Here is a 65,360-nt window from a genome sequence, read left to right as displayed (position 1 = left end):
TATATATAGATATATATATATATATATATTCCCAGTCAATGAATAAATATTGGTCCAGGACTTTAAGTTCAATTGTAGCAGAATGAGCAATGACCACTCCACCACTCATGAGAGCCCATGGCCCCAGCTAAGGCTTCTCCTCTCTTCCCATTACCCCCTTACTACTATTTGGGTGTGGTTTTCCTCCCAAGAGTTCCATGTACTGGAGACTTGTTTTCTAGTGCAATTATGTTGTGAGATGCTGGAACCTTTAAAAGGTAGAGTCCAGAGTGGTTCGTTCACTGGGGACATTGCCCTCAGAAGGGATTAATGCTGGTCTCATGAAATGAGTTAGTCCTCACAGGAACCACTTGTTATGAGGAACAAGGCTGGTCCCTGAATCCCCCTCTCAGTTCTTGTCCTGCCACATGATTTCTCCCTCTCACAAATATTCCTGCCATGATGCCATCTGCCATATTGTGACACAGCCAAGGGGGTCCTCACCAGAAGCTGAACCAATAGAACCGTCTAATCTTAGACTTCAAGCCTCCAAAGCTGTGCACTTAAGTAAACCACTTCCATTTACAAAGTATTTTGTTATAGCAACAGCAAATGAACTAATACATCCCTCTTCCTTGTACAAATAAATAGTGCTCCCACTTTCTCTTATCCCTTCTTCTTTAGTAAAAAACAACCTCACATTTCTATTGGGAACAAAGTCCACCAGGAAAAAAACATTTCTAAGCCACCCTTGTAGCTGGGTGCTACCATATAGGTTTTAAGTCCTGGGCACTGAAACGATATGTCCAACCTGTAGAAAGGTGCCTAATGAACTAAGCATTCCTGTTTCCTCTTATTCACGTTCTTCCTGGGTATAAAGCAGATGTGGTAACTGAGGATAGAGTGACCACCTTGGTCACATATTGAACTTGAACTTGAGCTCCTAACACTGCAGAGCATCACATCAACTCTGAGAGTCGACTCAGACTTCTGAGTTAGAGGAAATAGACTTCTTTCTAATTTATACCACCATTACTTGATTTTTCTATTAGAGTCTAATCCTGACTGATAAATGTTCCCTTTGACTTGTCCTCAGACAAGGGGAGAGAAGCAAGAACACAAAAGACTCGCCCAAGATTGAGTTTCTAAAAGGAAGACAAGCCTGAGAGCCATGTGAAAAGGATAACAAATAAAAATTCATCCACACTTTATCTGGGAGGTGGGGGGGCGGGGTGGAAGAAAACTACAGATAGCCCCACATGTTAAATGGTGGGATGGAGAGAACTGTATGAAAAGGCAAAAATACCCCGACAGGAAAAAAAAAAAAAGAACAAAAGAATAAAAAATATATCCAGAAAAAAACATACTTAACGTGGTGGCACATGCCTGTTATCCCAGTGACTCTGAGGCTGAGGCAGGAGGATCACAAGTTTGAGGCCAGCCTCAGAAATTTATTGAGGGCCTAACTAACTTAGTGAGACCCTGTCTCCAAGATAAAAATTAAAAAGGGCTGGGGATGTAGTTCAGTCATAAAGCCCCTGGGTTCAATCCCCAGTACTATCAAAATAAATAAATAAATAAATAAATAAATAAATATTAAAAAGAGAAAGAGAAAAAACTTGAAGAAAAATTCTTACGATGAATTCTTTGCCTTCTAGAAAAAAAATTTGAAGTATACAAATTCAATAAAATGCTTATCAAAGGTAAGCCAAAAGAAAGTTGAGATTACAGTGTGCGATGGTTAATTTTATGTGTCAACCCAACTGTTCGTTCATGTGTCTGGATATTGTATGAAACAATATTCTGGGAGGCTGTTGCTGGATTTGATTAGCATTTGAATCAGCACAACAGACTGCCTTTCCTGGTACAGCTGGGCCCCATCCAGTGTCCAGAAGACCTGAATAAGAGGGCGCTCCTTCTACCTGATTTCTTTGAGTTGGGTCCTTGGTCTTTTCTGGCCTTCAGACTCAAACTGAAATATTGACTATTCTTGGGTCTTTTAAAGTATATAAATTCATACGTTACACCTGTCGGTATCTCTCCCTGGCCCTCCCAATGCCCCTCTGAAGAGGTGGTGTTTGGAAGGAGAAGCATCACTTTGGTACTGGGATCACCAGTTAAGAATGTGCAGGAGCTTTATCATCAAAAACCAAGATCTTGACAGATGTATTAGTCGACAGATAACTCTTCTCCATTTTGCTGCCATAGAAACTCAGGGTGGCATCCTGGAAGCAGAGCTGGGTCACCTCTGACTTCTAATTGCTCCTACTGCACAGTAGCAGTGTGCCCTTATTGACATGGTTGAAGACCCTGGGGTTCTCACTGTGCCAGATCTTGAAGGGTTTCAGTTTGTACCCTACAGCATCGCCCCAAGCAAGACTGCTGTGCTGTCCTTAAAGGCCTCGAAACTTGGCATTGACTTGGCCTCTTGATGATGAAAATCTTTTCAAGCATCCATTTCCAGAATAATGCATATTGAAGATTTGCCCTGGCAAGTAATTTGTCTCCACCATCTGCTTATCTAGAGTTCTGAAAAATCCTTCTGGTGCCCTCACATCAGCACCCTCAGACTCATCACTCCTTTTTGCATTATCTAATAAATAATTATTTAAACCAACCAGAGGCAGTAGTAAATTCAGTCTGTAGTCAAATCTAGTGTGTGTGTGTGTGTGTGTGTGTGTTACTTATTGGGAATCCAGGGACTCTCTACCACTGAGCTACATCTTGAGCCTTTTTATTATTGATTTTGAGACAGGGTCTAACTAAGTTGTTCAAGCTGGTTTTGGACAAGAGATCCTCCTGCCTCAGCCTCCCAAGTTACCGGGATTGCAGGTGTCCACCATTGCACCTGGCAGGTCCAGACTTTTCTTTCAACACCACAAACTTTGTGCTTTGGCCATGATGATCAGGTGGAGAGGGACATGCTTCTGTGTCTACTCTTCAATCCAGATTGTTAGACGTTGCTCCATGTAGCCAGGTGCAGTGGCACACTCCTGTAATCCCAGTGGCTCAGAAGGCTAAGGCAGGAGGATCCGGAGTTCAAAGCCAGCCTCAGCAATTTTGGCGAGGCCCTGAGCAATTCAGGAAGATCCTGTCTCTAAATAAAGTATAAAAAAGGACTGAGGATGTGGCTCAGTGGTTAAGCGCCCCTGGGTTCAATCCCTGATACCAAAAAAAGAAAAAAGAAAAAAGTTTCTCCATGTCTGATACAGACTCTTCTTGAATTTTTGTTAGTCTTGGTGCCCTCTGTGAAGCAGAGCCTTTAACAATCATCATTTTGTTCTTGGTTTACAAGATCAGAGCCATGGTGGAACAGGACGTGTCTGATTGGCAAGTAATAATCAGCACTGATTTCCTACCTTCTCCATCAGTTTTGATTCCATTTCCAGGTCAGTCACACCAATGATAATATTAGCAGTGGATTTTATATTCTTAGGGGCCATGATGAACAAAATACATGAGATTAAATCAAGAACAAGAGAAAACGATATAGTCTTAGAGACACAGTAAGCAGAGATGCATGAGGGGCATAACGCAGCATACTGCTTTACAATAAACTTTTTTTATGAGTAGAAGGAGTACACTTAAACGTGGCAATTAAAAGTATAATAAATGCATCGACCAGCAACAGGGTGGTTTATTAACATTATCAAGCACTACAGACTACATAATTACATGTACTATACTTTTATATGACTGGCGGTACAGTGGGTTTGTCCACACCAGCATCACCACAAAGATGTGAGTACTATGCTGTGAAGTTGGATGACTACCACATCATTAGGTGATAGAAAATTTTCAGCTCCATTATTATCTTATGGGACAGCCATTGTATATGTGGTCTGTCATTGACTGAAAAAAAAATCATGAAAAATAAATGTGCAAGAATAACCTGAAAATAGCTATGAAATAGATAGGCAGAAAATATTTTAAAATAAGAGAATTGAGGGAGACTGACTACCTAGTTCTATCAGGTAGTCATATTTATTATGAAATATCAACAATTAATTGACCTTCCCGTAATTAGTCTAGAAAATAAAGACGTATTTTAAAATGATACCAATCTGTAGGACAAGCATGATTACCCAACAAATAGTACCGGGTTAATGGGCTAACCACTTAAGGGGGAAAAAAGTTTTGATTCTTGCCTTATCACAAAATAAACTTGAGACCGAATTTCATGTAAAATATGAGGTACCCAAAAGGCTAAACAATTGTGTGGAAAAAACATGAATATTTAAAATAGAGAATTTTGAAGTGGATCTATTTTTTAATTTGGGCAAAGCACACATAACTTCAAATTTACCATCAGCATTAAGTGTACGTTTCAGCGGCATTGAGCACTTTCACCTTATGCAATCGTTGCCACCATCCCCCTCACAAAACTGAAACTCTGGACCCATTCAACAACACCTCCCCAGTTCCCTCTCCCCCAGCCCCTTCTGAGCCACTGGGATTACAGGAGTGTGCCACTGCACCTGGCTACATGGAGCAATATCTAACAATCTGGAAGGACCCTAGGTACTTCATGTAAATGGAATCATACAGTATTCACTCTTCTGTGACATACTTATTGCAATTAGCAGAGTGTCCTTGAGATTTTTCCATGGAGTCCACTTATTTATTTTTTTACTTACTTTGGGTACTGGGGATGAAACCCAGGGGTGCTCTACCACTGAGTTACATCTCCAGCCCTGGTTTTTTGTTTTGTGGGGTATTTTGTTGTTGTTGTGTTGTTGTTGTTGTTTGTGGTGCTGGGGATCAAACCCAGGGCTTTGTGCATGCGAGGCAAGCACTCTACCAACTGAGCTATATATCCCCAGCCCTCAAGCCCTGTTTTTTATTTTTTTATTTTAAGACTGTATTTTGTTAAATTGCTGAGAGTCTAAGTTCCCCAGGCTGGCCTTGAATTGTGATCCTCCTGCCTCGACCTCCCTAGTTGTTGAGATCACAGGCGTGTGCCACTGTCAACATGGAGTTCGCTTTTGAAGTTAGACTAGTGAAAACAAACTGTGTTCAAGATACCACACTTTTCTTGATATTTCTATGTAAGATCGATCACGTCTGAATATATCATGATTATTGTTACATACGATTTCAGAGTTTCTCCTCTTGGGAAAATCTCCAGTGATAACAAAGATGATAGTGTGTGTTGAATTCATCTTTATATGTGAGAAGTTCCCAAATAGAATTTTGTAATTTTTTATTAAAATAATCATAGCTTAATTGAAGAGCTTTCTACTGTCATGTATAACTGATTGGAACTAATAAAAATGTGACTTCAAAAAAATAATCATAGCTTGATTGAAATTAAATAACAAATAATTAAATAAACTTTTTTTTTAATTGGGGATTGACCCCAGGGGGCACTAAGCCACATTCTGGCCCATTTTGTCGTTGTTGTATTTTGAGACAGGGTCTCCCTACAATTGCTGAGGCTGGCCTTGAACTTGTAATCCTCCTGCTTTGGGTTCCTGAGTTACTAGGATTACAGGTGCGTATCACCTTGCCCAGTTAACTAAGGGAAATTCTTAAGGGATATTTTGTTTACTCACTTCATCAAACAACTCTACAGATGTTTAATCTCAACTATTCTTTATATTAATGTGTGTGTGTGTGTGTGTGCTCATACTGGAGATTGAATCCTGAGCCTCCTGAATGCTCATCAAGCACTTTATCATTGAGCTACATCTCTAGCTCTTAATTTTTTTATTGGTGCATTATACTTAAACGTAATGCTTTGTTACACTTTCATGTTTGCACACAATACAACAATATAATTTGGTCAATTTCATTTCCCCAGTACTTCCCCTTTCTCTCCTCTCCTCCCTCACCTCTCTCCTACTTCCTTTACTCTGCTGGTCTCCCTTCTATTTTCACTCACTTCTCCACTTTGTTTTTCCCTCTAGATTCCACATATGAGAGAAAACATATGACCCCATGACTTTTTGAGTTTGCCTTATTTCATTTAACATAATGCTCTCACATTCTATCCATTTTCCTGAAAATGACATAATTTCATTCTTTATGGCAAAAAATAAAATAAAACTCCATGGTATATGTATACTATATCTTCTTCATCCATTCATCTGTTGACAGAGTTCTAGGCTGGTTTCATAACCATCCTAGAACTTTGGCTATTGTGAATTGTACTGCTATAAATGTGGGTATGCATGTAACACTATAGTATACTAACTTTAATTCTTTAGGATAAATACTGAAGAGTGATATACCTGGCTCATATGGTGGTTCCATTCCTAGCCTTTTGTGGAGCCTTCATACTGATTTCTACAGTGGCTGTACTAATTTACAATCCCACCAACAGTATAAAAGCGTTCTTTCCCCCCCAAATCATCTCTGCATTTATTATCAGTTGTATTATTGATGGCTGCTATTCTGACTGGAGTGAGGTGAGATCTTAGTGTAGTTTTGTTGTTGTTTTTGTTTTGGTACTGAGGATTGAACCCAGGAGTGCTCAATCACTGAGCCACATCCCCAACTTCACTAAGTTGCTGAGGCTGGCTTTGAACTCATGATCCTCCTGCCTCAGCCTCCTGAGCCACTGAGATTATAGACATGAGCCACCACACCCAGCTCTTAGAGTAGTTTTGGTTTGCATTTCCCTAGTTGCTAAAGATGTTGAACATTTTTTTTCATAAATGTATTTACCACTTGTGTTCCTTGTTTTGATATGGGTTTACCCAGTCCTTAATTTTTTAATAAATATTTGTGGACTCAAAATAAAAAAAGACTGCATTCATTCCTAAAGTTATAAAACTTTGCCTTCATAATTGCATTAACTGCTCTTCTATTATTTATTTAACTGTTTTAAAATTTTTAATAACTGCTTTTGTTTGTAAATTTAACAACTTTAACCGTATTAATTATTCAAGTATTTTTCTTTTGTAATAAGTACAGACTTTGATGGAAAGAATTTCAACATAGATTTCATCTTCAAATTGTATCTAGGATGCTTCCTATATTTAAAAGTGATTATGTGTTCAGATATTAATAAAAAATGACTTGTTTAGGTGTATGTGGTGCCGCATGCCTGTAATCCCAGGAACTCAGGAGGCTGAGGCAGGAAGATTGCAAGTTTGAGTGCAGCCTCTGAAATTTAATGAGACCCTGTCTCAAAATAAAAAATAAAAAAGGCTGAGGATGTAGCTCAGGGGTAGGGAGCACTGAATTTAATCTTCAGGACAATAAAAAAAAAACTTGCATTTTTTCAATTATGAATGTTGTTAAGCTGATTAGCTATGATGGTACCTAATCAGAGATGGGGAAGCCTATTCTGTAAAAGGCCAATTAAATACTTTAGATTTTTCAGGTTTCTCTTGCATATATCCTGTCCCTGTGGCTCAAATAGAAAATCAGCCATTATGAATGGGTGTGGTTAGTTGCAATAAAACTTTATTTATAAAAATCAGGGCATGCCATATTTGGCCTGAGAATTGTAAGTTGCAGACCCCCTGACCTAGATGATAAATCATCAGGAACAAGAATGAGAATGCCAGAACTGATATTGAAGTTGATATTAAGTCTCACACAGGCCAAAGATGAAGCCAAATGCTCAGATTTGGGGCAAACTGAGGTCAAGGTGAACTACAGAGCTACCATAATAGATACGAGTATACACATTGCAAATTTTTGGAAAGATAAATAATTGTCAGTCTTGGTTATGATTGACAAGTGAAGAGGGGGCTGCTGGGGTGAGGAGACTTTATCATCATTAATAATAATGAGACTTTTTCTTTTCACTTAACATCTTTATTTCCTCTGTTAATTTTTTATCATGCGCATTCTTTACTTTAAAATGAAGTCAAAGAATATTTTCTCACTGAATGACTTGGGATGCAGAGAACCAGAATGTTTGCTGTTCTGTATCAAATATTTATTGAGCGGCATTTTCTTTTAAAGTAGAAAAGCAAAATTAGAAGACCTTCTGAAATTTCCTTGTGATGATATGTGACAATTCTGATACCAAGATAATTTGATTTAGTCACGTTTTGGTACAATGACATTCTGTACAAGATCAACCTAGCATGCCAGTCCAGGTGTTCAAAGGGCTATAAAGAGGCACAAACAAGGAATATACTGGACTAAATAATATCAAAAGGCTGGAAAAGGTTAATTCAATTCATTGATTATATATTTAGTTTCCTCTTATCACATTGATCAGAATCTTGACTCAATGCATTTTTACCAAAATGACTTTATAAGTAATGATAGTAAAGTGTTAACAACAGAATATTTATCACCAAATCTTAGAAAAACATTAATAACTAATGTATCTTGAATACTTATAATGAACCAGCACTATGCCAAATGCTTGCCATGAGTTATAACAACCAATATTCACAACTCCCCTGTGAAGTATGTGCTAATATCTTCCACATTGCACAGGTGACAAAATGAGGTTTAAAAACATTTGTAATTTTATCCAAAATGGCACCGTTAGTTCTGAGATTTGAATCGAAGCAATCTGATTTGAACCTTTCCCCTGGATCTTGGTAGTTGACCCAGGAGGAGAGGAGAGAGTGGATAATTCACAAAGGATTTCAATTGCCTGTGGAATCCGCTCTATGACCTCCCAGTAGAAGATGGGAAGCCCTGCAGGGGGCGCCAAAGTTACCTCTTCCAGTGGTGTTAACAGCCTCAGAATGGTCCACAAGATTGGCGTTCCGTTTCTCACAAAAAGTCCATATAGGCATAAGGAGAAGACAGATGGCACTTTTCAGAGCATCCCCAAAACTCATTCAGGTTTTTTGAAATTCATTGGCCTTACTCTACCTGATGATTGAAAAATAACTGTAATGAATAAATCAACATCATCAATTCCTCCTGTAACCATTCGAATGCAATGGAAATACTCTGGGGCTTCTTGAGATGTTTGGGAATGCCAGACAAACACACACTCAGCAGCAGGCTGAACTTGGGTGAGGGCCAGACGTGACAGAAGAGCAACAACAAGTCGAAGGAGAAGGGAGTGATGGATGCTGGTACCAAGAAAAGGAAGCCGGAATCTAATCTGCAAGGATGAGGCAGAATGTGCCTCTGGAAAGAGAAAACAATGTTAACATTTTAACAAGGAACTGTTCTCCAATCCTTGAAAGCCATGTTTGCTCTCAGAATGACCCAAGCCCAAATAAAGAAAATATTCACAAACAAGCCCCAGTTTGCAGCAGGGTCATGTGAGGCAGCCAGACGTAGAAGGTCAGAGGCCCAAGTTCATGGTGGCCCAGTAAGCTCTGCTATTGTGTTCGCATGTTCCTCTGACTTTTTTTTTTTTTTTCCCTTTGGAGGAAGCCTGTCTTATGACTGAAAACAAATTACTGAAATTCATAAATAATTTACAAATGCCATTTCCACTTTTGTTGTCCAAGATCCGGTTCCTTCACAGTCTGGCATAATTGGTATGTGAATGGTGCCACCACACCTCTCCCCAGTGGTTGATTCACTGGAGTGTGTTAATGTCTTAGCCACTAAATGAAATGACGGACCTCCAGACTAAGTGCCCACAAAGTATGAAAGTTGTTTTTGTCAGCTTTTGTGTCACTGTGGCAAAAAAAAAAGTGGACAATTTAGAGAGGAAAAAAAAATTTTATTTTGGCTCATAGTTTCAGAGGTTTAGTCCATGATTAGTGGACTCTATAACTCTGGGCCCCAGGGGAGGCAGGATATCATGGTGAAAGGGCTTGGTGGAGAAAAGCAGCTCAGGACATGCAACCAAGAAGCAGAGAGAGAGAGCTCTGCTCACCAAGGACAAAATATAAACCCCAAAGGCGCACCCCCAGTGACCTACTTCCTCCAGTCACACTACTGGTTTACTGTTAACACCTAGTTAATCCCTATCAGTGGGTTAATCCTCTGATTAGGTTATGCCTCTCATAATCTAATCCTTTCACATCTGAAGATTCTTTATATTGTCTCAAGTGTTAGGGAGACAGTCATCTCATATCTGAACCATAACAAAAGTGCCCTGGAAACTCGAGGCACTGTGTAAAAATAAGGCAGGGGATTTAATTCAGTGGTTTCTAGATTCACTGTATGTCAGGATTTCCAGGAGTACGAGTCAAGCATATTGCAGAATTCTTTCTCCAGAGATTCTGATTTGATGGGTCAAACCAGGACTATGTTTGTTTGTTTTTGTTTTATGATACTGAGGATTGAACCCAGGAATGCTTTACCACTGAGTTACACCCCTGGTCCTTTTTATTTTATTTTGAGACAGGGTCTTGCTAAATTGTTAAGGCTGACCTTGAACTTGTGATCCTCCTTACTTGGCCTCCCATGTAGCTGGCTCCCATGGGCCATACAACTAGAAGTACATGATTTTTAATAAATGTCCATGTGTTTCTGGTAAGCAGGACTTTTGAGAATCACTGCTTACAGTTGATCTCTATACCTGCTGCCCCCACTCATATCGTGCAGCACTCCCTTTTCTTCATTTTCCCATTCCAAGGACTCTCTTTTTTTAAAGATTTTTTAGTTGCACCTGGACTTAAGTGTTTTTATTTTGTTTATTTACTTTTAATGTGGTGCTGAGGATCGAACCCAGTGCCCCACACGTGGGAGGCAAGCGCTCTACTGCTGAGCCACACCCCCACCTCCAAGGACTCTCGAATCAAATTCACACTTATTTTATTTCACTGAAGCAATGGGCATTTTTATTTCTTTCCCTTTTCTAGACTCTGTTCTTTTAGTTTCCGCCACACCTCTTGCATGATCTAGACGCTTTCTGGATTTAATGTGAACTAGATGAATCCCAAGCACCTGCAATTCAAAAAGTTCGAAACCTAATGCATGGCCTTCTCCCCAATGCTTTCTTCGTAAACACAGAGTCTCTCTCTCCCCACACACCCTGGACTTTATCCACTCCACTACTCAAGCCAGAGAGTGAGTGATCCTGAACTCTTCCCCACCTCCATGTATGTGACTCATGTTGGTTCCTTAAGGGACCCCAGGACACTCACCAGCAGGTGCAAGTGTTCCACAAATCAGGACGAAATGGCAGCTCCTTGCATCCCTCCCTCACTTTCCACCCAGTGGCCTTATCTCTCAGCTCCTTCCTTCTAAGTCATTCAGAAAGCATTTAGAACTGGCATTGGGCAACCACGTTAGTCAGATTTCCATTATTGTGACCAAAATACCTGAGATGATCAACTAATAATGTGGAAAGGATTATTTTGGCTCATGGTTTCAGAGGTTTCAGTCTGTGGTCAGTTGGCTCCTTTACTTTTGGGCCTGTGACAAGGCAGAACATGACGGAGTACACAGAGAAGGAAGCTGTTCACCTCTGGACAGCCAGGAGGCAGACAGAGAGAGAGAGAGGGGTTGCCAGTCTCCTGTGAGGGCATGCCCCCAGTGACCTAACTTCCTCGAAATGAGGTCCACCTCTTCAAATTCTATCATCTCCCAGTGGTACCACAGGCTGGGTACCAAGCCTTCAACATGTAGATGTCTGGATCCAAACTATAGCAACAGCTTGGTCTACTAACGCACATTTGCTGTCTGGTCATCTCTCCACACTCCTTTTAGGTGGACCTGCAATGATGTCCAAACCCCTGTTTATCAGGGGAGGAAAACCAAAGCCACTCCTGCTGTTGTTGTCACCTCTGCTCTTTTCCTACACCTGCTGCCTTATCACCATCTCACCCCTCCATGGCGAAAGAGCTGCTTCCCTGACCTCCTATTTCAAATATGATGATATGGCCCAGTACCCATGTCCCATCCCCAGTACGTCTTCTCTATGGCCTTCAGTGATCTTTGTAAAAACACAAATCTCATTCAATATGCCATTTTCTTGCTTAAAGTCCTTCCAAAGTCTTTGCTTAACATTTAAAGCCCTTCATCTTCTCCTCCTATGCCTTACACCGTCTCATATGTCATGCTTTTGCCATGCTGAGCAATGTGCACTTCCTCATGTGCCATGATTGCTTCTCATTTTGCACATTATTAACTCTTTCTGAAATACTTTTCAACTCCCACCATCCTCCCACCCATCAATCAGCAGCCTCATATAGTCCCACTCTCCCACACGCCCATACAGTGCCAGCTGGGTCACCTCTTTGATCAGTACCACCCAAAGTCTGGTTGGATATCATGCTAGGTATTCCTATAATATCCCTGGCTTATTTAGAGTATCACAGGCATGTATATTTTCTAAAAACAATCTATCTTTCTCACTTGATCATGAATTTCCTGGGGGCTTGCATTTCCACAGCCCAGGATAGTTTTTAGTCATGGGTGTTCCATACGTGCTTGTTAAACTAATAAATAAGTAAGCAGCCTGAGCGAGGTAAACTCTATGAGCACTACAGCTGAGTTGTATACTGTCTGCATCCTGGACTATCATCTATTTGTTCTGAGCCATTGCAAATAGGGAAAAGGAATCTTGCTGGAGAAACTGGGAGGAATTGGAGAAAGGCCTAGATTCACATCTCAGGACTGAACAGCCTTCTTGTGGTAGTGGCAAGAAGTGAACCAAGATGGCCTAACCATAATGTTAGGATCATAATGTTTGAAATCTCCACCTACTCTGAGGAGGCGGAAGAAAGAAGGGTCTCCACAAGCAGATGCACATACCCCCATCTGCTCCTTCATTATCTTCTTCAAATTCATTCATTTTCTTCATTTCCGTTACTCATATCTTTTCAAGTACATGAGTGTTCCAATAACAGGGGAAGGAAGGTGTCATTCAGGCCCAAAGCTCACCATTTTTTCTATGGCACTTTCATCAGGAGCCCTCAAATCCATGGTATACCAGAGTCATATGCTTACAGGGTGTATTAATGAGCTTTCTGTCACTATGACAAAATACCTGAGAAAACTTGTAAGGAAGAATGATTTAATTGGATCAAGATTTCAGAAGTTTCAGTCCATGATCTCTTAGTCCCCTCACATTGGGCTAATGATGAGGCCAAACATCATGTTGGGGAGCATGGAGTGAAGCAAAGCTCTTCACATTGTGGTGGTCAGAAAGCGAAAGAGAGGGAGAGAGGAAGGAGCCAGGATTCCAAATACCCTTTGAGGGCATGTCCCCACTGACCAACTTTCTTCAACTAGGTCCCACCTCCTAAAATTTCTACCATTTCCCAATAGCCTCACCAGCTGGGCATCAAGCCTTCAACATGAGCCTTTAGGGGACATTCCTGATCCAAACTGTGCTAGTCGGCTTTACATTGCTGTGACCAAGATACCCAACAAGACCAACTCAGAGGAGGAAAAGTCTACTGTGGGCTCATGGTTTCAAAGGTTCAGTCCATGGTTGGCCAACTCTATTGCTGTGGGCCCAAGGGAGGCAGAACACCAAGCCAAAAGGGCGGCAGCTGAAGAGCTGCTTACCTCATAGCGGCTGGGAAGTTGAAAGAGAGAGACACACACAAAAGGGAAAGGGGCCTCAAGGAAGACGAATTCTTCCAGAGCTTGCCCCCAGTGACCCACCTCTTCCAGGCACGTTCCACATGCCTATAGTTACCATCCAGTTAGTCATTCACACTAGGATGGACTGACTACATTACATCTCTCACATTCTAATCATTTCACCTCAGATCATCGCTAAATTGTCTCTTGAGCTTTGGGGGCACACCTCATATCCAAACCATAGCATAAACTATAACACACTGGAATCTATGCCTGTCCTTCAACACCTCTGTAACAAAATCATAGATGTAGACATGTCACATTCATCTCCCTTCAGACTGTGGTGATAAGTAGAACTTTATTTTTTTCATGCAAAGGGATAAGTTGCTCTAGGGAACTGCTTTTAGATTTGCCTGGTCTTATTATAGGGTCCTGATTTAACATTGGAGCAGCCATCTTGAATGTTAACCGCCATCTTATAAGTTTTGCTTCCCTGTACTTCCTCTTACCCAAACTCCCCCCACCCCCATTAGTGACCTACCCATGGCCTCATAGCCCTAAGCCAATCCCAGAAGGACATGACCCCTTAGCTCTGGAAAGCCCCATGGTGCCATTGACCTAAGCCAATCCCGTGCTATTCCCACCAGCCTTGCTTTGACGCCAGCACCCCCAGCCAATCCCATAGTGCCACAGCCACACCTCCAAACCCCCACCACACAAAAGCTGAACACCCAAACGTCTTGGGGCCTCTCTCCTGTCTATAGAGGGATGGCCTTTATTTGTCAGCTTTGACAAATAAACCTTTGTGTGGATCTCTGGTCTCCGTCCTTCATTTCTCACCATCTTTCTCTCTTTCCTTTCACTAATGAAAAATGTTCAATGAAAAAAAAGTAAGTCCAAGTTCCAAAATTTTAGATAGAAAGTATTTACAATGAATTTAAGTTTTCCTATCAATCCTGACCCATGGCTACCAAATTCCCATCTCAACAGCAACTAGCTTCTGGTATGTCTTTGCCACGCATTTGATGCTCTTATGTCTGCGTGGATGCACAGGTGTGCACACGTGCTCAGAACACACATCATACATGAGTAGACTTCTAGTGCCCTATGGGGTCTGTGTGGCCTCAGTGACACAGGAAGCACAAAGGCTGAAGCATGCACTTGACCCTGGCCTGACTCACCCCAGCCCACACAGCTGGCCCACACCACCCCATCTGTTGGCCATCATTTCCTCCGCTGGTCAGGTAGTAACCCATTTTGTTGCCTACTTCCAATTCATCCCAGCCACCAAGAAAGTAAGACAGTATCATTGTATTTTCTAAATCCGATGTGTCTTTTTAAATAAAAGAAAACTGTGCCTCGGAAGAGTTTCAAAATCGAGGTCTGTTCTGAAATGTTCAATAAAGCGGCAAAGTGCTGAAGGTGACAGGCATGTGGCACACGAGAGGTAAACAAAAAGAAATCACAACAAAAACTGTATGCATAAGAAATGGGTGTCTGCTGAAGAGAAAAGAACACGAACATTTCCAATCCCCACCATTGTAGGGAGTGTAGAAATTCTCATTTTTCATCTCTTTAAAATTGCCTGCTCTGTGTAATAATTTGATTGCACCCATACACTTTTCATTTTTCTTTATTCATTCAGCTCCTGCCCACTCCTGCCTGCTAGATGAGTCAGCCTTGACATCTTCTCAACAGGGTGATCCTGTACTTGTTGGGTTGATGTTCTGTTAATAGATTGGGCTACAGACTCCCTCCACCTTTTTTTTTGGGGGGGGTACCAGGGATGGAACTAGGGAGAGACAGGGTCTCCCTGAGTTGCTTAGTGCCTCACAAAGTTTCTGAGGCTGGCTTTAAACTCAGGATCCTACTGCCTCGGTCAGGGTCTCACTAAGTTGCTGAGGGCCTCATTAAATTTCTGAGCCTAGTCTCAAATTTGAGATCCTCCTGCCTCAGCCTCCAGAGCCACTAAGATTATGGGAGTGCACCATTTTTACTTTTTAACAGACATATCGACAAGGTAGGAAAAACGTTATATGAATGTGATATAGTTCAAGGAATACGCTGCAGAAACCCACTCATGCTCTTGGAGCTGGGAACTAACGTTCAGAATGGGGGAGGGAGAGGCTCAGACACAAATCCTCTTGCTTAGGAGGAGTTTTTCCAAATCACTGACTATAATTGGCCAGTGTGCTCATTTTCTAACGGAGGTGTAAAACCCTTGTGAAGGTGCAGAACTTGTGTTTTGTTTTAAAAACAAAAGGGAAAGCTCTGGGGTTGAGGAAGGCAAGCACGTCCCACTGTCTGATGATCCGGGTGAGAGGCAGAGGTTACAGAGGCTGAGGGCCTGGAGTGGGAAGCCAGTTCTGCCCCAAATGGCTGTGATGCCTCCAGGGAGCCTTGGACGGCTTTGGAGCCTGCATCTTCTCATCTGAGAAGTGGGATTTCATCTCCCAAGATGCCATTTCAGATGGACCCTGCTTTCAACTGTGGACAATCCAGTAGAGATGTCAGAGATAACATGTCAAATTTCTTTCACTGTCTCTAAAAGCAGCAGGAAATCTTTGGTATCTTCAATATAGAACACTTAGGATGGAAGTCGTTCTTTCTCACGTGTCTGCTGGAGTTCTTAGTGAGGTAACTGGGCTGATGTCAAGGCAAACAGTGGGAGTGCTGAGGAAATAAGCCTCATTGTTAGAGCAAGCATACTCCAGAGCCATCTTGCGCCTCCTCGGTGGGCTGTTACACATCAGCTTAAGTCCAGAACAGCTCCGTTTGTTACTCTGGTAAAGGGAGGGAACTCACATTTATTGCTCTAGGTAAGGAAGGACTCGCACGTGTGTGTGTGTGTGTGTGTGTGTGTGTGTGTGTAGTTCTGGGAATCAAACCCAGAATCTCATGCAAGTGCCCTACCAATAACATCCCAGTGAGAAGGATCAGAGTTTTTGTATCAACCTCAATCCTCAGATATGAGAGCAGAAGCCCGGCATGGTGGCTCTCATCTGTAATCCCAGAGACTTTGGAAGCTGAGGTAGGAGGATCACAAGTTCAAGGCCAGCCTGGGCAAGTTAAGGAGACCCTGACTCAAAATAAATTAAAAAAATAAAAAGCAATGTAGCTCAGTGTTAGAACAGCCCTGGTACAAACAACAACAACCACCTCATCAATAACAACAACAAAAAACCAATCCCACCAGGTGCCTGTAATCCCAGCAGCTCTGGAGACTGAGGCAGGAGAATGGAGAGTTCAAAGCCAGCCTCAGCAAAAGCAAGGTCCTAAGCAACTCAGTAAGACCCTATCACTAAATAAAATACAAAATAGGGCTGGGGATGTGGCTTAGTGGTTGAGTGCCTCTGAGTTCAATCCCCAGTACTCCCTCGTAAAAAAACAAAACAAAACAAAACAAAAATCCCAATATGAAAAAGAAAAAGAAAAAAAAAAAGCAAAGCTGGTAAATAGATCACATAAAAATATCACTCAAAAGAAGTTCTGTATGAACAACACCCTAAATAAGCAATGCCAATTTATACTGATTATTAGAAAGTGTGAATAAAGTATTCAGATGTATTTTTGCTGTGCTAGTTACCAGGGTCCATGAGGAAATATGCTTCATCATCACGTTCATTTGGAATAAGAGCTTGAAAGGCAACTTTGTGTGCAGGGAACACAATTGGCCCCTGAGAGATTAGCCTGGCTTCCTGCAAGAGGTATTGAAACAACTTTGCATATTTAAACACACCCACTGGTACACATCCTACAAAATATTACTAGCACCCTTCTTCCAAAAAGGGCTTCAGGCCTATCTGCTTCATTTTGTATTCTGATGGTATTTCCAAGAGACAAGGAGAGAGCGACAAAAAGCTGTCTCATAGGTCATTTGTGTTGGAGCTGATCTTAATAAGCTTAGATTGTGTGAACTACTAAAGGGCTTAGGGTGTAGCTCTGGGGTAGAGCTCTTGCCTAGCATGTGTGAATCCCTGGGTTCAATTCCACGTTCTGAAAAAAAAAAAAAGTATACTATGTAGAATGATTAAAGAAGTGATTCTCAACATGTTGGAGGTAGGAATAATAGCATTCATACATAAAGCATAATTTTACAAAGTAATTTCATACATATCCACTGGCTTTGTGTCTTAGTCTTTTTTGGGGTGGGGTGGGGAGGGTACTGGGGATTGAACTCAGGGCTCTGGACCACTGAGCCACATCCCTAACCCTATTTTGTATTTTATTAGAGACAGTGTCACACTGAGTTGCTTAGCGCCTTGCTAAATTACTGAGGCTGGCTCTGAACTCTCCAACTTCCTGCCTCCTCCTTCCAAGCCGCTGGGATTACAGGTGTGTGACACCGCGCCCACCCATGCCCAGCCATGCCTGGCTGTGCCTTAGTCTTCTTGGCTCTAAATCAGAAGTGATGATGATGATGATAATTAACTCAAGATGACCCAAGGAAATAAGTGCAGCTGGGCACAGTGGCACACATTTATAGTCCCTGTGACTTAGGTCAGGCTGAGGCAGGAAGATCACTTGAGCCCAAGAGCTCAGGGACCGGTCTGGAAAAAAACAGAGAGACTCAGTCTTAAAAAAAAAAAAGTATTGGAGAAAGTCAAATCTTACAGGTGCAAAGCCTGTGGCCTTACTTTCAACAAAATAAAAATTTTTTTCTAGCATGAAGGCAAACAGAGTTTTGCCAAGTTCTAGCACTTTCCAAGCACTCAATACATATCTATAAATGAATGATGGAAGGAAAGGAGAGAGAAAGAAAGGAAGGAATAAAAGAAAGAAGGATTGATTTGACCTAGGAGTCCTAGAGATTGCTTCCTAAATTTTGGGTTCATGGAATAGCATGAATTTCATCATAACAGACTATTCATCAATTCTTTCTCTTTAAGAAGCAACTTTGACACAGTGACAGCATTATTAGTACCGATAGATATGGCTGCTGTATCACTCTCAATTCCTTAGGAATGGCTTACTACAGTACTAAGAATAATAGTGCCATCTAGTGACACTTCTAGTTATCATCTCTAAAATTGCACATGACAACTCCTAAAAACAAATTCACTTAAGAGACTAAGCGTGCGACATGTGCAATCTGTGATCGTCACCATTTTCCTATCCAAGAAAACTTTTCTCTAAATTTCAGTCTATGATAAAATTTCACATCCTCATTCCGATTTCCCAGATGATGTTTTTATGGGGCCTCTTCACACCAGATTGTTCAGTAGTTTATGTGTTTGTATTTCAAAGACTATATGTTTCTTATATTTTAAGACATATCATTTTGAGGTGCAATATTGATATAACTATATGAGTATATTTCAGGAGACACTCTATTAAATGTACACATTGACTGCATTTAACTCAGAAAATAATACCTCAAGGTATGGTGCTTAGGTATAGCAGAGGCAAGCAGAGGTCTTCCTTGTGGTCCCCTTGTATGCCTAAAGGGGACTCTAGGAAAGTTCACAGCACAGGAAAAGAGATTAAGTGTCCTTACCGAACTCAGAGAGTTTTAGCCTCAGGCTCCCACCTATTTATCTTGTTATCTGCATACCAACATTTGTTCCCTTCACCCTCCCATTCCAGTTACTACGTCCAGTAGGAACCCCCATTCAGATTCCATATGAACTTGGATCATCTGGCCCTTCTGTGAGTCTTAAATTCTGTGAGGCTCCTATACTTGTGCACATAAACTTGTATAATTTTTCTCTTGTTGGTCTGTGTACTGACAATTTATCCCAGTGACTCAAATTATTGAAACTTCAAGAATAGAGGGAAAGTTTTAACACCCTAAAATTGGAGGGCATCTCCATCAGGCTACAGGTACTAATTGTTTAATTAGGAAATGGTAGGCTTAATGAGAAGTGCCCTATCTTATGCAGAAAGCTTAGAAGCTATACTTTGCCTAGTTAGATAACTTTGAGCAAGTCAGGTAACGTCTCTAATTCATTATTCTTACTCAAATGGGTTAATAATGCCTACCTTATCCACTTCCTAGAGTTCTGAGAATGAAACACAATAATGAAGGCTTTAAAAACTGCTCTATAATGGTAAAAAGTTAGTGTTCTTATTTCCAATCATTTTCCTGAACAGGTTCTGGAGCTCAATTGCCTGCACCCATCTCTTACTTGTTAGTTGTGCAATCTGGAGAATCCACTTCTCTGCTCCTTGGTGCTTCATATGAAGAAGAGATATAATGAAAATACCTACCTCAAAGAGCAGTAGTGTATCATTTACATAGTAAATGCTCAGTACATTTTTAACTACTTGATTACATCCTCTTGAAGTCGCAAGGAGGACTTAAAAGTTTTTTTCCCTCTCTCCTTCTTTTCAATGTATTAGCTTAATTTTGTTCTCTGCCCATATGCAGCTCCATACCTTAATAACTAACTGTAGAATTAGTTAAAATGCAACCCCATTCCCAAGTTTTCTTAAATTCCCAGGTCCAGGATGCTCGGTGACCTCACAAGGGAGTTAAGATGCTCACACCCCACATTCCAGAAGTGATCATTTCTCAAGATTAATAAACCAACCTGGTGCCCACCTGCCCAAGATCGAGATAACATTCTCACAAAAGGTGCTATGTAAATGCCATGATTTTATTCTCTTTTTGCAGGTAAATGGATGGTCTTGGAGAAAATAATGCTAAGTGAAGTTAGCCAATCACCCAAAAGCAAATGCCGAATGTTTTCTCTGATATAAGGTGACTGACCCATAATGGGATAGGGAGGGGGTGCATGCCTCTAAATAGGGCAGAGGGGTGGGAGGGGAAGGGAAGGGGCAGGGGGTTAGCAATGATGGTGGAATGTGATGGACATCATTATCCAAAGTACATGTATGAAGACATGAATTGGTGTGAACATAGTTTATATACAGAGATATGAAAAATTGTGCTCTATATGTGTAATAAGAATTGTAATGCATTCCACTGTCATGTATTTAAAAAATAAAATCAATTAAAAAGAAGGTGCTATGTAAACCTTTTCTCCATGGTGCTGGGAAAGCTGGAGAAGGTATTAGCTTCCCTACACCCAATTTGCCAGTTTGTTGTTAATCAAACCCTTTCTCACCCCATTACTGTCTCTCCAGACATTGGCTCTTGTGGGTGGCAGCAGACCTGGACCTTTCAAGGTTACTCACATATACAATTATTGCTGCGATGGCCATGAAATGGATGATCTAGTTACCACTCTGCGGTTCTCAAAAAGAAAAAGGTATTAAAACAGAATTCTAATCAACATTGGAAATACTATTTATTGGACTATGAGGAGGAAGAAGGCCTTGGCCTAGGTGCCTAATAGTCCTGGGTCCCACAACACTATAGAACATAGATGAAACAATGTCAAGTAAAAACATCTAAGTATTTGTTTTTTTTATCTTGAACCCTTTCCCTACCTCAGTTAAGCAGAGCAATAGAATAAATGCAGTTACCAATGTGCCAGAAATGATAACAACCTAAAGGTGGAGGGGAGAAAAATGGGTAGGACAGGAGAGGCTTTTTAGTCATCTCCCCCATTCCCTGAGGCCAAGCTGTGCTCATCTCTTCAGGATGCCTGTGACAGCCCCCTAATTGGTCTTCTTGCTTCTACCTGTGCCCTTCCATTCTATACACAGCAGCAACATTGAGTTTTAAAAACATAATGCTTCTTCCCTACCTAAAGCCCCGTGGTTACCTACCTGGAGTCTGCAGCCAATACCACCCTGGAATACATAACATCCTAATGCTCTGCCCAGGCTCCTGCCACCCATGCCTTGGGAAGTGCTGTGCTGTCCCCTGTGAGTAAATAGCCTTGCACTGGTCACAAGGGGACCCCTTCTGGTCATTCAGATCTCAACTTCCGGAGGCCTTTCCTCACCACCTTCTGCCAGACATGTTCAGTTATTCTCTGCACCGTATTCATCTGATGTTTGATTGTCCATCTCTTGCTATAGAATTCCAGCCCCACAAGGGCAGCAGCCTCATGGGACCTGCTTCCAGGCTCTCAACTTACAACAGTGCCTGGCAGGTACAGGTGATTGGTAAACGGTGGTTTAAATGGTCAAGATTATCCCACTGTGTTTCCACATTTCCTCAAACACACCTCGATTCTTCATGGCCATTTTAAGCTAATTAGAAAAGGAAATCAGGTGTAGATTCTTGAACTTAAAGTGGAAATATCTTGTGGGCCATAAGGATTAGGTAATAAATATGGAAATGCATCTGAAATGGCAAGCACTCTGCCAAACCACCATAGTTGAACTGCTCCCTCATTTTTTAAAAATATTTTTAGTTGTAGATAGACACAATATCTTTATTCTCTTATTTTTGTGTGGTGCTGAGGATCGAACCTAGTACCTCATACATTCAAGACAAACATTCTACTACTGAGCTACAGCCCCAGCCCCCTGCTCCTTCATTTTAAAGATGATAAAAAGTAAACACAAATTAATGATAGCAAGTGAATACAGGTTTGCCTACTGCACCAAGCTATAAAGTACAAATATTAAATAATATATAAATGTGCTAGGCATGGTGGTACACACCTGTAATCCCAGCTACTCAGGAAACTGAGGCAGTACTGGAAGTTCAAATCCAGCTTGGGCAACTTAGTGAGACCCTGGCTCAAAAAATAAAAAGGACTGGAGATGTAGCTCAGTGGTAGAATGCCCCTGGGTTCAATCCTCAGTACAAAATAAATAAATAAATAAATTATTGACTTTAAGAAGAGAAAATCCCAATACACTTTTAGGACACTTGTTGAACAATGTTGCCAAGCTTTTTTTAATGGATTTTTCCTTTTTAAAGTTTTCTCACATTCTTTGACCTTGAGGATTTTAAATGCACCCATAGTAGTCTGTTTTTCTATCCTTCACTTCATGAATTATATTCAAACCAAACATATAACAGCATGGCTTACAATTTCTTTTTTTTTTCAAATATTTTTCTTACTGGGTATTGAACCCAGGGTTTTGCGGATTTCAAGCATGGGTTCTACCTCTAAACTACACTCAGGCCCCTTATAATCTTTGTCTTCTTTTTTTTACCTGAGACATAATTTTCTGGAATCAGTTACCCCAAGATTATTTTTATTATTTATTTGTGGTACTGGGGATTAGACACAAGAGCACTAATAAGCTACATCTCCAGTCTTTTTTTTTTGAAGAGAGGGTCTCACTAGGTTACACAGACTGGCCTTGAGCTTGTGATCCTCCTGCCTTAGCCTTGAGAGTAGCTGGGATTACAGGAATGTACAACATGCTTGGTCCAAAGTTATTTTTTAAATTTCAACAATGTCTACAACAATTATAATGTAATGGCATTTGGGGCTTTTCATATAGTCAGCACCATGGTTCTAGCCCCATGAATTCTGGAATTAGGTGGCCTAGGAGGAACTGCGATGTTGACTTATGAGTAGTCATTCTGATCAATTACTCAATTTTTTTGAGCTTAGTCTCCCCACTTGAAACAGGAATAGAGGCTGGGGGGTGCAGCTCAGGGGTAGCATGAATGAGGCCTTGGTTCAGTCCCCAGTACCCTTCCATCCCAAATTCAGGGCTAATGACAATCTATCTTATAAGACTATTGGAAGGATTTAGTAAAAATCATATATATACAATGCTCATACAGAATAAATCTTCAATAACAACTACTCATTTCTTCAGAATTGTGCCTCATTTTATAATCTCAAATATTTAATGCTATTCCAGAAATATTCTATATTTATCATTTGATAGCTTAAAGATGATTTATTAAAACCATGACTAAAACAAAGGCATAACTAGTTTTTTACTGCATAATAATGTTAAATAGTTAAAAGTTCTGAAGAACACTGTCCCACATAGATGAAAAAAATCAATTTTTTCATGAGATTTAAATTGTTGGAAACCTGAGAAAAGGACTACCCCCAACTACCAATCATTTGTTTAACTTGCCATTATATTCCATTTGAGTCAGCATAATCTTTATTTCAAAATAGCATTTTTATTATATAAAAATGTAAAAATCCAGCAAAACCAGAAATACGGATATATTTTCCTGGGCTTTCACATTTGTTGATTTTTATTCGCAATTTCTTTTTCAACACAATTTACAACCTCATCCCCATTTCCAATCTGATTATACAAGTGCTAAGTGGCAAAAAGGTCTGGAATAAATACATCAAAGAAAAAAAAAGCAAAGCTGTGAAACTAAGTTGCATGCAACAGGTTTTATGAGGGTGGGGAAAGTATCTGAGAAATAAAATAGAGAAAGATAATGTAATTGGAAGATTTTAGCTATAGTTCTTTCAATCATCTTTGTCTTTTGCTCCGTGTTTAAGGATGCGCGTGAACTCGATGTAATTGAAATTCCCCTTTTTGTCAATAGGGGCTTCTCTGTACAGCTCATCCACTTCCTCATCTGTAAACCGATCACCCATGGTGGTCAGCAGCTCCCTCAGGTAATCCTCCTGAATGGTGCCTATAAGGCAATAGAAAGAAGGAACTCATGAACATTTCATCACACTTGAATGGTTCATTTCTTTTTGTTTTGTTTTTGGTATCATGGATTGAATCCAGGGGTACGTAACCACTGGGTCACATCCTCAGCTCTTTTTATTTTGAGACAAGGTCTCACTAAGTTGCAAGTTGCTGAGGCTGGCTTTGAAGTCACTCCTGAGACACTGGGATTACAGCTGTGCACTATCCTTCCTGGCTTAAACGGTTCATTTCTAAATCAAGTCAATCTTACAAAATATTTCAGAATATCCATCATTTACATGAACAAAATAAATTAGCAAACTAAAGTTTATATACATAACCATGTCACTGCTTTCCAATTACTTTTGGAGTTCTTTATTAATATTAGATTAACTTGGGCTGGGGATATAGCTCAGTTGGTAGAATGCTTGCCTTATATGCACAAGGCCCTGGGTTCAATCCCCAGCACCACTAAAAAAAAAAAAAAAAAAATTAGATTAACTCATTTAAAAAACTTAGAAATAGATTATTGTGTTTATAAAGTTAATGTTAAGCAAGTATTATCTGGAGGTTAAAAATAAATCAACTTTCTATTTTAGAGATAAAGTAAAAAAACAAAACAAAAAACCAACCAAGCAACAAACAAACAACAACAACAACAAAACAGGTGGCTGCGCAAAACAATAGGTGCGCTGCTAAGAGCAAATGTGAGGAAGGACTTGACACGTGGAGGTGGGGAAAAGAGCAGCGAGGGAGGGCTGCAGTGATGGTTAATGAGAGGAAGAAAAGTGAATAGTTAGGTTTTTATGCATTAAAAACTACATTTTTTCCCAGGTGCATTAAAATGAAGACACAGACAAAACAAAGCAAAATCCTAAGAAAAAGCCAGAAAAACAAAACTAAGACTTTAATTGTTCTGTTAACTATGCTTTTTAGTGAGATTGAATATATACTGGAGAGTAGTTTTCACTATTTAAAAAAATACTAGCTAATAGACCACAACTCTCCCTTTGGTTTTTAGGAAGCTCAGAGTCGAATTCAAAGATTAATAATACACAACTTTTTTCTTCTTTCTTAGTCATCTCTATTGTTTTGTCCTACTATAAACAATAGTTTCTGTTCATTCATTTTTAAAAAATGTTATTTTACTGATTTTTTTCCCATTTTCAGGTACCATAAATGAGACTAGGTGTAAAGAAACAAAAAGCACTCACCTGTTGCTTCTTCATCAAAGCAAGCAAAAGCATTTCTAATGACATCTTCGGGATCTGTGCCATTTAACTTCTCACCAAACATGGTGAGGAACATGGTGAAATTGATGGGTCCTGGAGCCTCATTCATCATGGCATCCAGGTAGGCATCAGTGGGATTCTTCCCTGCAAGAATTCACAGTTGAACATGTGAGGACAAAGAGCTAATTTCAATAAACATTTTTCTATTGTTATGCTTCCCAACATTACATCATCATTACTTGAAAGTAGTTTTTCAATTAATGTTCATTAAGAACATTATGAGGTGCTGAATATATAGCTTAGTGGAAGAATGGCCTGCTTATTAGCATGCAGAAGGCTTTCTGTTGGGTCTGCACATAAAAGAGCCCAAAATGGAAACAAACAGAACATTTTAAAAAGATAATCTTTGACAACTTAAAAAAATCTTTGATACATCATTATGAAAATGCATTCTGGAGACTCAGGGTGTAAGAGTGCTTGCCTAGCAAGCATTGGGTTTAATCTCCAGCACTGTAAAAATCAAAACAACAACCCCACCACCAAAAAATCCTATTCTGGGCTTAGGCTGAAAGTTGTTCATTCATTAATACTTTATGCCTCCTCTTTTCCCTACTTTTAATTAAAAGCTGAACAATAACAAAAACCTGAAACAATAAACCAGGAAATGCCACATTATTACATCTTAAATATTGATAATATTAAAGGTCCATCAGGAATCATTTCCATACCAGTTATCCAAAATATGTAAATATTAATGTTTTTAGTTGTAAATGTAAATACTAAAGTTTTAGTTATTAGTTGGCCTTTTAAGTTAAAACTATTAGGTTGGCTTGGAATTGGGAGCTTATTTTGAACAATGTTCAATAAACAGATATCCTTGAGTGTTCTTCACACATGTTGCTGAACTACAGTTGTGTTAGTATTGTTCATAAATCTTCATCTCAGTTCCAACTGAGAATACTCCCTGTTTTAGAATAATGGTGAGAGATCTCTGGATCCTCCCCTAGGAGTTGGGAAAAATCCCCTGGAATGTGCAGTCAAGATGAGAATATCTGTGAGACCCTGCAGTGCAGGCAAAACAGCTCTAAATGAAGGGTCTAGATGGGCTGGGGCTCAGTGGTAGAGCACTTGACTAGCATTTGTGAGGCCCTGGATTCGATTCTTACACCACATATAAATAAATAAAATAAAGGTATCCATTGAAAACTAAAAAAAAAAATATTTAAAAAAGAAAAGAAAAAAGAAAAAAAATAGAATACTAGGTTTGAATCCCAGTTCTACTGACACTGAGGGAGGTGGTAGAGCTGGGATTCAAATCCAGTATTCCGGATCCTGCATTCAGTGCCATGGGCATCTTTGTTTCCCATCTGTAAAATAAGAACTCATTGAAATTGGTATCTCAAAGGTCCCTTTCAACATTAAGTTTTTATGATTCTACATAAAAGGAACATCTGTTAGAGATTCGTATCTAAGGAAGCATCTCAAAATTACAATGAACTAAATACTAATGATACCCAAATCTAGAATTATAGTCCACATGTAAATTTCAAATCCTGGGAATTTGGGGTGACATTTAAATACCATGCTGACATCTATATCACTGTACTAAAATCTTACCTCATCACACCTACTTAGCATACCTCTGAAAAAGATTCACTGAATAAGTGAAAGTAGTTGAAAACATCTACTTTTCTATTTGTAGATTAAACTCTATCTCTTATAGCACAGTGTGTGTGTGTGTGTGTGTGTGTGTGTGTTGGGGTGGGGACAACACATAGGTGTCAAGTAAACTCTAGGGTAAAAAAGACAAAGGAATTTAAAATGGATTATTTAAGCTAAGCACCTATGAACTCATTCAAGACATCCCATATAACTTGTTGATCTGAAAGGCAAATACATATATTTAAAGGTTTTCCCCAATCAGAAGGATGCAAAGTCTCCTCTTACTCTTATCTACTACCACCTGTCCATTCAACCAACATTTATGGAGCATTTACTGTGAGTGGGGAATGGACATGTGTATTCAATCCTTGGAATCAATAAAGCTAAGTCCTTCAATTTTTCCTCAGTGGCCTTCTTCAGTAATGACTTGCCAAAAAAGTAAACTCACTTAGCTACTCTGAATGTGAAAGACCCTGGGATATAAGCTACCTGGCAAGTCAACAAATCAATATCTTGAATCTACTCTCAGTTTGGATAAAGGAAAATACTGAAAAATGTTCACAACTGGGGAACATAGAAGAAAGATATATGGTGTTCACTGTGCTATTAACTTTTTGTGAGCTTGACAATTTTCAAAGTAGTATGTTAGGAAAAAAAAAAAAAGGTAGAGAAACAAACACTAGCCAAGCATTTTTGTGGACACCAAAAGAAAAAAAACCGACCTTTTTCTTTGCCCTTTGGCCCTTCAGTTGCCCTTTCTGGTTAGCCAGGCAAGCAGAAGTACACAGCCTCTTTGCAGGACCCCTGACCTACACTTCTAGCCATGCCCTGGCCCCATGCTTCGGCCTATCAAGAACTCATCTGTTTGCTGCTTGCTGTTTTACTTCAAACTGTAAAATCACTGCTGATTCTAGGCAGAATATGTTGGATTTCCACTTCTTTCCATCTATTAAAAATCAGTCCAAACAGCAACAAAAATAATACAAAAAATAAAAAATACCTACAAATTCAAAATAACAAATGGCAGTTTATATACACATTAAATCTTCTATCTTCATATTTTAATTATTAAAAAACAATAAATTATAAAAACCGTTCATTATAAAAAAACATAAATAAGCAGGGTGTGGTGTCTCATCCCAGCAACTCAGGAGACCTAAGTAGGAGGATCGCAAGTTCGAGGCCAGCCCCAGCAATTTAGTGTGGTCCTAAGCAACTTAGTGACCTTGTCTCAAAATAAAAAATAAAAAAAGGGCTGGGGATATGGCTTAAGCACCCCTGAGTTCAATACCTGGCAAAAAAAAAAAAAAAAAAAAAAAGAAAGAAAAAAAAATATCTCATACATATATGTTGTAAAAGTTGGGGTGGGGTGAGCACAGGGGCACATACCTGTAATCCCAGTGGCTAGGGAGGCTGAGGCAGGAGGATTGCAAGTTCAAAGCCAGCCTCAGCAAAAGCAAAGTGCTAAGCAACTCAGTGAAACTCTTGTCTCTAAATAAAACACAAAATAGGGCTGGAGATGTGGCTTAGTGGTGTGTGTGTGTGTGTGTGTGTGTGTATATGTGTACACACACACACACACACAAACACACATAGAGAGAGAGAGTGTGCAAAAGTCCCCTTCCCTGTATTTCCTTTTTTTTTTCCCTGTATTTCCTTTCCCTGTTATACTACCCATCTTCCCCAAGACAAACCATTATCACTCACAATCATCAATTCTTATTTACCTGTCCTCAACTTTAATTAACCTTATTATACTCTATGATTAGCCATACTTATTATTTGTAATTCTGGCTCTCAGCCTAATAGACATGAAGTATTTAACTAATGGGAACATAAGCCTACCTGCCAGATCCCCACACCTGTCAAGCTATCCCCTCATGCCTGACCCACCCCAATATGGCACCTCCCATACCCAGAAACTTCTCCAGAGGTCTTTAGAAACAGAGTAATATGTATATCATGTTTAAAAAAATTCATAAAGAATGGAATTATTTTTTAACAATATCATATAAAGAATATAAATTACCCAGCGAGGCAAGCATATCATGCAGATCTTCCTTGTCAATGAAACCATCTCTGTTCTGGTCAATCATGTTGAAGGCCTCTTTGAATTCCTGAATCTGTGATTGGTCAAACATGGCGAACACATTGGATGTTGCGCGCTGAGGGCGCTTCTTGGTGGTCTTGGTCTTTGCCTTTTTGCTCGACATGGTGGCTGTTTAATTCTAGGTTTAAAAACAAAAAAGAATGCATAAGATGTACGGCCAGAAGATAACACATTACATCTAAAGTCAACAAGTAAAAACACCTTAATACAGAATTATTACCTCAACTGGGCAGGAATTAAGTAATATCTAAACATTATTTTCAATGTAACAATTAAGTGGCTGAAAAAAAATCAAAGTTTTGAAAAATTAAGAAACAGAATAGAAATGATTGATGTACTTTCCACCAAATTTCACAGGACCAATTTTTATTAAGTTGGAATTAATTTAAAATTTAATTTAGCTATATGTAATAATAGCTAGCATTTACTGAGTACTTATTATATGCCAACCACTGTTTTGAAGGTCTAGGGATGCCCCACAGAGGAAGGCTCTAAAAATGACCTCTTCCTCTCACAAGTTTGTCCCATTTAATCCTCACAACAAAGAAATGCAGTATTATTATTTCCATTTTACTACCAAGATAACATAACTTCTCTGAGCTTCAGTTTTTTTCGTGGTTGTTATTTTTCCCCCAGTACTAGAGATTGAACACAGGGGTGCTTTACTAATAAGCTATACCCCCAGCCCTTTTTAATTTTTTACTTTGAGAGAGGGTCTTGCCATTTGCTGAGGCTGGCCTCAAACTTATGATTTTTCCTGCATTAGCCTCCCAGATTGCTGGGTTTACAGGCATGCACCACTGAGTCCAACAGATATCTACTGTAATGCAAGGGAAGAACTAAATGAGATAAAGTATGTAAAGAGACTCACATAGTTAGCATGTAGTATATGTTCAAAAAGCGCTCATCTTTAAAAAATATGATATAAAAAAACCCTATTCTATATTGCACTCCTTCTAGCTAGATATGCATTTCCTCTTTCCCTTGACAAAACTCTCAGAACAGCAAATTAATACTCAACTGTCTCCATCTCCTCATCTTCCCAAACACTCCTAGATCCTCTGTAAATGGCTTTGGTGCTAGCCTCCAACACTCTACTGAAAGCCATCACTAATTTAACTGTCAAAGAGATGACATTTTTTATTTATAGTTTAAAAGAATGTAAATAAATAGAGTCATGCACATATGACAACTTTTCAGTCAATGATGACTGTATATGATGGAACATACTACTTAGCCTGAGTGCACAGGCTGTATCATCTAGTTTTGTACATTCTATGATGTTTGCAGTGACAAAACTGCCCAACTACATATCTCTCAAAACATATCACCAACAAGGTGACTTACAATGTAAGGTGATTCTAAAACAAACCAAAACAAAAATATTATCAGTTTTGGAGGAGGAAATCTGAATTCAAATAACAGCTCCACCCTTACTAGTGTCATTAACTTCTAAAAACCCACAAACATCTGAGTAATTTTTGATCCAATGTCTTATCCAATCTTCATAACTATCCTATGAGTTGGGTACTGGTAAATTAAAAAAAAAAAAAATCATTAGGACAGGGTGGTGCACACCTGTAATCCCAGTGGCTCGGGAGGCTGAGACAGGAGGATCATGAGTTCAAAGCCAGCTTCAGCAACTTAGAGGCCCTAAACAATTTAGTAAGATCATCTCTAAATAAAATACAGAAAAGGGCTGAGGATGTAGCTCAGTGTTTAAGCACCCTCGGGTTTGGTTCCCCCCCCCCCAAAAAAAAATCAAATGGCTCCTGGTACTAAAGAATTTAATGTTGCCCAAAGAGAGGTCTGACCTTTGCCCTTAGCTCCTGGGAGCTAATTTCTATCTAGGTTCCTAGAATGTCCTCTCTGACATCTGCAGTCTGAGGTCACACCAGGCAAGCTAACAGTGTGGGTTATGATGGGAGATTTAGATCATACAGTATCAGCCTGACCTCTAGAGAGGAGCTGGAGACTGCGGTTAGCCGTGTAGGCAGTTAACTGTGTCCACGATGGAACCCAAATAAAATACTGGATATTGAGGATCAGGAAAGTTTCCCTGGTTGTCAATACTACCACATATCGTTGCTAGGGGGTAGTTAGCACTCTCCATGACTTGACTGGCTAGAAGACACTGAATCTCTATATTTGAAACCTTCTAGAATCTGTTCCACACAACTCTTCCCTTGACTGATTTTAATCTATACCTTTTCACTTAGTAAACCATATTTGTGAGTGTAACACCTTTCAGGAAGTCCTGTGATTCCTAGCAAATTATTAAAACTGAGGGAAGTCTTGGGGATATGGAAACTTGCAGTTGGTGTCAGATGTGCAGGCAGTCTTGGGGACCATTCTCTATTTCTTCAACCCCATAACATGAAAGCAGATAACAAGCCAGGTCAGTGGCTGAGCAAGGAGATTTTGGACCTAAGTCTTTAGCACTTCTGGTTTTAGACTTTCTATACATATATATTTTCTTTCTCCATTGTAATAGATATGAACACAGGCAGGGTGTTTTTGAAACTTGACCTAGTGGTAGTTTTGAAGTACGTAAGCCTTAGAAGTCTTACTCTCAACTTTGCAACTATTTGCCCTCCCCACATACTGTCCTGAATAAATGTTAATTTTCTTTTCTTTCCTATAACTTAGCTTGTTACTTAAATTTAGTTAAATTTTAAGGTTAAATCAAAGATAGAATGTGGTTCACTAGTAAGACACTTAACTATGGACTGTTGTTTATTGTTGTTGTTGTTGTTTTGAGGGGGGAGGGTCTTGGGGATTCAATCAAGACCTCACACAGACTAATCATGTGCCCCACCTCTGAGCTACACCCACAACCTCACTTGACTACAATTCAATCTTCTGCATATTCCCAAACTGTTAGATTAAGGGTTTTTGTTTTTTTCATGCTAAAAATTCAATGATTCTATTTCTCCAAGATATATTGTCATAAGTCTAAAGGCAAGCAGTTCTATCAGCAAATCATTTTCGTACTAGTCATTTTAAAAAACTTCCCAAAGAGTAAATTATTTTTAAAAAATGATCTGTCAATTGTATCATACTAACTCAATAGCTACCTAAAAATACACTTGTTTGAGCTTTCCAAGAAACCAATGCCAAGATTGGACTAAACACATAAGGATTTTATTAGGGGATATGTCTATGAGAAAGAATGGGGAAGCAGCTCTGTAGATCAGAAAGGCACTCAGGTGGTGAGGTAAGTCTGATCCTCAAATGAAGGACAACAGAAAGAAGGTTGATGGAAGAGAACTAAGAACAATTTGCCAACTGGCCCTAATCAAAATAAAGTATAGAGCAAACAGAGCTCAATATAATGGTAGTATAATTTCTTTTTTAAATACTTTCTTGGTACCAGGGATGAAACCCAGGAGCACTTAACCACTGACCCACATCCCCAGCCCTTTTTATATTTCTATTTAGGGACAGAGTCTTGCTAAGCCGCTGGGGCTGGCTTTGAACTTGTGATCCTCCTGCCTCAGCCTCCCAGGCTGCTGGGATTACAGGCATGTATAATTTCTTTTTAAAAGAGTTTTCAGGGTAGCTCAGTGGAGCACCTGCCTATCATGTGTAAGGCCCTGAGTTCAATACCCAGAATCACATCAAAACAAATTTTCCCTCATTAAATTGTATATATGCATAGTACCCACAAACACTAAACACACACACACACACACACACACACACACACACACACTAAAATACCAGCTAAAAAGTGAGGCAAATTATATTAAAACCATAAAACTGAAGGGAACTCTCATCCACAAGAAACTGCCACCCTTTCTTTCCTCCTTGCCTTCTGAGAAAAGTCTCTTGGCTTTTACCACTTTTTCACTTCCCACTCACTTTCCAATCCACCACAATCTGGCTGTGTCTTTTCCTCTGCAACTGCTTTCAAATTGCCAAATCTAGTCCAAATCTTCTTGGACCCCTCTGCTGTATTTGACACTATTTTATCCCTCTTTTCTTTGAGACTCAGAAGCTTTTGGCCTGATGCTCAGTAATACTAAAATAGAACTGTCCCAGAAGGAAAAAGAGCACAAGAGGCCCAACCTTAAAGACCTTGCACTCTAATGTGGGAGACAGATGAACACTATGCTGGGGAGACTGTTTTATGTAAAGTGCTGTACTCTACACCCTCTGTCTCAGTTCTTCTATTTTCTTCTTAGACTTATATCTCCACTCACTTAAATATTCATGTTGCTCAGCATTCTGGCAGTACATGGCTTAAAGTTGTTCTCATTCCGCTTTCCTTGGATGATCTCATCAACACTCACTGTTCTGACAACACCTGACTCCCAAGCCTATGCCTCCAGGCCTGACCTTAACCTTGAGCTTTAGACTCAAACACCCAACTGCCTATGAAAGGCCCTCATTTGGATATCCCACAGACACCTCTTAATCAACATGCTGAAAACTGAATTCATTCTCTTCCCCCTCCTAAACTCTTGCAGCTTTGTTTTCTCAGTCTACCCACTCACCTTCATCCACCCGCTCACCAAGCCAGAAACCCAAGAGTCATCCTCCACAGATCCCTCTCCCTGATGAATCAAGTCCTGCCTCTTAAATATTTCTCAGATTTGCTCATCTTCCTCATTTCTTTGCCATCACCCTAAACCTGATCCTCACCACCTCTTGTGTAGAATATTTCTATGGCCTCTGAACCAGCCTCCTTACTTCCTGTTTCCCTCAACTCCTTCATATTCTAGCCAGAGGCCTCACCATTCTACTTTTTGAAATCTTCTTTGCCTCTCCACCTCATAGAAGATATAGAATAAGTTCTAAAGCATGGCACATGGGTCCCCCATTGCCACACCAGGAGTAGGGACTGAACCTAGGGGTGCTCTACTATTGAGCACAGCTCTGAGTCTCCTGCCCTTTTTGAGGAAGGGTCTCCTTAAGTTGCCTAAGGTCTCACTAAATTGCTGAAGCTGGGCTTGAACTTGTAATCCTCCTGCCTCAGCCTGGAGTTGTTGGGATCACCTGGCCACACCTGGGTCTTCCTTTACCTACTCCATCTAGCACTGTCCTTTCCACAGTCATCTCTATTTATTCTTAACTATGTGCTTTTCCTTTAGCTACATGAAACTGTTGGCATGTCTCCAAGGCACCATGCAGTTTCTGACCTTAAGTACTTTCTATTGACCTTTGTTCTTTCTATTTTTCCAAATCAAAATGTCCTGTCCCACTTCATTGTCTTAGGAGCAAAGCAGAAATTAAAGGTCTACTTAACTTTTAGCTACTACCATTTATTGAGGGACTCATATGCAAGGCACACATTATGTGTATTAAGTGCAAGAAGCCTGCCTTACAAATGAAGAAACTGAAAATCAAAGATATTGACTTTCCCAGGGTCACCTAATGATAAAGCCAGGATTCAAATTCCATTGTTACAGGTTATTTCTACCTATATGTTTTTTTACTTCCTACTGTTTTTTCCAGTTATTTTAACATAAAAAATTTAAAGACCTTCACCACTACCAATATAATCCAACACTGATTTCTGAGCAGCTACTCTCCTCTAAATTCAAATCCTAGACAAACGGAGTTTTCAAATTAATTCAAACTTCACTGGAGAAATACTGTGCAGGATTGCACTGTGGGTGACTAAAATGTGAATGGCGTCCCTGGAAATATGCAATATAACAGCCATGGTTGGGTTTAATCAAGTAGCAGCATTTTCCATCAGTCATGATTGACTTTGAAAACCTTTACCTAGGATGGCCAAATTACTAATACTTAACCTGTATTTAAAAAACCCAACCCTGAGCTAGGGTCATAGCTAAGAGGTAGAGCGCTTGCCTAGCACATGTGAGGCTCTGGGTTTGATCCTCAGCACCACATAAAAATAAATAAATAAAAATAAAGATATTGTGTCCACCTACAACTAAAAAGAAAAAAAAGAAAAACCAACCCAACCCTACCCTAAACCACAGCTATAGAGAAAAATATATAGATTATAACACTAATATAAAGAATTACTTTCAACAGCAGTAAAAACACTTATTGCTTCCTCTTCACATTTTTAATTTTATTTCTATAATTTGTAACATAGAGTGAATGAAAGGATACATATAATGTTCACAGAATTTTTATCAAGGGCAGGGAAGTAGAAATATAGTATTAGAGGTGACTGTGGTATCAATATATGAGGTTGGTAACTGAAAGGTCTGCAAAGCCAACTGCAGTACTGATATGCAAATCAAACCATGAATACCATAATAATTAATAAGCAATCTGCAAATTTCATCCAGCCTATATGGCTTTCTTGGAAGCCTGGGAAAGATACTCATAGAGCATATTCTTTCAGCCACTGATGACTTCCTTAACATTCATTTGAAACTTCTTCAAGTATCTTAAGTCAGCAAGTTGTCACCATACAGCAAGTAAATATATCTTTCCCAGCGGCTGGCTGCACATTAGAATCTTGTGGGTGGGGGGACACAAATAAATCTGGGGCTTAGTCTAGCCTAAATGAAACTGAATGTCAGGAGTGGACCCCAGGAATCTAGTCACCAGGTGACTCCAATGCACAGTGAAGGCTGAGAGCCACTTAAACTTAAGCCAAATTGACTGTTTATATTTCTAGTTCCCCTTTGTTTGCTTGTGCATGTGTGGGGTGCTGAGAACTGAACCTCTCATGATAGACCCTGAGCCAGAACCACTCAACTAAGCTGCTCTGGAATTCAAAACCTCCATATTGCAATTTTTTTTTTTTTTTTTAGTTGTAGTTAGACACAATACCTTTATTTTATGTATTTTTATGTGGTGCTGAGGATTGAACCCAGGGCTTTGCACCTGCTAGACGAGCACTCTACCACTGAGCCACAATGTCGCTCACTTTTTAAGATGCTACATTTGGGAGTAATCTTTCATATACCAACAGAAGCCATATGCTAAGCTAAGTTCTTTTGCATATGCTAAGCAAGTTCTTTTCCACTGAGCAACATCTCCAACCCTTCTTTTAGTTTATTCTGAGAGAGGGGCTCACTAAGTTGCCCAGGCTGGTCTCAAACTTGTGACCCTCCTGCCTCAGCCTCCAAAGTAGCTTGGATTACAGGTATTTGCCACTGTGCCCCCATTCCTGTATTTTTAATGTTGGTTGTTATGCTTTAATGAAGATTCTGGAGACCTGGACTCTTAATTCTAGTGCTGTCATCTGTAGTTGTTATGAACTTTGGCCTTTTAGCTATCCCAGGTCTTATTTTCCTTACTCATCAATATAATAAAAGGTAGATTATAAACCATAAATTGGCAGCCACTAAACTATATGAAGTGTGCAGAAACGTTTGTTTAGGGCTGGGCATGGTTGCACACACCAGTAATCTCTCTGGTTCAGGAGGTTGAGGCAGGAGGATTGAGAGTTTAAAGCCAGCTTCAGCAATGGCAAGACCCTAAGCAACTCAGTGAGACCCTGTCTCTAAATAAAATACAAAATAAGGTTGGGGATGTGGCTCAGTGGTCGAGTGCCCCTGAGTTCAATCCCCGGTACCAAAAGAAAGGTTTGTTTAGCACCCCCAGGGACAGCCTCTAACATGTCTCTTTAGAAAACTGAATTAGTTTGCCAGTACTTTTTTTAATGGAACATTTTACACAGAAACCTGAATTTCTGACATCTTGAACAACTGCATGATAAGGAATCATTTTGACCAGCACCTCCAAATTCCTGTTGATAATGAATATTCAACAAACAACCCCACTACTCCTTCCATGTCCTTGTCCCAGCTGCTATTAGTTGTCGCTGCCTCCTTGGCCCATGAGAGCATCTGATCACACTCCTTTGGCCAAGGTAGTAGGACAGGCTTCAAGATGGCACTCAACAACAATTCTCATGCCCTTATGCAGTTTCCTCCAATAGTGAAAAGGGTTGCTGTGTGACTTTGTCACCATAGACATTGCAGCTTCTGCCCTGCTCTTTCTTGGCTCACTCAATCTGGAGGAGCTAGCACTAGGTCATGAGGGCCTAGTGGCCCTTCTTGTGGAAAGGCCCATGTGGCAGGGAACTATAGGCTCCTGCCAATAGCCAGCACTATCCTGACTGTGACTTCATGAGAGACCCTGAGCCAGAACCACCCAGCTAAGCTGCTCTGGAATTCAAAAACTCCATATCGCTTTTTAAAAAATATTTTTTAGTTGTAATTGGACACAATACCTTTATTTTATGTATTTCTATGTGTGCTGAGGATTGAACCCAGGGCTTTGCCCGTGCTAGACAAGCACTCTACTGCTGAGCCATAACTTCAGCCCCTCCATATTACTTTTTAAGGTGCTACATTTGGGAATAATCTTTCATATACCAACAGAAGCCAACAAAGCCACTGTTTCCTTGACCTCTTTAATGTTAAAATAGGGCAGTGCCTTTATTTCAGAATTAGAGCCACAGAATTTTAGAAAGCTCAAAGGACCACAGTCAAGTTTGCACTGGGTAGGAAAATTTCTATTTCTGGTTAGAAAATTTTAACTCCTATTCAACTTCTGTTCTTTTTTATTCTTTTAATTTTTTTTGCAGTGCTAGGGGTTGAACCCAGGGTCTCATGCAAACCAGGCAGGTGCTCTACCACTGGATCTATATCCCCAGCCCTGTAGGGGCTTTTAATCTCAAGTCATCTTTCCTCAGCATTTCCATCACCATCATCCTCTTCTGGTTGCTATCCTGCTGATTTGCTGGTGTTTTTTGCTTCCTAATTGGAGTTTCCTTCAAAGCTCTGTCCTTGAAATGTGCTTTTCTTAAGTACTGCCTGAAAAACTGATAGTGCACAGGTACCACTCAAAAAATGAGGTAATTAGGGAGAGAAGAGGAGAGGAGCTGGTTTTGAGAGCAAAGAGGTGATAAAGAATTCAAGTGCTAGCCAATCTACAGTAGTTGAGATGCCCAGAGGTCAAGATGCTCATCAGGTCTTCTTTAGCAAGGTTGATTTGTAAGCTAAGGCGAGGCCCTGAGTGGAGGAATTCACAGAAAAACACAGGGCAGTTCTTGAACTAAAACTTAAGGTCACTTTTAATTCAATCTCATCTTTACCAAGGTCTATCAGAATCTTGGGAATTTCTCATGGATTCCCATGGTCATTACTATAATCAGACTAATTAATGTTTGTTCTAATTAAGGGGATAAAATGACTAGATACATGAGCAACAGTCTGAAAACAGCTATCATAAAGAGAATTTAGTATATAATCAAGTTTAAATATTTCACAAAATTAACCTCGTATACTTAATAACATAACATTGCTTTTATGCTGCATATTTAGAAGAAAAAAAAAAGTCAGTCCATAAATTATAACTCTTTTAGAGACCCAAACTCAATTTTCACAACTTTTCTGTTCTTAACACCAGGTAGGCTTTCCCCTTAATATATTCTAACATTTACTATATACATTATAACACTGTCATTCCTTTTTCTAAGTTTTATGATTGTCCTAGTTGGCAGTAAACTTTCTGTCCTCCCAAATTATGTTTTATTGCAGTGAAATTTATATAAAATGAAACTTACAAATCTTAATACACTTTTAATCTATTTTTGTAAAGGTTTATACCCACATAACCCAGTTAAGTTACAAATGTTAACACCATTCCAGAAAGTTCCCTTTAAATCAATTACCCTCTCTCACAGGGATCCCTTGTTCAAATTTGTATATCCACAGATGAGTTTGGTCTGTCTTTGAACTTCTCATAATAGAATTACAGTGCATATTCTTATATGCCTGACTTCCTTTCACTCAACATATTTTTGAGAGATTGATCTATTTTATTGTCAACAGTGAGTTTATCAACAAGTTTATCAATGGTTTTTTTTTTTTCTTTCTTTCTTTCTATGCTGGGCATCAAACCTAAGACACCATTCTTATTGCTCAGAATGTTACATTGCCATGCAATTCACCAATACATTTTTAAGGACCTTTGCCTTTGCATTTTGGATTGTACCTGGCAGAGTACCTTGCACATAGTAAGTGCTCAATAAATACTAGCTAAGCAAATACATGTTTCCTTACTACCACAACTATATACATGTTTATTATAAGGTAGGTCCTGGATCTTAATTCCAAAGTAAGGTCAGCAGAAACTCTACTGGTCTTCTTCTTGAAGAGATCCTTAACAAAACTTAAAAGCTACCCCTTGCTCCATACCTGGCAGGAACGTTATTAATAGAACAATAATTGAATATTAAAGGTGTGCCAGGCACTGGTTTAAGCATTTCTCGTGTACTAATATATTTAATCCTCACAACAATATATGGTAGAGGTACTATTATTATCACTATTTCTCATATGAGAAAATTGGATTTAAAAAGGAATAAACAACTTGCCACAGAGCCCGAAAATGGTAGCATTTAAGAGTCAGGATCTACATTCAGGACATCTTGCTTCAAGCTTGTACCACTAGCCTCTAATATCCTGCATATAGGCGGCTGAAATTCTCCATCATGAGAGTAAGAGGTAATGCCTCCACATAGCTAATACGTGTGTTGGTGCTCAGAAAATGATACCTCAAATTATGGTGTTTGACATGCTAAGTACTTTGAAGTGAAGAAGCAGCTTCAAAGTCTCTTGTGACTTCCATTCTCCATATTGGTTCTATTTCTCTCTAGAAGCAAAGGGAGTGAGTGGCTGTCTCTTAGGTTCCCTCATCCCACTATGAAAGTTCTTAAACAAGGAATGCAGTTGTCTCAGTTGCCCTCCCTACAATCTCATCTTACAAAGAAAATTCTGTGGAAAGAAGACTAGAGTTGATACCACACCCAGAGCCAGAAGAACTTTGTCCTGGGATATTACTGTCTGTTCTTCATGATAATTCATTTCCTCTAAAAATCATTTCCTTTTCCTCTAAAATTGCCTATGTCCCCCCTCCCTTCCCTATGAATAGGATATTTAAGCTTCTAAACCTCATTAAGTTATTGAATACTCATTTTCCTATTGTCTTCCACAAAATAAATTTTGTATGCCTTTCCTTCTGTTCACCTAGTGTTTGTTTCAGCAGAAGGGAAGTTCCCTTTGCCCCTACAAGTAAATTTAGGAAGATCCTAATCAATGATGTTGGCAAATAGTGTATAACAAACGTGGGAAGTAAGAATTCTACTACCGAACCACCCATGTGCAAATAGAGTTTAATGCAACTCATCCCTAGATTATCTGGTGTCTTTCATTCTTGGGAGAATGGAAAACTAGTTCCATTTAAGGTTTCTAAATCTTCTTTAGGAGTCTTTCCTAACCTTGGCCACCCTCACTTGGGAATGTTTTTCAGAAGTAGAGCAGTTCATCTTGTCCAAACTCAGTTTCATTAAAGCATAAATGAGTACTGAGTCATCCAACATACAAGTTGTTTCATTTAACAGAGCTTGAACAAATAAAAAGCTGTACACTTACTTCTTAGGAAGTCTAGGAGGGTGCACCTGAAGTTTACGGAGAAATGGGGTGGCACCATATGAATTCCTTAAGTTACCATAGTCAAATTACTTAACTCTGGTGTCAGTTTCCTCAATTATAAAATGAAAGGGTTTTACTGAAATAATCTATGAAAGTCCTATTAAATTCTAAAATGCTATGTGGTTCTTCTCTTACCAAAGGCCAACTCTATCTTCAACAAAAGGTGTCAAACCAATCCCCTAAAGGTGCCCCTTTCTTCATGTTACTCCCATTTTGAAGAATCCAAACGATTCCCTAAGGCATCTTACATAATCTTTTATTTCTTGTCAAGTTTTCAAGACATCCATAAAAGGGCTTCACTTACCTAACTACCCTCATTTTATTGTGGTGCTGGGGATCTAAACCCACAGCCCCTCACACACAATGCTCTAGCACGGAGCTACACGCCCAGCCTCAACCACCTACTCTTATTTCCAGCTGTTATTCACTAGAGTGGTGCTCTTCTCAGGCTGGTCTCCCCACTGTTTCCTTTTCACACGACAGAACTCCCACCCGTAGAGCTTTTGCTCTTGTTATCTCCTACGACAGATCTAGCCAGAAATTTTAAGTTCCCCCTAGAGCTTAATCAAGGACTTCATTGAGGTCACGATTCTTTCCAAGGAAGCTTTTCCAGATTTCTTTTAATTGTCCTTTTCTTCAATCAACACCGATGAACTAAATCTTTGCAAGAGGCAAAAACAGCGAGAGTTCAAACTCCCATGGAAATTATTCCACAGGAGCCTACGCTGATCGTGGTCGGGCACCGGTGCGCTAACAGTTTCCCTGAACACTTTATCTTAGGCAAGAGCCAGGCACTGCCGGGCTCCTGTATCCCCCAATGCACACAGGACCGTGTGGGCCACAGAGCCGAGCCCCACGCGCTGTTGGCCCTAATCCACTGCTTGGGCCCGCAGCGGGGCCGGGAGGGCAGGTGCAGGCACCAGGTGTGAAGTCATCCAGGTGACGCAGGGCCGGCCCACTCAGCGCCAGGGACCCGGCCATCTCTTCCAGAAGGCCGTCTCCCCAGCCCAGCTTCATCCGCCTCGGAGTTTTCCGGGTCCTCGACTTACAAGCCCCGGCCGCTACCAGGGCCTCTCTGCTGACCCCGCTCCCCTCACCTCCAGCCCCGAGCCACTTCCCCGGCAACCTGACAGGTCCGACTGCCACCCGGCCGCGCAGCAACCCGGTCAGGCAGCAGGGCGCAGCCGGAGGGGACACATGCAGACCAAGGGGTGTCACGCGCGAGGCCGAGCGCCACTCACCCGGCGCCAGGTACCAGATCCGGGATGCCCTGCGCTAGACGACGAGCGACGGCGACAAGCGCGGGGCTGTGGTCGGACAGTGGCGGCGCCGGCACTTCCTGCCTAGGGAGGCGGGGCGGAAGGCGCACCGGAAGGCGCGGCGGCTCCAACAGGGAGAGAGGGGTGCGGTCAGCGTGGCGCGCAGGACAGTGCTGGCCGGGGGTCCGGCCCGGCCTGGGGCTGCACGCACACAGCCCGGGTCCTAGTGGTCTCTTCCTTCCTGTCCAGGTCTGTCGCGGCAAGCCCCCGTGCGGCTGGGCGGCCACCCCGTGCCCCCCCCTTCCCGCGGCCGGTCCCCACCATCCTTCCGCATTCCTGGCCGTGGGGCGGGGTCGAGGGGCAGGGCCCGGGGCACTGCTCTGGAATTTGACCCGCCTGGGCCTTGATCCGCCCAGTTTGGGGTCCCCGCAGGAAGCGGCCCACCCAGGGTTGACAGATTTAGCAAATTAAAGTACAGTTACCATAGTTCAATTTGAGTTTCTGATCATTTTTAGGGTCTGTTCTATGCACTATGAGAAGGTTCAAGAGGCACGCTCCTGCTAACTCTGGAATCCCTTAACTACATTCCAGCCCAGGGAAAGTCGTTTATGCCCTACTCCTTTCCTACCTTCAAAATATTATTATTCTTAGTTAAATTCTATTTATTAATTTTTGCAGTGTTGGGAATCGCGCATGCTAGGACCTACCGTCAAATAATAAGGTGTACGGTCTTATCAGGCCACACAACTGTTTCATTCCTCCTTTTAAACATAACAAAGTTTTGTTTAAATTAAAATTATTACTCACACACGTATAAACATATATACAATGCTCTTGGTCAACAAATGGAAAACAGGAAGCTACATAATTCAGGTTTTGTTCTACATACTCTTTGTGGCTATAATCGTCAAGATAATAATTAAAGGAATAGCACTATTTCAAAACAATGGAGAATGGTCAGCCTAAGAGCCAATTTTTACTCAACTCTTCTTACTGCCTACACAGGTGCCAGATGCTGGGAAGATGAATAATTTGAATTATTTTTCCCTTAAGGAGTTTATATTCTAGAAGTCTATATCTTAAATCCTAGAAGGTAGGAACTATGTGTTCAGCACTCTACACAAGTAGTTCTTAAAACAGTAGCATGGAAAATAACCTGGAAAGGCTGTTAAAAGTTTCTTGAGCCTCAAAATCCAGTATTATGATTCAGTGCCAGAAGATGAGAATAATTTGCACTTCTGATCAGCACCCAGGTGATGCTGATGCTGTAAGTCACACCTGGTTCTAAACATTTAAATCTTCCTTAGCTGAAGTCTGCCCTTTGTTTGATAGTTTAAGTAACTGTCTTTACACTCATCAGATTTTGACTTCTTAGGTCTTTATCACAGAACTCTTCCAAGTATGATCTATTACCTAGGGGTAGAGTACTTGTCCAACATGAACAAGGCCCTAGGTTGGGTCCCCAGCACCGCCCCCCCCCCAAAAAAACACCCACAAAGGGCTGTTAGCCAAATATCGTCTATTACTACTTCATAAGCCTTTACCCTGGTAAATGTAAGCTCATAGCTGAAATCACCCTGACTATACTTTGTGTGCTACGGATCAAGCCTAGGGCTTCAAACTCTACCACTGAAGTATACTTCCTGCCTATACATTAACTTTGAGCTCTGTATTTAAGTTTCTAAACTGTCCTAATCATCACTAACCACATGTTGCTATTTAAACTTAATGTAAAATTCAGTCCCTGTTGTATTAGATACATTTTAAGTGTGAAGATTATGTCCAAATGGCAACACAATCATAAGCAGGTGGATGGTGATCCTGCCACCTCTGGGTTGGTTTCATCAATAGGGTTTTTTTTTGGGGGGGGGGGTACTAGGGATGGAATCCAGGGGTGCTTTACCACTGAGCTATATCCCTAGCCACCACCCCTGCCTTTTAATGTTTTAAGACAAGACCTTGCTAAATTGCTGAGTCTGGCCTCAACTTGCAATCCTCCTGCCTCACCTGCTGCTGAGTCACTGGGATTACAGGCATGCCCCTGGATCATGAGAACTCTTGAAACAGTTTGTTTCAAGATAATTTTCAGCATGGAAACATTTTAGGAACTGTCAAAGTCACTGTTAGCGAAAAGATGCTTTCAGCTTTTTATTGGTAATCACCCTGAATTAAGCAAAGCCCAGTTACTAAGCAGAGAATGCTATTACTAAGCTGGCTGACTTATTTCATGCAGGCCAAATCATCCACTATTTCTAATATAGGGTGAGTCTTTGAACAGTTATCCAAAATGAAAATGGAGATACTGCAAGAGATAATTTAGTAGTCCCCCGCCCCCAGAGGAAATAATGTTACTTATTCTTCACTGGAGATTTGTTAACTAAGCAGAGGTGATAATTTTTTCAAGATTTTAGCACAATGGCAATAGCTGGGCAAAAATATACTTTTTAAAATCACTGAATGAGATTCATTCAGAGAATTAAGGCAGATTCTATAATTCTGATCTTGAAGGGGAAAAAGACTAGTTATTACTAGTCTTCTATTAGTATTCTATATAGCTGTCCTTACCATGTTAAAGGATCTCCCTTTCTGTCCTATTGAGTACAAAGGCCTGTTGCCCACAGGCATTCACTGTTCACTGAATGAGGTAATGGTTTTCTTCAAGGATAAAGCTTGTTAGTAGTAGCATAAAACTTGAAGTTATTAGAGTAATTTTCAACTATTTATCTTGGTAGGGTAATTTTGACTGTTTTCACTCAACTCTCCTCCTCCTTCAAATCCTTTTAAACTCAAATCTTTCAGAGTTTTCACACTTTCAGATTTTTAACACTTAAAGAGAATGAAACAGTCTTCCACTCCCTGATTAACTCTGAAACAGTCCTGTTTTTCTGCAAATACCAGAAGTTATTTTTAGGACTGAAACAATGACCTCACTTTCCCAGGCATGTAGCTTCAGCTGTTTTGATTGTGGGCAGGTCAGGAATGTCTAAAATTTATAAATGGACTCATGATGAATCTCTGCATAAACAAACATGGTCTTTCAATTGGGGTTGCTATAGTAAAGAAAAACCATATACAATAAAAAATACTATACTGTATTTTAAACAGCTTGAAATACAACACAGAAATCTGTCTTTTGATAAAAGCATTCCATAGACTCTCTTGAGCTAAAATCGTTTTTAAAAAATAGGACAAATGAAAATTATGCTCAGTGACCTAGTCTATTTTTAAATGACATAAAATAATGTACAAAAGCTTAGAAGATAAAGTGGGGACACATAAAACAGATACATCAAACTTAAGAACTTAAAGCTACTACAGTGTCACTATATACAAATTCTACAGGAAATTATTTTAAAAACTGGAAGACAAAGTGCAGGAAACCTGATTAGGACAGTTAAAATTATACTTCCTTGGGAGGAGAAAATGAATGTAGAGAAGATAGGACTGTTAGGAAAACCGAAGGGAATATAAGAGGGGTCTGGCAAGCCTATCATTTTCTGGGATTTACCTCTTCCATCTTTCTTTGAAACATAAAACTAAGACTAACAAAATCCAATTTTGGTAAATAATAAGTTAAAACAAGTCAGTATTTTATCATAAAGTTTAATCATGGTTCAGAAAAAATTGAGTGAATAACTTTCTCTGAAAAAATATATTGACTCTGTGTAGACTGCAGTTATTGGGGGTGAGGGCAATGGTAACTTAAATTACCCTATTTTCTATTCTGAAAATGACAAAAAGTCCCATTTCCAGTCTGATTATAAAGATACATGAGCCTCAAAATGGCTGAGAATAAATACAAAACAAGAAAGGCAAAAGCTGTAAAGCTAAAAGGCATGCAATAGGCTCTAAGAGAAAAATCTCAGAAATACCCAAAGTGGCAACAAGGAACATTTGGCTGGAATTTGAAGATCTTTTCAGTCATCTTTGTCTTTTGCTCCATGTTTAAGGATGCGCGTGAACTCAATGTAATTGAAATTCCCCTTTTTGTCAATAGGGGCTTCTCTGTACAGCTCATCCACTTCCTCATCTGTAAACCGATCACCCATGGTGGTCAGCAGCTCTCTCAGGTAATCCTCCTGAATGGTGCCTAGAGAATAAAGAACAGGGGATCAGAATACATATTACTGAGACTAATTACAAGGCCTATCTACACTTGACTACACATACTGTTTAAGTTAAGAAACTGTAAACACACAAATAAATTAGATATGGGGTTTCCACCTGCTTTTGGCAACCTCGGCAGACAGGTGCCTAGAAAAATATCCAGCTACTTCATAGCACTGCTCTATTAACCTGCCTCCACATCCTTCTTCTGATCTCTTTATAATAGAAACTAAACCTATGCCTAAACAAAAGTAATATGGTGTGACTAATGAAACTAGGCCTCATGGCTCCTTGAAATGGCATGAATGGTCATGCCTATGCTACAAGCAAATAGCGGTCACCTGCCACATTAAAATCAATACCGCATCATGAACGTCAATAAAAATACTTTAGTTGAAAGAATAGTGGAGTCCTAAAGCCCGGTTTAACAAGCTATATTATTTCAGGTATTACACTTTACCTCTTTGGTTTTCTCACATGTGAAAGGAAAATTTTATGTTTACAAATCTAACTTATAATGATAACAAACATGGCCAAGCCTAGAATGTGCAAAAACATGGAATAAATACTGGTGCATAAAGTATGTCACTGACCCTGTGTTAGGTAATTGGGATGTGAAGGGTGAGCTGAAAGGTATGTTTTTTTACTCTGGGTTTTGTGTATATGTGTGTGCACATGCACATACCCACTATTGGGGGGTTGAACCCAGAGATGCTCTATCTCTGAGCTACAACCCCAGCCTTTTGTTTTTTATTTTGAGACAGGGTTTTCCTATGTTGCAGAGGTCTGCCTCAAACTTGTGATCCTTCTGCCTCAGCCCCCGAAAGTAGCTGGGATTACAGGCATGTGCCATCATGCCCAGTTACTTGTGGGTTTTTGATACAAAGGTTTTCATAAAACCTGCCTGCCAGCTGGGCATAGTATCTATAGTTTCAGCTACTCAGAAGACTAGGGCAGGAGGACTGTGAGTTTAAGGTTAGTTTGAGCAACATAGAGAGACTCTTAAGAGAGACAGACTCTGCCTGCCTAAAACAATAAATATATAAATACTTGTAAATATAAAACACAGAAACAAATTCCCAAATGTCACCTATGATTTACTTTCTTATATTGGCATTATTTTGGAATTTTAGCTTTGTGGAAATAAATTCTCATCTCCAGTCAAGTCATTCAACAATTCCATAACTAATTATCTACTGTGTGCAAGGGCTACAAAGATGGGAATGAAATACTTTTTAAGACAAAGAGCAATTACTCTGGAAGTGGGAAGAAATTGTAATTATTGGGAACAAGTGCACAACTAAAATATAAAGTCAAATAGTGTGTGTACCACAAAAGAGATACAGATACGTACAAGGAATGGAAAAGCTTTTTGCTTTCCTGGGAGCCAGGAAAAAACAGTAAGAAATCACAGGCAAGGCTCCATAAAGGATGAGACCATTGAGACGGGTATGAAAAACACATAAAACCTTTTCTTCTTTTACAATTTTTTTTCTTCCATTAAAAAAGTAGAAACTGCTCACAATAAATTCAAACAACACACGGGTGTCTTCAGGAGTCAAAAAGGTAAGCCTCCTCTGCCTATATTCTTCCTACATTCTACTCCTTCCAGAAATAAATTAAGAATCTTCATTGAAAATGCAGAAAGAAGAGGTGGTATGGTAAGAAAGGCAGAGGAAGAAATGATGAAAGTCAGCATAACAATGCATAAATGTGTTTGGAAAGAAGTTAGGGAGACAATACAAGAGTGGAGGGTGCCTTGAAAAGGCAGAAAACAACCATACTGTGGGGAGCCTTGGAAGCCAGAGTAAGGAGACAATGCTGGCATCAGCAGGCCCAGACCACCACCCAGCACTGAAACTAGTCTAAGCAATGTTCCTCCTCCATGAGTTGGGAATCTTGGAAAATATTCCCTTTGTGTTTTATCTTATATGTACTTCTGCCAAAGGATCAAACATTTATGTAATTAATGCGTTGTTTTTGTGAGAGTCAACTCTATGCTAGTCAGTGTGCACACTGTCCTACTTCCTCATTTAGTCCTCACAACCACCCTATGAGGTAGGTAATATTAATGCCCATTTCAGAAAAAAAAAAAAAAAAAAGAAAACCAAGACCAGGGTTGTCGCTCAGTGGTGGAGTGCTTGCCTAGCATGTGTGAGGCACTGGGTTTAATCCCTGGCACCACATAAAAATAAACAAATAAAAAAGAAGTTAGCAGATTTAAAAAAATTTAGAGTTCAGAGATCCCTGGTAAGCAAACAGGTTTCTACTGGTGCCACAGACTGTGGCAAATATATACTTTACACAAGATTGTTCTCACCTAAGTTACTCATTCTACACATATTTGCGGGGAACCTAACCCTCTGGAATTAACATTTTAGTAAGAGGTAACCCAAGTTTCCCAAAGATATCTCAAATACAACCTACGAAATTTTATAAATTACTAATATTTAAGGAAAGAGAGTATAATAAGTGATAAAGGCACTCCAGGAAAACCCTGTTCAAAAAAGTAGGGGTAGTATAAACCTAAAGGTTTTATCACATTTTAGGTTATTTTATATATCAGGTATTATAATTAAAAATCAAATCACTTTGTAATTAAAGATTACCTCTGACTTACCAGTAGCTTCTTCATCAAAGCAAGCAAAAGCATTTCTGATGACATCTTCGGGATCTGTGCCATTTAACTTCTCACCAAACATGGTGAGGAACATGGTGAAATTGATGGGTCCTGGAGCCTCATTCATCATGGCATCCAGGTATTCATCAGTGGGATTCTTCCCTAAACAACAACAAAAATAAAAAGAAGAGAGGATCATAATTTCAAGTATACTATGAAGCATATCAGCTATTAAGCATAGTATTAAACATTTTGACAAGAAAGATGATCATTTGTATAGTTTGTTGTTTGCATTCATGACAGCAAACTTTTTAGAGAAAAAGTCTTTGGAATGAATACAGCCTAAATTAAGAATTTGGAGACTGTAAATATTCCATTAGGATGTTAGAAAGAATAGCACTGCTTCATACTCAAGACCAGTGTGTCTCCCACCAACATACACACATGGCGCCCACCCCAATTCTGAGACAGGAATAATAATCTGCAGGCACCCACTCCAATTCTAAGACAGGAATAATAATCTGCAGGTGTCCATGTGGGACTTTATTTGAATCTAATAGACATTAAACTGGCTTCACAGAGCTTTAAGAATCACAAAATAAACATGAAAGGCTTCATGGAAATTCTATTCAGTATATTAATAGTAAAACTGAGCATTACCCAGTGAGGCAAGCATATCATGCAAATCTTCCTTGTCAATGAAACCATCTCTGTTCTGGTCAATCATGTTGAAGGCCTCTTTGAATTCCTGAATCTGTGATTGGTCAAACATGGCAAATACATTGGATGTTGCGCGTTGAGGGCGCTTCTTGGTGGTCTTGGTCTTTGCCCTTTTGCTCGACATGGTGGTGGTTGAATCCTAATTTAAGAAGGGAAATTCAAGAAAAACAAAATCAACATCCAAAATTATTTAAGTTTGAATAAAAACAATGATTAGCAAAAGTAAACTGAATTGACCTTCCTGATATGTTTGAGTTACTTAGAGATGTGTCTGCAGCAGGAGAATATCACTTGGTAAAAAAATCTCTCAACTTATCAAAATCATTACTCAAAGAACCAAACTAAATGGAAAAAAAAAAAAAAAAGACTTGGTTCAATGAACATTTTGTTGAAAGGATAATGGAAAAATATAGAAAACTGAAGTTAATCCACCTATAATTAACTTATATAGACATTACCCTTAAAATCATGAATTTTTATAAAAGCATTTCAACAAAATTACACATCCCCAATACTGTTGGATAGCTTAACAACTGATAACCATAACACTAATATTTATAACATTTAATAACAATATAAGAATAAGAAACAAACCAAAAAAACTTAGGTATAGTTCTATGGGGGTGCTGAGAAATATTAATTCATCTTTAGTAGGTCCACCTAAAGGTCTCATTCTATAGTGGACAGAAAGTAAGAAAGTAGGGAGACTGAGTGGTGGAACAGGTCTTCTCTCCTAATCACTATTCACAAGCACTATTCTTACACATTCAACTAACATTTCTCAGTGCACTTTCATTTCTGGATCCAAAATAGTTCAAGAAACATTTTGTTGAAAAGATAATGGGAAAATATAGAAAACTGAAGTTAATCCACCTATAATTAACTTCTTTAAACATTACTCTCCGTTCAAACCAGTTTCTTGCATTAGAGCCATATTAAACCATTGATATTACTAAAACATCTAAACAAATCAGAGTACAATTTTTTAAAGCTTAAAGATTTTAAATTTAGTTTAAGTTTTAGAGAACATCTTAAAAAGCAGAGATTACCTTTGCTTTCTAATAACCAAAATTTATCCCTACAAAATTTAAAACTAATGTTTAATACATAAAATGAGAAGGCAATTTTCCTTTCAACACTCCATTTTTAAAAGACTATAATATTTATTTGAAGCTACAAATCCCCATAGTCATCAGATAAAATTCTACTGTACCATCCTTTAGAGGTGATGTGGTTGAGAAGGTAGTCTGCAAAACCTCTGATCAGCAAGAGTAACACACTGTATTGAGTTATATTCTTCTGAGCAGGTCTAAAATAGGCACTACTGATTTCACTCTCTGACCAGGATAACAATTTTAAAGCTTACGTTCTGAAAACAACATTTAGCAATGATGTGGCAAAACACTATGCCCTTGCTCTAAAAATAAGTCTGTGGACTGCAAAGAATGAACTGCTACCTAGATCTCAGCACTCAAAGTGACCCTTGGAATATAATGCTTCCTATGGGTTTAAAATGTTATTTTTTACATTCTTTCCTTGATTGAACTATATCACCCAGACTAAATTCAATTATGGAAATAATTAGAAAAGCTCTACTTGTATTATTTTTAACTGAATCTCTTTTTAGATTTTAGTTCCGAATTCCATAAAGGGTAGTCACAAATTCCAGCCCATCCAATATAGCTCTCCTTGCAATACACTGGAATGTATTACTGGAAAAATATACCATACACAGCATAGAAATTATATGTTCCTCCTGAATTTCCTTTTATCACTTCTTTATGAAGGTACTTTTCATGACCCATGTAAGCATTCTCGAATGCATATTTTCTTTCTGTTAATACTTTTGTGGGGGGGGGGAGACTGTAAATCTTCTTTAAACTGTACAGAATTGTATTTTCGCCTTCTATTCTAAATGTTGCTTTAAAAACTAGAAAAATTTATGGAGTATATTATTCCTCTGTCTCTTAAATGTACTCAAGGACTTGGCACAAGTGGTCAAGACCCAATGAATGGCATGCACTTACCAGTCCACACCGCTTTAATATTTTAGGTATGCCATGCCTTTGCAAGCCAAAGCCCATCTTTAAAAATAGTCTGTTTGGTATGACAACATTGTCTTTCTCTAATGATGCAAAAATGTCAGTTATTTTAAGAACAAAGACCGATGAGAATTATAAGTCAAATGGTTAATCTACAAAATATGCTGATGGGGGTCATCTAGATACCTTTTTTAATTGCTTAGCTTGGGTTGTAAAGTAATAGATAAATAGTTTTAAAATTTTTGAGTATTTTCTATTATTTTAATCATGCATTTTTTGAATATGTACATGCATCATAAAATAATTTAAAAGGTAAACCTTGCAGGTGGTACACGCCTATAATCCCAGAAACTCAGAAGACTAAGGCAAGGAGGATGGCAAGTTGAAGGACAGCCTGGGCAACTTAGCAAGACCCTATCTCAAAATACAAGATAAAAAGGGATGAGGATGAAGCTCAGTGGTAGAGCATCCCTGTGTTCAATCCTCAATACTGCCAAAAAAAAAAAAAAAAAAAAATAGTTCTAAAGGTGTTGTTTTTGTTTTTTTGGTCAGCACAGACAATGATCATTCAACAGTTAATCTTATCAACCCTACTATGATCAGTTAATCATACTACTGTGCATCAAGTATCATTAGGGCTGAATACTAGTTAAAAAATGTAAGGCACATGTCCTACCTGCAAGGAGCTTAAAATATAGTTGGGGAGGCAACTATAAAAAATGAAACGATTGGTTCAACTTACGAAATGGGTCACAGAGTTTTCATTCCAGAGGTATGACTCTAAAAGTTAAAATAACGTGACAAAAATGAAAAATAATCCATAAGGTGGCACATGACTATCAAGTACTGTTGAGTTCAGAAAAAAATGTGTGTATTTCTAAAAGATTGGATGGAGGGAAAACTTTGAAAAACCATGAGTATAACTTGCAGGCTATGAAATATTGTTAAAGAGATTTCGGTGTTAGTTTTAATTCTAACAATTAAGGCAGTTAATTCCACCAAAACTGAGTGTCATGTTGCCCAAGTTACTACTTGGGTTTTAACTTTTTCAAGGAAATTGATTCTGATCTATGAGTTTATCTCCCACCAGGAACCTGGAGCCTTGCAGCAAGGAGTTGTTCAGATTCACAGTCCTTATTCCAAAATAAGGAAACTGGTTTGTTTTTTCCTACCAATCTAAAAGCATGGCTAAAATAAACACAGGTGGAGGGAATCAAACCAGTGCTGTGATCAAGATCATCATCTTTGATATTGTGTTTCCACTTTGCTATGATTCTGGTTTGCTGTCCATTTTACTAACTCTCAAACAAGTGAGGCTGTAACTCTTTATGCAACAAGTCTTTTAGAAATGCACACCTCTGTGTCAGTCTAGAAAGTTAGGGTAAAATAAATTTGAAAATACTTCATACACCAGTACATGTTTTCTTTATTTAGGATGGATGGGAAGCACTTGAGATTTCCAAATCATAAGGGTCCTTACTTGTAAAGCTGAGTCCTTATTTTGGAAACATTTAAAAAGAATTTTGGCGGGAAGTGGTATTTGTTGTGTGAAATTTAAAAAGCAGGGAGATTTGTAAAACAGCCTTCTTTAATATGCATGAGGATTTCAGGAATGACTGGGGAGTCAAGGGTGATCAAGAAGATAGTAAGGACAATCAGTAGCAGCCAAGACAAAAGAAGGTGTGCCAAAAATGCTTAAGATGTTAGACAAGACCATGAGGTAGGAGGAGAACCAGAAAGCAGAGATCTTCAAACACATTTTCCCCAAACACCAAGGGCAACAGAATCTTTCAGATTTTCTAGAAATGATGGTATCTAAAGATTTTTGAAAACCATGTAAAAATCTATAAAGTGTGACTAATAGTTACAATTCTGGAGTTCTGCATTTCTACAGCGATAATAAATGTAAAATAATCTAGAAACTTTTTCTATAGAACTAACACTTATATTAAGAATACTCTGGGGAATGTACTATAACCTTTGATGAAAATTTCCTATCTTAAAACTGCAGAGTGTGAAAATCCAGATCATATATCTCATATCTCGGAGTACCTTTTTTTTTTCAAACTAAGAGATTTATTTTTTGGTGCTAACTCAGTTTTTAAAAGTATATTTGCAAGTTGGGTTTTCCGTTCCAACTAAACCAAGTTTTTGTTTCTTACAAAAACTTCCGGTTGGAAGTCAGAAAAGTTCTCTTCGACTGCCACACCCAAAAGTTCTTGCCACTTGACAAAGACAATTAGTTGTCAGGGGTGATTTGGCAGTAAAGCCTCTTTCTAAAATAAAATGCTTTTCTGGTTAACTCTTATCAAAGGCCTTCCAGAACACGAAACAAACACCAGTAGTTTTAATCAACACTTGCCTTCTTCACCTTTAGAAATAAAACTTCTTACTTAAAAATGTTAAAATCTTAATTGAACCCACATTTCTTTTCTGAAGCTTTCTAAAGAACTGGCATGTGCTTTCTCATATACTTACTAAACTACTTACAAAGGAAACACTGACTTAGCCCAGTGTCTCCACCCTAAAGGGAAATTGTCATTTTGGGGTTTAAGCTGCAAACTAAACCCCAACACTCCTCTCTGCCAAATATCATTATAATTAGAAAAAAAGTTCTAATTACAGAAATGGACATCGCGCTGCGATTTGAGTTGGTTATTCCTCCTAAACAACAGCTGCAACCGGAGGGAGGACGGAGGCTGGGCGGGGAGGGCCACGATTTTAGCGCAAACTCCCTGGAATCGGGCAAGTTTACGTTAGAAACTAAACTTAGATCCCAGAGTCAGCTCTGCCGGGTTCGGGTTTCGCGGGCCCGGCAGACACCCAAGCTTTAGGCGCCAGCAAGCTAAGCCACATTTTCCGAGATACAAGTTTCAGCACAGGAGCGAAGTTTGGCATCTGGGCCACTTCTGACCGCGGCCCTCGACTCCACAGCTGGCCGCTGGACTGAAAACCCGGGATCGGCTGGCACACCTGCCCAGGTGCGCTCCGGGCGCCGGGATCCCACGGCGAGGAGCGCCGCTGCCCTCCCCGCGGCCCCGCGGAGATGGGCCCCAGGAACCGGCCTCACGCGCCCGACCGCGAGCATCACTCACCCTACACAGCCACGAGAACCAAGCACCTTAGCGAATCCCTCGCTGCCTCTATCACCACCTTTCTGCCCCAGAGCCTGTGAAAACCAACACTTCCGGTCTCCGCTTTGCAAACCGGAAGGAAGCACAGTCACCATTCTCTGCCCACAAAGTGGGCTCGACTTAATGCAAAGGCGCCTAGGAGGGAAGTTGCTAGGGTGGTCAGCTGGCGAGATACTGACCGAGTGCACCGGTAGGAAGCATAAAGAAAGGGACTTGAAACATAACGGAATGTGTAATGGTTCGCTGGGTCTGATTACTGAGCTTCCGTCTTTGGTGTATCTCTACTTGATTGAAAGTGTTCCTATTCCCCCCTCTCATGTCTGCGTATGGTTGAGTCTGTCCTGTGGCTTTGCCTCTCGGCACATTCCAGGGCACGACGAGGGGCGGGGTCCTACAGCCTAAGTCCTTGTAGGGAAATCGTCGAGAGGGCAGCGCGGCCCACGTGACTAGCCCTTGCTCCGCCCCCGAGGGCCCGGCTGCTCCCTCTGGGCTCCAGTGCGCCTGCGTAGCGGCAGCCTTGAGCCGCGCAGTGTCGGGTTCTGTGGCCACTTCTCGTCACTGTTAGTGTAGGCCCTTGAACAGACTCTTGCGGGCTGTTTGGTCACGTTATGCAGTGTTTTATGAAGAGTCCACCCCTTCCACACAAGGAGAAACATTGTGAAGTCCTAAGGGCCCCCAGCCAAGTGTCTATTTATCTTTTTGACTCTTGACGGACTTCCTAAGGTCATGAGTGGCTGAAGATTTCCTCCCTCTTAAGAAACAGTAGCTGTTATTTTCCCCTCTGACCATGATTAACGAGGAGAGCCCGAGGAAGGCAGGAAGGTGACTCTTGCCTCACCTCTTCCTATAATGAGGACTTGCAGCTTGGTAGAAATAGGAATATAAAGTTGGGTTTATTATTTTTTTTTTTTTTTCTCAGCGCTCTTTGTCTAGTCCGGCTTCTTAACAATGCCTCTTCTTACTCAGCTTTCTGACCTCATCGGTGAACCTATTGTGTTGGATCCGGGAACACTCAGCCCATCACCCTGGCACTAAGGTCCAGTGACTAGTTTGGTTCTTGTAACCAACACAGTTCTGAAGTTTGGGGTTACCCTGTGGTCTTCACCTTCAAAGCTGACTCTGACTTGAATCATTAATCTGAAATGAAAAGGAAGATTATACCTAAATGCTGCGACGTAATATATTCTAAATATTTGTAAGATCCAGGTGCTTTCCAGGAACTCGGGAGCATTACCCTATGACACATTCCGTGTTGGGCGTGGTGTTGCACACGTGTAATCTCACACACACAGACTCAAAGTTAACTTAAAGGTTAAGTCACTGAGAGAAAGAAATTGCCCCAATTCTGTAGATGACTGAAACAAAGGTGATTTGTTTGTCTAGACTTCCTTGACAAAAAGAATCATGGGGTTCTAGTTTAAAATACAAATAGTTGGGTGCTACATCTTCAACTCACAGAGTCAGAATCTTCAAGGGCAGATCCTGGGAAGCCATGGATTTAAGAGGGTCCCTAGTGACTCATCCGGGAAGGAGAAGACATAGCTGAATGGCAAGCAGTGGCAGTGCACACTCCAGAAGGCTCCGTAGGAAGGGAACAGTCATGTGTTTTTGTCATTTGTCTAGGGCGGCAGAGCACGCACCTGCAGTGCTTCTCACCTCCACTGGGTGGTGGCCTATCACCGTGAAGATGGTCTTCCACCTGCGTCCTCTCAGTCAGGGGCAAAAAAAAAACAAAAAACCTTCAGATCACAAGGAAGTGAACAGTTCGGTTTTCTTCTCAACTTGAAAGATACATTTCTTTTGCTCTTCTAGTGTCAGATAATTGTCTTGTCTGTCTTCTACGCAATCAACTGGTATTACACAGCAACTGCATTGCCTAGGTCTGTGGTGGGGACTGTGGTTTACCCTGTTTTAAAATTAAACAGGGGGTGGGCCGGTTTAGTAGATAAGGATGCAGAGTTATAGAGGGTGTCATGTATAAGACAGCTAACAATGACAGAGTATCATTCAACTCAAACTGTAGTGATCACAGACTCAAGTGGGCCCGTGGTGCTCATGATGTTTTTCGCTAGTCCTCTCATGCTCTTTTTCTCTTAGATGTCAGTTTTGAAACCTCTCTCACACCTGTAACACCCTCTGCCTCATCCTCACTCTCAGCTGATGAACTTGTTCATAAGTCACTGAGAAAATAAATGACTCCCACAAGCTCCTACCCATCACATCTGCTCACCAGCTAACATCTGTCCCCAGATGTCCTTTCCCACCTCTCCTATTTACACTAGAGAGTTACTTTCCTTGTTCCTAAAAAATTCAGTTCCTCCATTTTCTTGCTCATGTCATACCAATAATTCTGCCCTCTCCTGCATTATTGGGTTCTCTGTGTATTGGATTATATAATGTATCCCATAACTGGGGAGGCAGAAGAAATCAGAGAGATATGTGGAAGCATATTCAGAAAGAGGCGATGTTGTCGGCTTTAAAGTTGGAGAAAGAAGGCCAAGGAATGCAGGTGGCCTCTGGAAGCTGGAAAATGGATGAAAATTTATTCTCCCTTAGAGCTTCCAGAAAGGAACAGTCTTCTCAACACCTTGATTTCCTCCCAATGAGACCTGTGTTGGACATAGTACTACTATGAACATGGGTATACAAATCCAATGACCTCTTAAATCCACTAGAATAAATCTTTTTTCCCTACCTCTCCACCTAACAGGTCTTCATCAAGGTCATCAATGAGCTCCGTATCCTCATAGCTAATTCTTAGTCCACAAATAGCATTTGACAGAGTAATCACTCCAACCTTTGAAACACTCTCTTCTCTTGATTTCCTACTTCCTGATGGAGACCCTTCAGTCTGTTTTGCCAGTTCCTCCTAATTTCTTTAGTCATTTTTAGTAGTCTAAGATTCCGTGCTTGAATCTCCTCTCATTTCTATCAAGGATCCTTTCCTAGCTAACCTCATCCACTCTCACGGCTTTAAATATTGCGAATACATGATTGTTTTCAAGCATGTATCTCTAGCTCCAAATTCACGCCTGTATGCTCTTTTGACATCCCCAAGAGGAGGTCTGATAGGCATCTAAATGTTCATACTCTGAAACTGATCTCCCCTTCTTTACCTCCAAAACCTGTTTTCCATCAAGCTAATTCTACTTTTAGTTGTTCAGGCTAAAACCCTTCAACACACTTTTACTCCCCTCCCTTTTTAAGAATATTTTTTAGTTGTAAATGGACTTTATTTTGTTTATTTTTATGTGGTGCTGAGGATTGAACCCAGTGCCTCACACCGTGCCAGGCAAGCGCTCTACCACTGAGCCACAACCCCAGCCGCAACCCCCTCTTTTTCTTTCACATCCTTCATCCAACTGATCAGTCAATCCTGATAAGGTTTTTGTCTACTTAGGTCCTAGAAGTATCTCCAGGACCTAAAACAGTAATTAGCACAACGCTTTTGTTTAACTCTTGCAAAATATATCCAGAATTTGATTGTCTCACCACCTTTACTGCTACCATTCTAGTCCAAGTTATTTTCATTTCAAGATTGGATTTTTGCAATAGCCTCCTGACGGGTCTCCTTGCTTCCTTGTCCTCCTCCAGTCTGTTCTCCACATAGTGACAGAGTGATCCTTTCAAAACAGAAATTAGATCATGTCATTGTTCTGCTTAATACCCTCCCATGGAGTCTTATCTACTTCAGAGCAAGAGCCAAATGCCTTACAATGGCCTACAAGGCTCAATGATTTAATGTCCTGGGAACTTCTCTGACCTCATCTCCTACTTCCTTCCTTCTCAAATCTGCCCAGACATATTGATATCCTGAATGTTTCTTTCAAAAGTCAGGTATTTTTTCCACTTCAAGATCTTTGCATTTGTGGGCTGGGGTTGTGGCTCAGTGGTAGAGCGATTGCCTAGCACGTGTGAGGCACTGGGTTTAATGCCCAGCACCACATTTAAAAATAAATAAATAAATAAATAAAGGTATTGTGTCCATCTTCAGCTAAATTTTTTTTTAAAAGAGATCTTTACATTTGATATTCCTCCTGATTTCCATGTTCTTTCTTTTAGTAGGTTCGATACTTGCACCCTCAACTCTTTCAAGTTTTCACTCAGACATCACTATCACTAAAAAACCTTCTCTGGTCATTCAATTTAACATGCATCACTTATCTTCCCAGCACCCCCCTTTTCTTGCTTTATTATTTTTTTTCCTTCACACTTACTCTGACATATTATACACTTAATCTGTTTACTATTTACCTCTTCTACTAAGTTCCCTGAAGAGAGTTTTTTTTGTTTGTTTGTTTGTTTTTTGCCTACTTTGTTTATTGAAGTATCCCAACACCCAGAAAGTAATCAGCGCATTACAGGTACTCCATACATAAAAATGCATGTTGAATGAATGAACACCTGGAAAGTAAAGTATGATCGGAAAACAGTAGGTATCTGACGCCCATGGAGTAAGCTGTGACCATATCCTGAGTGACTTCTAAGCCATGTTTTTGCAGGTCAGTGGGATACCACATATTTGTCTTAACAGTGGGATTAATATGCTCAAAATTGTACTCTTTAAAAAATTGCTCTGGTAGTAGTTTGAAGGATCAGCAGAAGATGAGCCTGGTAGGAGCAATCAGGATTTCTGATAGATAACACCACTAATTCAAGTAAAGAAGAAAAGAGGAGAAATAGTTTGGAGAATAGGGTATGGTGATGGCAGGAGTTGATGGTTATTTTTTTGGAACATTTTGAGGTGAGTACAATGTAAGTACTGAGGCCTTCCTTAAAATGCAGCATAAAGAGACAAAAAAAATATATATATAAAAGAGCTATTAGGAATAACGGAGACTCTGTTGAGGTGACCAATGTGTACTTAATAGGAAATTCAGAATAAGATAAAAACCAGGACTTAGGTTAAAAAAAAAAAGTTAAAAAGGATAAGAGTTTTCTGGAATTGAAAGAGTCAAAATTCTTCATTCAGATGAAAATTACACTCTAATATCAAGCAGCAAAAATAAATTAAAATATGTTCAAAGTCATACCGCAGTGAAACTTGAGAACATCCAGGGTAAAAGGCAAATCATAAGAGCTGCCAGAAAGAAAAGATAGATTGTCTACGGTGGAACAATGGAGGGAAGGCTGGCAACAGCTTCCCTCCAGCAACACTACACACTGAAGGTGGAGCGGTGATGTCTTCAAAGTGCTGCGAGAGGCACCACGGTGTGTGTGTGGCCTGGTGGACAGCACCTGACCGTTCTTTCCAAAGAATTCTGGATGCTGGTTTCTCTAGAATCTCTTGGGTCTAGAGATTAATCTTACCTCTTATGATTCCTGAGTTGGATAATTAACTAAGGATCACAACATTGATTTCACAATCTTGTACCATGTCCTGAATAGATGTTTTGACAACTAACATTGTCAGCTTTTGGAACATCACCAAAATTCTGAGCTAATAGGAACATCGTATTTAATGTCCTATTGAAAAACATGAAACTGAAAATATTATCTTGAAAAACATTAAATAATTCTGAATTCTTCTCTACCTTCTCATGTATGTTTGACTTGCTTCCCAACTACCTTGTAAACATATTCTGTTACTTTTATAATGGTTCAGTAGAATTTCTGAATGTATACTTTTAGCAACAATGATAAAATAATACATTTTTATTGTTATTATTCTTTTTTTGGGCACATCTTATGAGCCAGGCTTTCTGCTAAGCGTTTTATTAACATTTCCTCTCATTAACATTACTTGCAATGTACTGTCACTTCCATCCTCCATTTTACAAGTGAGGGACCTGGTCCTTTAAGAGGACGGAGACCTGCTCATCGTCACATGTGGATAAGAGGAAAACACAGGAATCTGACACAGGTCTGTAGGACTTCGGAGCTTGAGCTTTCAGCCTTTGTGTCATATTGATTGGCAAAGCATGCTCACTATTAAGAAGAATGACCCTTTAATTTGGAGTGGAAATATTTACACAAAATGTTGACTATTTTAGTCAACCTTCTGTTACTGTAACAAAATACTTAAGGTAATCAACTTAAAAGGAGGGAAGGTTTATTTTGGCTTATGATTTCAGAGGTTGCAGTCCACGGGCATTGGCCCTGTCGCTTTGGGCCTGTGGTGGCAATGTGTCATGGTAAGAGCACGTAGGAGGCTTTTTACCTCATGGTGGCCAGGAAGCAAGAAGAGAGGAAAGAGGGGGCCAGAGTCCCAATATCCTCTTAAAGATCATACCACTAGCCAGAGTTTCTCCCACTAGGACCCACTCTTAAGGGTTCCACCACTTCCCAATAATTCCATGAGCTGGGGACCAAGCTTTCAATGCATGAGCCTTGGGAACACTTATCTGGCATTGACTTATTTCTGTGTTGTTTTTTTCCTCTCCCCAGGAAAAGAGACTCTGTGATCTCTTGTGTAATTTTCTAGCAAGGCTTAATTCCACTGAAATAAGTGCCTTGGGAAAATAACTACTTTGCCAGTCACCTGTAAGTGTATTGGGATTTGAACTTGAGTTTTCCCTGCAGAAATAATAAATAACAGTAATTTCCACTGACAGTTTGCATTTTACATAACTTGTCAACATTTCACTTGGAATACCTCCCTTTGCATTGCCCCCCCCAAGAGTGCCACATCAGTAAAGCAAGCATCAAAGCACTAGCTTTGCGGTGCAACCTGGTAATCTCCAAAAGACCAAAGAGCCAGAGGCTAAGTCTGAAGTGGCTACAATTTATTACCTAAAGAACCATGATAGTAAGGTGGCCCTAATTCTCCAAAGTGCCTTATTCTGCTTGTATTCCCACTACAATTTCAGAATACCAGGCATATCATATATGCTCAATAAAACCTTAGTTAAGACTCTATACTTAACTTTGAGATAAAGACCGTAGAAATAAAATTAGGGTGTTTGGGGAAGTGGTAAATGGGGAAAGGAATTTTGTGTTGAAACTCAACCAGCTGAATGTAATCAAATTTCTGTATCAACTGCTAGGTCCAGAGTGAAATTTTCTTGGTACATAGGTGGCCAGATCACCCACAAACAGGTTAGGTCTTGTTCCGATATACAGGCCTAATAAAAATTATTTTCCAAGGCAGGGTAAGAGACAATGAATAAAATCTTTAGTATTACTATGTTGGTTCTTAAAAAGTATACTCTTTTTATATAAAATGCCTCATTAAGTTCCTTTCCTTAACATAACTTCATAATAATAGAAAGGAACAAAATTTCAGATCTCCAAGCCAGATGGTACAAAGTTTAAAAACAGAAAAATTGGCTAACAAATGAAAAAATATTAATGGAAATAGATTTGAAACTACAGAGCTTAACACATGATTCTCCAAGTGTAATAAACAATGGTGAAAGAAATAATTTTTAATGAAATACAATTGAAAAACAGAATATGAAAACTGAGACTAACTTAATCTTACATAGTGTGTACCACGATTAATTGTGAGTTACAGTTGAGCACAAAGCACAATAAGTTGAATGAGATAGAATTGTGTAAGTACTTTGTTGGGGAGAATACAGATATTTTTAATGGCTTTAAACCAAGGTGTCATTGGCACACAATATGCTATGCCCATTTAAACTGCACAATGTGACAACTTTTGACATATGCATCTACTTGTGAAACTGTAACCACGATCAAGATCATGAAATATGCATCACCCCCAAGTTTCTTCATCCCCTTTGTGGTCCATCCCTACCCACTGTTCTCACTTCTCCCCCACCCCAACCCCAGGCAACCACTGATCTGCTTTCTGTCAGTATATTTGACATGTATTTCAGTTTGGGGTGAAAGTGTTACTGATTATTTAATTGATGGATCTACTTATATGAAAGTCAGAATGTAATGGGAAAAAGTAAGGGAAGAATTGAATGGAAGCTTTTTGTGATAATGACAAATAAATGTTTAATAGCCAGACTATACAAGATTTAATAGATTATTTTTGCTTGCTTGATAGCAAGGAATTTAGAAACACAGTCCAGATAGCTCAAGAAAAGGGATACATATTTTAGGGGTACACATGAACTGGATCTATAACGGAGAGTTGCTGAAAACAGGTAGCTTGAGGGATTGGCCGCTTGGTTTCTCTCTATGGGTTCAAGGGCTATTTTCTCATTGCACTGATGGTTTTTTAAGCACATCAATTTTGTTACTCTATACCAACTGTCCTTCTCTAACTTCAGTTTATGGTCCCTCGTAAGTTCAGTTTGGTGACTTGCTCACTGTCTAGTGATTCCACATATATACCCAAGACATCTTTTGACTCAGCCTTTTTGACTTTTGTTCCTATTAAGTGTCTTGACACTCAGGATTTCCAAATTTAAATTCTCAAGGGAGTATGTGATTGGCTCACCTTTTTGGCTCAGGCCATCGACTATAGGTTGCTGGTTAGGAGAAATATCAGTTACTTTTGAATCAGAAAGGACCCATCATCACCTGTGGTCTCAGAGCAGGAGGCATATAGTACTAAACACCTACAGGTACTGTGAGCGGGGCAGAATTCCTCAGGAAGAGATGTGAGTAGGACAGGTATTGAGCACTTACCTGTCTAATAAAGAGAATGGATCATTAGAGCTGATCGGAACTGAATTCAAATTCCAGCTCTGATATTTACTAGCTTTGTGACTTTGGGTGGCTTACCTAACCTCTCGGAACCATAGTTTTTATTTTTGTTTGTTTGTCTTTGATTTTGTTTTTTTCATTTGTAACTTGGGGTCATAACTAATGTTTAATTTTTCGTAAAAAATTAAAATAATGTCTGTAAAGCATTGGTATAATATTCAGAATACAGCAGGTCTTAACTAATGGTGGCTGTTGTGTTACTATTTTAACAGATTCATAATGTTCTCAAGAAAAATAATCTGTATGGCAGAGGTAAAAAGATAACTCACTCAAGAGGAAGGCCAAATAGCGAACATTTAAGGAAATGTTCAATATCACAGATAATTTTAAAATACGATTAAAAATAAATATATCCCCCATTTGTTAAACTTGCCAAAAAAATAAAAATCAAACATTCTAATATTGATGGGGCAATGAGGAAAGAGTACATTCATGTTAGGTTAGTAGCATTGTAGATGAACCTAATTATTCTAAATAGCAATTTCATAAAACATACTCTTTGATTCATAGTATCTTCTGGGAAAAATATTTCCCAAGGAGATAATTGGAAAGGAAAACTTCTATTTGTACAAATATTTATAGCTTTCTTTTTAAATTCAGAGGCTTTCATAATTTTAGAATTGAAAGAGACCTAAGAGATCATCTTCCTCTTGGGTTGCATGTCAGAGTCATTTAGGAACTTTTAAGAATCACTCATGTCCCAAGTCAGTGATTCTGAGTTAATTGTTCTGGAATATGGCCTGCTCCTGAGTACTGTCGAAAGCTCCTACAGGAGATTCTAATGTGCAGCCAGGAGGGGGAGACACTCTTCTAGTCCCACTCCCTAGGAAACAATAGCCAGAGAGGTTAAAAGGCCCCCCAAAAGAACACACTTAGGAGGGATAGAAGAAAAATGAAGATGTTCCTAATGCCTGGTTCCAACGACTAGTGCTGGGAAATAACTAGAAATATCCACGTGCTCTGTATTTAGGGACCAGGTAACAAATTATGGTAGAGTAGTACAGTGCGCTCATTAATTGTGATTGAAAGGAGATCGTGTCCATTTTGGGGAGACAGCTCCTCATGGCTCTCTCATGTTCTGCACATCTTCTAAGGGAGGCACTAGTTTCCTTTGGTTTCAAACCAGCTTTTCAGGGATGTTTGTGTACTGAACAGCCTTTGAAGATAAAGTGTCTCCCTCCAGAGCAAAAAGCAGGCTTGCTCACATCTAGTGTAATCAAGACAATGCCTCCCTTTGCAGCAAAGGGGAGGTACCCTTGATGCTCATTATAAAGTCTACAGGTTTCCTAAGCTCAAGATGCTTTTCTTGTAAAGCAGCCACTGTGTGGATAGGTATCACCTGGTCTTCATGTGGTTTCCCTGTTGGAACTGAGAGGTCGACAAGCAGTAAAGAATATGCTCTGGCCACTGCTTCTGCTGGGAATAATAATCCGTCTTGACTCTGACCCAGAAATCTCATGTCTCCCCTTAGCCTTCATGAACTGAAATAGGTAACTTGTTAGTTTGCATGTAGGGTAAAATCTCTAGTTCTTTTTAAATTGCGATTAATTATATGTAACAAAATTTATCATTTTAATAATTTTAAGGGTATAATTCAGTGACATTTAGCATATTTACACCGTTGTGCAACCATTGCCGCTATCCATCTCCAGAACTTTTATCCTCTTGCCAAATTAAAACTCTGTACCCATTAAACAAGAACTCTCCATTTCTGCCTCCTGGCTCCCCAGTAACCTTTGTTCTGCTCTCTGTCTCTAAAAATTTGACTAGGTAGTGCTATGTTTAGGACTCGAGGTATTTTTACAAAAACAATATTTTCTTTTTTTTAAAGTGAGAACCAGACTAAGGATCATATAAGTGGAATCACTTATTATAGGGTGTTGGTTTAACATCTGAGCAGCCATCTTAAATGTTAACCGCCAACATATGAGATAAGTTTCGCTTCCCTGTACTTCCTCTTACCCGAACTACCCCCACCCCCATTAGTGACCTACTCCATGGTCCCATAACTCTAAGCCAATCCCGGAAGGACACCACCCCTTTGCTCTGGAAAGCCCCATGATGCCATCGACCTAAGCCAATCCCATGCTATTCCCACCCGCCTAGCTCTGATGCAAGCACCCCGGACCCATCCCATAGTGCCACAGCTACAACTCCAAACCCCTACCCCACAAAAGCGCAACACCCTAACATCTCAGGGCCTCTCTCTCCTACAGAAGGATGGCCTTTATTTGTCAGCTTTGACAAATTAACTCTTGTGTGTATTTCTGCCTGGTCTTTCATTTCTGGTTTACCTGTCTCTCGTTCCTCACTTTCCCTTCACTTATTGTGATAATCACTTAAGTACTAGAAATTATTATTGCTAGTACTCACCTACAGCTCTCTTGACTGGACTGTAGGAGCAGGTAGGCCTCTGGGGTAAGTGGTTTGGCCCACTGCCAGAATCCATGCATCAGTTCCTGAGCCACATACAGGCCAGTATGTACTCATAGCAGTTCTCCCTTCAGCTGATCTTTGTTGATACTTTGTCACACTGACTCTTAGCTCTCATCTGTGCCATCTCTAAGTGGTTCCCATGTCCTGATGAGTTGTCCTATACATACATTTTCCATTTTTCTTTGTTGAGCAAC

At 39.8% G+C, this 65,360-nt stretch overlaps 2 protein-coding genes and 1 long non-coding RNA gene across 4 annotated transcripts; 1 reads left to right on the top strand and 2 right to left on the bottom strand.

The window, feature by feature from the left end:
- The first annotated feature begins 19,993 nt into the window (after positions 1-19,993).
- LOC125617764 lies at positions 19,994-25,235 on the top strand. The gene is made up of 3 exons (XR_007348881.1): positions 19,994-20,047; positions 20,434-20,558; positions 24,952-25,235. It is a non-coding gene; the product is annotated as an uncharacterized LOC125617764 (long non-coding RNA).
- LOC107139616 (myosin regulatory light chain 12B) lies at positions 23,286-41,604 on the bottom strand. The gene is made up of 4 exons (XM_015482524.2): positions 41,465-41,604; positions 28,705-28,903; positions 24,996-25,157; positions 23,286-23,782 (listed from the first exon to the last, which is right to left on the bottom strand). Exons 2-4 carry the CDS (start codon positions 28,886-28,888, stop codon positions 23,610-23,612), a joined length of 519 nt encoding a protein of 172 aa, XP_015338010.1. The 5' UTR covers positions 28,889-28,903; positions 41,465-41,604; the 3' UTR covers positions 23,286-23,609.
- Positions 41,605-45,069: 3,465 nt separating this feature from the next.
- LOC107139615 (myosin regulatory light polypeptide 9) lies at positions 45,070-54,223 on the bottom strand. Of its 2 annotated transcripts, none has more exons than XM_015482523.2 (4): positions 54,067-54,223; positions 48,870-49,068; positions 48,210-48,371; positions 45,070-45,572 (listed from the first exon to the last, which is right to left on the bottom strand). In XM_015482523.2, the coding sequence occupies exons 2-4, from the start codon at positions 49,051-49,053 to the stop codon at positions 45,400-45,402; spliced, it is 519 nt and encodes a 172-aa protein (XP_015338009.1). In that variant the 5' UTR covers positions 49,054-49,068; positions 54,067-54,223; the 3' UTR covers positions 45,070-45,399. The 2 variants fall into 2 exon arrangements, with proteins under 2 accessions (XP_015338009.1, XP_015338008.1); XM_015482522.2 differs by lacking the exon at positions 54,067-54,223 and adding an exon at positions 50,143-50,292.
- Between the last annotated feature and the right edge of the window lie 11,137 nt (positions 54,224-65,360).

The sequence above is a fragment of the Marmota marmota genome, unplaced genomic scaffold, assembly GCF_001458135.2.
Source record: "Marmota marmota marmota unplaced genomic scaffold, marMar, whole genome shotgun sequence".
NCBI classification, from domain to species: domain Eukaryota; kingdom Metazoa; phylum Chordata; class Mammalia; order Rodentia; family Sciuridae; genus Marmota; species Marmota marmota.
The sequence above is the reverse complement of the archived record's forward strand: the minus strand, read 5'-3'. Positions and strand labels throughout refer to the sequence as shown.

What these genes read in the sequence shown, in the direction of transcription:
- LOC107139615 (XM_015482522.2), bottom strand. An exon ending in TGATATGCTTGCCTCACTGG is followed by an intron (nt 48,372 to 48,869) that starts GTAATGCTCAGT and finishes GTTGTTGTTTAG; the next exon opens with GGAAGAATCCCACTGATGAA. An exon ending in CTTTGATGAAGAAGCTACTG is followed by an intron (nt 45,573 to 48,209) that starts GTAAGTCAGAGG and finishes TTTATTCTCTAG; the next exon opens with GCACCATTCAGGAGGATTAC.
- LOC107139616 (XM_015482524.2), bottom strand. Translation starts at nt 28,888, where the DNA reads ATGTCGAGCAAAAAGGCAAAGACCAAGACCACCAAGAAGCGCCCTCAG. An exon ending in TGATATGCTTGCCTCGCTGG is followed by an intron (nt 25,158 to 28,704) that starts GTAATTTATATT and finishes GAATTCTTGCAG; the next exon opens with GGAAGAATCCCACTGATGCC. An exon ending in CTTTGATGAAGAAGCAACAG is followed by an intron (nt 23,783 to 24,995) that starts GTGAGTGCTTTT and finishes ATTGCCTTATAG; the next exon opens with GCACCATTCAGGAGGATTAC.